Raw genomic sequence first — 72,089 nt, forward strand, 5'->3', positions numbered from 1 at the left:
CATCTCCAACACGATGTCTACAATTCAAGTTAAGTGTCTATCCGAAACCCGTTTATCATTCATTTATGGCCATTAATGTCAGGATATAGGGTGACCCGGTTAGATCGCGAAATCGCCTCAAACTAAAGGTAATTAAGCCAGGTCTCAATGTTCCATGTACTGTATAGTGTTTTCTCTGATATACTTGTCATATATAGGATTCTGGCTTCACAGCTAGCGCACTTTTGACAGGTCAAGACGAGGATGCAAGATTTGTGCACCAGTTACTGGGTGATATGGAAGCTACCTCAAAGAGGATAATTTGGTGTCTACACCCTAGTTATACCTGGTGGACTAACCTGCTGTACTATAAGATAAGGAACCTCTTTAATGTATGTAGTTATTTCTGTAGTTTGATTGGCTGCATATATATATTAATTTAATAACCCCCCCCCCTAATGTGTAGAGGATCGATTTGTGAGATTATGAGATTATTGCAGAAATACAGTCCACTTATCATTATACAAATTGCTATCGAAGTATATAAATTAACGTAAATATAAATCTCACAGGTCGGTTCCCACAGTCTTGTTTCACAGTTGTAATACATAATGTATTACAAGTGTATATGCTGTCAAGTGTATTATGCACTTGACAGCATATGCACTTAGTGGGAAGGTTATACCAAGACTGTATAATGAACCGTAACAAGAACAATGAAATCTCAAGAACGTGAAGTATCTATGAGAAATTAGCCCATACAATAGGATCGAAGCGACAGGGGTGAGGGGAAGGAGTTACCCTGAGTGACAGGGGTGAGGGGAAGGAGTTACCTTGAGTGACAGGGATGAGGGGAAGGGGTTACCCTGAGTGACAGGGATGAGGGGAAGGGGTTACCCTGAGTGACAAGGGCGAGATGATGGAGTTACCCTGAGTGACAAGGGTAAGATGATGGAGTTACCTTGTGTTGTTCCGTTGTGGTAGTTGAGTCAGACAACACACTCGAGGACCTACTCGTCTCACTGGGCTCCACTGCCACACGCTCCGACTCCCTCGCCTGCTCAAAAGCCCACTGATTAACATCAACACTCCTCATTTATCCTGTCATTTAAAATAAGCCACAGTTGTAACATATAACAATTAATGCCACATATAAACATGTGTGTAGGTGGGGGTACCTGTCGGAGGGCCCGCAGTCGGCGACGAGCGAGCCAGCCCCGGACCACACGCTGAATAGCCAGGATCTGAAACACGGAGACCCACACACTTACACTGTAATTCTCCATAACCTCAGCTTAAATAAGGTTTGTACCTATTGTTATAAGGGTAAGACGTAACGCTGAGCCACTTATACATGCTAAAGCTACGCGTGTTGTTGTGTATGTTATACTATACGAAGTATAGCTCACAATCAACCCGTATACCTTCCACCCACCTTAGCAAGATCATATCGGCGAGTGGGAGAGTATGGTCTGGGCGTGATGAGGACGAGCGTGGGGGCGTGGAGTAGTGGGTGGAAGTGGGTGGTTTGGGTGTGGGCGGCGCGACGAGTCTGACACCCACGCCCACACGCCCTCACTGTCTGGGTACTTCTGGTCACCTGACCTAGGTGTGAGGGGGGGTTATTAATACATCAATCAACAATCAATCATCTCTCGGTAAAAATATGGTATGAAAAGGTTAATTCTCTTACGGGATATTCATGCCCGTGCTACTCTTGGGGTGACTTAATCTTCATCAATCAATCAATCGTTAATGATCCATAAGAAGGTTATATTATGAGAGCAGCAAGAGTTGGCAACACTGACGTCTTCTACAGTACCACGAACGTATTCCACCGGGTCTTGATCCTCATTACTGTTGTGGTATGGTGACGTACCTGGAGTAGCCCTGGCTGGCGGTATGGTCTGGGTAGCGGCATCATGGTACTGTAGTCCTGAGAGCTTGTGCCTGTAGCCCCCTAGCCAGGGCTTGTAGCCTGCCGCCCACTCCACCTCCACCACCACCTCCCGCTCCACCCCTCCACCTGCAAACAAACAAACACACACACACGCTACATTAACAAGCCTTGTTTGATTATTTCACTAATATCAATATATTTATTACAATTTTAATGTCATTGTTATTGTTTCCATTACATATTTTAATAATAATTGTTTTTTATGGTTATAGCTGCCACCATTAATGTTTTCTTATACACGTATTAAAAACAATAAAGATAATTATAACAATAATAAATAATAATCTGCAGGCAACATTTGTGTTAGCAACATTGGTAATTGCAAGGCATAACTACCCTTAACGAGAGCACCATATTTACCAATAGTGGTCTTTCTTTCACTTGTAATTCGAGCTACATATAGTGTGTGTTTATGAACACAGAAGTACAGCACTCAGCCAGAGGCACTACGATTGCTACTCAATTGATATAAAGAAGTGTCTTGGAATTATAGAACAAGAACAGTGGTCACAACTACTTATGGAAAAGCGCTAAGCCAATATGATGAATATAATACTTAAAAGGGGGATATGAGGACAGGATAAGAGCTGGGATAGAACAGGATAGGAGCTGGGATAGGAGGACGGAGTTTAAGAACGAGGCCCATCTACTTGAACCATCTGGGATTGAACGCCGACCTGCAAGAAGCGAGGCCGTATAGCTGTACCAGCGTGTCCAAGTTAACGGACGACAGAGGTAAACACGTGATACATCTAATTTGTGAGTTGTAGCATGTTATACTACTTATAACCTTAATTGATGATCGGCTTTCAGCAAACAAGCAAATTGTTGGCGCATTTTGCGGCAACATCTATCGCATGTAAAACCAAACAAATCAAACAGTAAAACAAAATCAAACAACAATTAGTTCAAACAAAACAACACTTTTACAAATAAAGAAGAAAAAAAAGTCGAGAGCCTAGTATCTCCAAGTATTTCTTAGTATCTTCAAGCCTAAACTAATAGGCTTGAAGATACTAAGATGAGCAGGATAGGCTTGAAGATACTAAAATGAGCAGGATAGGCTTGAAGATACTTAGACGAGCAGGATAGGTTTGAAGATACTAAGATGAGCAGGATAGGCTTGAAGATACTAAGATGAGCAGGATAGACAGAGATAGACACGATAGACAGAGGAGACACTGCACCTTCCGCTACGATGACGGTGATGACGTCAGGAGTGGGCAGCGAAGGGGTGGTGGGCGCCAGGAGCGTCAGCGGGTGGGTGTGAGGCCGCTTGGACGACACGCCCACCTGAACCGTCTCGTTGGCCTCGACGCCCACACTGCGTAGCGTCGAGTTATCGTGAAGTACACTCCCGCGAACCACCAGCTGCACGCCCACACATGGTACTGGTTACTGTCCACGCTTATAACACACTCCCACAGTCCTAGTTACTACCACTGTAACACTCCCACAGTCCTAGTTACTACCACTGTAACACACTCCCACAGTCCTAGATACTACCACTGTAACACACTCCCACAGTCCTAGTTATTACCACTGTAACACACTCCCACAGTCCTAGTTACTACCACTGTAACACACTCCCACAGTCCTAGTTACTACCACTGTAACACTCCCACAGTCCTAGTTACTACCAATGTAACACACTCCCACAGTCCTAGTTACTACCACTGTAACACACTCCCACAGTCCTAGTTACTACCAATGTAACACACTCCCACAGTCCTAGTTACTACCACTGTAACACACTCCCACAGTCCTAATTACTACCAATGTAACATACTCCCACAGTCCTAGTTACTACCACTGTAACACACTCCCACAGTCCTAGTTACTACCAATGTAACACACTCCCACAGTCCTAGTTACTACCAATGTAACACACTCCCACAGTCCTAGTTACTACCACTGTAACACACTCCCACAGTCCTAGTTACTACCAATGTAACATACTCCCACAGTCCTAGTTACTACCAATGTAACACACTCCCACAGTCCTAGTTACTACCAGTGTAACACTCCCACAGTCCTAGTTACTACCAATGTAACACACTCCCACACAGTCCTAGTTATTTTTTAATATTTTGAAAACGTTACCATATACATGTAACACCGTCTACCGCTATTCAACAGAAGCCTTGTCCCCTACACCTGTCACACGGTAGAATGGTAGAGCTTACCTGGAGGAACTGTGCTGGGACTTGAGTGATGTTGCTGAGCTGGTCCTTGAGCGTGTGGACTGGCTGCTGGAGCGGCCACGCTCTGGTAATGACCCCAACTCCTGTCTCCAGCACCAACTTGACGGTGGCCACGGGACCGCTCTCTGTCCACCAGTTCTGTTGGGGAAGACGGGAAGAGTGTGCAGGTGGTGATGGTGGTCGTGAGCCTAATTGTGGTAGCTGAATAATGGTTATAATTGTGATGGTAGTGGAGATTATGGTTGAGAGGCTTGAGGCCTGGGAGTGGATGAAGTACACAAACACCTGGCAGTTAATACTCCACCTGCCCCTCCACCAGGTGTAGAGTCTTCCGGCTCCGCCACAAAACTGGTCTTGCCGTCTTGGCCTTTACGAAATTTGTAACAATAAATTGCATATCATGTGGCTAAATTGCTTCCGTGCCTACCAAGTACGTTCCAGTGCGCATCATGATGCTCAGAGTGTGACCTGTACCTACCTGAGTACTGTTTTCGTGACGACACCCGATCAACTCTCCATTAATTATTACCCCACTAAGTAACCCCACCCCATCCACAAGCTACCATAATTGTCTTTGGGGTGAGGGACGGTGCTGGACTGACGAAGGATATGATATGTCAGAGTGAAACAGAGTGGACAACAACATATAAATTCATTCTCTCTCTCTCTCTCTCTTTTGAGAGAGAGAGAGCGGGTGTCGTCAAAACTTGCTGGAAGATTCGGGCACTAGAACACTTAACAAATGAAGTAGATAAGAGAGAAGAGATCATGGGTTGTGATGATTTATTTAGTTTATATTAGTTCCTCAAGTTTCTTTCACATCATCCCAATTTTATGATACATGTTTTAAGACTATATGTCTTGATGCTATAATGATATACAGTACTACATTTTGTTTTACACTGCTATTTAAATGTTCAGTCTAGGACATTACTGTAACGATTAGTATCTATAACGAATTAAGTTTCTATTTATTGTAAGTTTCTATTTACAGTAAAATAATTTGAAAGACTGAAGGAAGGAAATTATCAGGAGAAAGAGCCAAGCCAGTATGATTATACCACTTGGATAGGCTATGAAGACAGGGGGGGGGGAAGGACCGGTGCTCAACCTCTTTGACCTTAGGGGATCGAACATCGACCCAACAAGAAGCGAGGCCACAGCTCTACCGATCAGCTCTACCGATATGAAAGACCGACGGATTAATAGGGTGGCCACGTCTGTGGTAGAAAATAATAAAAAACTAATTGGGTGTGGACAAAGAATCGAATCAGGTAAAAAATAAATATGACTGGCTTTCTGAAGGGCTTTGCAGTTTGCATATATATATATGTGTGTAATGATATTTCGATAAAATTATTTTTTGTTTTACAAATAAGAAAAGGATACGAACTTACCGAATGCCTACCACCTCTTTCGTTTGCCCGAGGCAAATGGCATGTATCCGAGAAGGTTCGGTAATGGCCAGTAATAACGATACCGATAAATATGGTTTGAAATGCTAATTCATAACTAATACATGCAAGACCACATATGGCCATTGTCAGCCCTTGGTGCTGGGGGTAGCCTGTTGCACCCTCCCTGGAGCCTACTCTACGCAACACCACACTAGAGCGGCGTACTGGAAGCAGCCTCAGACATGGACGAACACAAGCCTCCTCTGTCTATAACTTCCTGACCAGACACAACACAGAACTTTGAAACACAAAACTTATAAAATGCAGTCAGGTAAGAAACAAATCGCAGAACAATTTGATCGCCCCACCTTATCCTATGAACAAGGAAGGTTATGTAGAGAATTATATGAAATCCATCAAAGGCAAAGAGAAAAAGGCCATCCGTGAAAGAGAGGAAACGAAAATACTTTTTCGCCTATTTAAAATCTATAACAAAAGCTACATCTAGCACTGAGCCCCTGCGCAAGGGAAATGGAACTTTCACAGATGACAACTAAGAAATGGATGAAATAGGATACAGTACGATTCTGCTTTCAGTGAAACCTGAACAAACTGAAGATCATAACCCAAACAAATTCTTCATGAATGTGGTATCAACATCAAATTATTTATTAGACGTCACCCCAACTCCACATGATTATGAAGTAGCCACAAAGCATGGCCAGGCACTCGGCACCAGGCCCTGATTCCTGGAATTACATATTTGCCAAGAATTGCAAAAAAACACTATCGCAGGCCTTTAACATTATTTGAAGACAGCCTTGATACTTGTGTTATCCCCGACATACTTAAAACAGCGGAAATAGCACCACTCCATTTAGGAGGAAATAAAGCAGAGGCAAAACTTATAGATCGATAGTACTAACATCACAGAAAAACCTTTTGGAAGTGTTAAGAAGTCAGATCACAAAACACATGGAATCACAGCGTCTACTTAACCCAAGGAGTCCTGGTCTGAGACCGGGCCGCGGGGACCTTGATCCCCGAGACCAATGCAAGGAAACCGTGGCAGGCACAAAAGGATAGTTGGCGGTGCAAATGGATAGGTGACGGGTGCAAAAAGACTCCTCACTCCCTTGTCGTCAATGCTAGATAAGCACAGGTGTATGCCGACATGGCTAACAGCCGAGGGGGTTGACGTACCTCGGGATCCTCGTCGTCAACATTGCTGTATGTGGCCACAACCTCCTGTTGCCACTGGTACCCGTCGTGGCGGCCACCCTCAACTTCGCCATGAGTATGCAAAGTGTGGTTCTTTCCTGCCGGAGGGCTCGTCGCTCCGTCCACATGTTCCAAGTCCGTCACCACTACACTGTCGTCTGGGGTCCTCGCTGGGGGTCCCTGAGCCACGTTCCTGGGCCCTGGGGAGGACCTGGGCCTGTGGGGGTCAGTGTTGGGGGCCACTACTGCCTCTCCAGAGCTGGTGGCGTCGCTCGAGTGTGTGGTATCCTCCAGGTAAGGTGACATCACTGGCGTCCACAACCCGCCCACACTCCTCATCCATCACCTCACTGTCATCGGATAAACTATTGAAATCACTTCTCCACATGTCAGTCTTTCAAGGTACCAGAGTGTATGAGGGGTGAGAGGCAGAGCATGGTGTATGATGATGTATACCCCTCGCCTCCTGGTTTCACACTAGCCCACACCAGCCACGCTAACTAGGCTCCTCCTCCCACTAACTTTACATGCTCTGATTTACCAGCATTCACAGATCCGCCACTTTTAATATTCCCCTTTGTTGCATTTGTATAAACAGATCATCATCATTGCAGTAGAACACAGTGAATTAATATAATGCAACAAATACAATACGGGAGTATTAATACAGCTGGCGAGGTTGCTTGGCAACACCCACTTGCGTGCTAAAACCTTGATGGTCGATTATACCAATACAGTTGTACCACTACGCCACCCAAGGCTGCCATTGGTCCAGAATTATGCTCTCTCTCTTGTCCCGAGTGACCATAAATAAGATACTGACTGCTGTTATGTCATATATAGTATATCTATGTTATCACACAATGTTTTCTCTAATTTGCGCTAGTCACGCGAGTTAAAATAGTTTATGCTGCAGAAAATGCGTAAAGGCAAAGCTGAAATAAAGTTCTTCCTTTAGCCTTACAGATAAATTATTAATACGGTGTGATTATATTTGTTTTGCTTAAATTACAGTATAACATCTAATATTTTTTGTAAATATATGTATATACACTCCATAGTTCTTACAATGTAAATTCTCTACTAAGATTAATGGTTAACGTTGATACTTGAGGCGTCTGGCATGACGTGATGTTTGCCCTTGTCACCATAGAAACCACGAGTGCCTCAATTACCAAACCTCCAGTTTAAACCTGTAAACAACTTAGCCTAATTAAACAAAATGTAAGTAGATATACTTTTTAAGACAGATCTGATTCATTGATTTTTCCATTTATATTTACTGTTCGCAAGGTTTACCTGATGCAGTTTGACCGCTTTAAACAAATCTGCTGCCGGTCTCCTGTGCTCAGAGGGAATGGAGCGGAACTTACTCATTGACCTGCAGCAACCTTGACATATATTTTCAATAATTTATTAAATCGTCGACTTGCATAGCTACAATAAATCCCACACATTAAGTGAACTTTGGTATACAATTCTTCAACCCATTGTGTGACACCACATAGACACGAGATTGTGTATGTGGTGCATAATAAACTATATACTAAACTGAGTGTATTGACCTGAGAAAGGCCTTTGATACTGTAAACCATAACTACCTCTTACTTAAACTTCACCATTATGGAATCCGAGGCCTTGCCCTGAACTATATTCGAGCCTATCTTAGTGACAGGCACCAATATGTAGCCATCATTGATATAACCTCCCCCACTCTACCATTAACCGTAGTAGATCCACACATCCTATTTCTTATCTACATCTGCCTAATGTCTTTAACATTCTTAAACCTATACTATTTACTGACGATGTGCACTGAATTTTGTAACTAGCTCATCAAGATTGTATCTTGCTTAGCTAAATGAATTGTGGGGTTCAGTCGCTGAGCCCATTATGTGTCTCTGTAACCATTTCCACTACCACCCACAGGATGAGTATGGGGTGCATAATAAATAAACTAAACTAAACTATCAATCAACTAATGTTCCTGTTCACTTAGCAGTAAATATGTGCCCAGGAGTTAGCTTGATGTGGGGTTGCATCCTGGGGAGGGTCAGAAGTTTGACCTGGGGGGGAGGAAGAGAAAACCTCGATAAAAGCCTAACATGTATATATTATACTATATTTAAGGATAACATGTATATAGGAATTATATACTCTGGCTGCCTGTCCCCCTGACACATTGAATTATTATTATTATTTATTTGTCTCATATTTGTGATCATGTTACTAAGTATAGCAATCTAATTACAGAAATTATTTACCACTGATTTACCTGAGGGCCACTACACTCACTCACACTGAGGTTAACTGCAGTTAACGTTATGATCCATGGACAATGTCATGAGATAAACATGTATAAAAGACTTGCAGGATGGGCAAGTGTAATATATCTTCTTTAGGCTTATATCGAGTTCCCCCCCCCAGGTCAAACTACAGACCCTATCCAAAATGCAAACCCATAACAGTTGGCTAACTTCTGGATACTTAGATACTGCTAGATGAAGGCATTAGGTGAAAAAAAACGTATCCAACCGTTTCTGTCCCGCCTGGGAATCGAATCCCCGATTGCGAGTTGAGAACGAACCCAACTGTACTGCAATACATAATATTCAATAGGCAAACTTGGAATACTTGGCTTGAATTTTGGATAATATGTCATACCGGATTAAATGCTTGGACATTTCTTGAACGGGATGACTATAAGTTACGTCCTTACCTCACCTTCACGGTGTGAACCGATTTTAGTTCTTGTGGAACCTCCCCATACGGCAGAAAATAAACAGCAATGCTACGTGTGCATAGGCAAAGTGCATGATGGGATATATATAGTTGCATACAACATTCTGTATCGTAGAGTGCCATACAGGTGCTTTTCCCTTGGCCCAGCCACAAAACTTGTTGTTCCAGCCTTAACAGAGGATGCATAAGGTTTATTTCCACATATATTATGCAGTCTGAGTGGTGGATTAGTGTTGTGTAACTCGCAATGTAATGAGTCTTTTGAAATGTGTACAATTAACCAAAATACTCTAGACATACTGCAACAAGGAGTATGACTATTGTGTGCACAATTATTAACACCACGCACTGGATTTGTTTGATGCGGATGGAGTCAAGTGGGACTCTTGGGGCTGATGGCGCTGCAGGACGACAGTTCAATCCCGAAGAACGCCACTAATGAATACAGGAATGTCGGAAACTTCAATGAAACCAGTGATGTAAAACTGACAATTGTCAGCTTGTCGTGAACCATCGTCGTGATAACAGACTCGCCTCCGGCCAGTTATTGAAGCTTGAAGAAACAAAACTTAACAAAAAAGCCTCATCTCAGCTAGCTCCGCGTCCCAATAGGTATATTCTACCTTAAAGTGAAGACTTATTTCCCACCACACGCAGATGCAACACGGTGCAAGAAATTATCGATTTGATCCGCACTGTGGCTTCAGCGTTGAAAGGTTTTTATTAGCGGAATGGAATGAGTGGAAAATAATAACCAATAATGAAGCAATGTATCAACTATCAGGTAGACGGAGTCTCTGCAAAACATTACAATTACATGCTCCGCCCCAGCTCCATCTACCAGGGTAGATTACCCTCAACTGGTCTACCGTCTAACGCCGCCAAAGGACACAGTAGCAGCCGCCAGCAACATGTGGAAAGGTGAGAACTCTTCGCAAAAACAAATTCCTTTTTTTCCCGTAGCCAAGCCATTTTAAGTAGAAAGAGACTAAAGCTACAATAAAGCTTATAGTGACATGAAAATAGAGTAAAGAACCTTTAGAAAATAATAGAAAACTATAACCAAACCTCAAACAAATTCATTTTCCAAATAATGGAATAAACCAAGCCATACATGCTGCAAAATAAGTTAATAATAAAGTCTTCAATCTGAATCCTGTTGATTAACAAAATGTATGCACATGACTCCTCGCACCCGAGGTGGAGCCTACACCACTTCCTACAACCCCAGCTGGAGCCTACACCACTCCCTACAACCCCAGCCTGGAGCCTATACCACTCCCTACAACCCCAGCCTGGAGCCTACACCACTCCTTACAACCCCAGCCTGGAGCCTATACCACTCCCTACAACCCCAGCCTGGAGCCTATACCACTCCCTACAACCCCAGCCTGGAGCCTATACCACTCCCTACAACCCCAGCCTGGAGCCTACACCACTCCCTATAACCCCAGCCTGGAGCCTACACCACTCCCTAGAACCCCAGCCTGGAGCCTATATCACTCCTTACATCCCAGCCTGGAGCCTATACCACTCCCTAAACCCCAGCCTGGAGCCTTCACCACTCCTTACACCCCAGCCTGTAGCCTACACCACTCCCTAAACCACAGCCTGGAGCCTACACCACTCGCAACACCCCAGCCTGGAGCCTACACTACTCTCAACACCCCAGCCTGGAGCCTATACCACTCGCAACACCCCAGCCTGGAGCCTACACTACTCTCAACACCCCAGCCTGGAGCCTTCACCACTACCATGAGCTGGTGTAGGATAACGGTGTCAGTTTGCAGCTTTGTTAGACATCATCCCCATTCCTAATACCGAACCCAAAGTCTTAATTAAAAAAAAAATAGACAGCGTATTTTATTATCAACGTTTCGATAAATAAATCCTAGTGTCCTATTTGCTTTATTTCGAACATTTATGCATTGATTTTTTGGTTTAAATTGCCATTGATTTTTTATTTAAATTCTAATCATAATCCCTTACGCAATAATCCGACTTTGCAATCTCAACACCATCTAGCTCGTATCTTGTAACTATCATCTTTACCTAGCCTCAAATATACTTTTGTCTTAAATATCCTCAAGAGATACAAAAAAGGTAATTGCAGAACTCCAGTTACCTAATACCTGCATGGTGTAAAACATTATCATAAGCTACCGGACGTATAGATCAGTGTTTAAAGGTAATTCGGAAGTAACAATAATACAGCTGATGCCATCTGTCGGCAAAAAAAAACTATCAATTCTGGTCAACAGTAGCCATAAGATACAACTGATGCCATCTGTTGACATCAAATTACACTATAACAAATTACCCTACAAAATACACCTGGCGCCATCTGTTGCGTGAACATTGAACTATCAATAGCCGAACAGCAGCCCATAAGCCGGGTTGTTGTGCTGAAGTAAGAATTCCTGTGCTTGCATATCATTGGTAGAAACTCTTTGTTGACATTCACCATAACAGCCAATCACAGGAAGGGATCAGCTAAAGGTTCCATCCACTTAGTAAATCATCTTAGTTGGGCAGCCCTGCTTATGACATTCTGCTTTAACTTTAATCTACCCAAAAATTGAAGTGTTAATTATTTAAAAAGTGTTGATAATTTAATATTACAGGATATAACAGGTGTTATATAAAATGGTCTGAGGTTACCTAACTTATGACGTCATAATATGACATATATTTGTATCGAGGTTGCCTCGATACAAATAGCATTTATTATATGATACTTCGCCCTCTTATTGGATACTTCGCCCTCTTATTGGATACTTCGCCCTCTTATTGGATACTTCGCCCTCTTATTGGACTAAATTATTCAGTTAGATGGTCATTTCTGTCAGGTACAAAACAGAAATTGTTATTCTTTATTGTTATTGTAAAAAGACGTATTTCTTAGTTTACATTTTATTCATAAAAAGAGTGTTGGCATTCCCTGCAACAGCCAATCACAAGAAGGTATTTGCTTGAAGCTCCAACTCCTTATGGACGAACTTTCAGCACATCGATCTAGTTCATGGCTTTCTGTTTCATCTCTTGTATATCTAAACTATGATTTTTTTTCGATTACTATTATAATTAAAAATCTGAGACAGTTGTTACACAAAACAGCTTTTGTGTTTTTATTTAATCTTTTATTTAGATATCTTTTTTATTTAGATATTTTTCTTTATTTAGAATCTTTATATATATATATATATATATATATATATATATATATATATATATATATATATATATATATATATATATATATATATATATATATATATATATATATATATATAATATATATATATATATATATGTAGCAGTTTTTCTTGTAAACATAAGTTTTTGAATATGACCGAAAGGGTAAGATTAATGATTCTAACACGAATCTTCTCAATATTTCTTATGTTTTTCTTCACTGTCGGGGGTAGTTGAAAAATTAATTCTCCAAAGTTCATTTTCACATTTTATTTATTGTCTGATGTCTAGAAGAGTTTCGCAAGAACATTTTTTACATTTTCAAAGACAATATTTTTACATACAGTACTCAGATCGTGATTATATTCGATTTTGGGTGAGGTGATGAAATACAAATTTTTTGGGTGAGGTGGCAGAAAACAAATCAATGGGAAAAGACAGAACACGAAACAATGTATATATCATGGGTATACATTTATCTTCTTGCTTCTGTGCTGGTTCAGGGTCTTGAAGCGGGTAAGAATGTAATTATGTGTTACTTGACTGTTGATTGCTGGTTTTGACTTTTTGAAGTGTAGAGCCTCGCTGATGTCAAGTCTCCTGTTGTCGTTGTATCTGTCGATAATTTCTGTGTTGCTTGTTAAGATTTCTCTGGTGATGGTCTGGTTGTGTGAGCAGATTATATGCTCCTTGATTTAGCCCTGTTGTTTATCCATTGTTAATCACCTAGAAAGAGACGTTGTTGTCTTGCCTATATACTGAGATCTTTGGGGCTGACAGTCCCCTAGTGGGCATGAGAAGGCATAGACGACGTTGTTTTTTTCAAGGCATTCTGTTTGGTGTCTGGAGAGTTCTTCATGAGGCGCACTTCATGCTTCATGCTTCTAGGCGTCAGACCATAAATAAAGAGTGAAAATGAACTTTGGAAAGTTAATTTTTCAACTACCCCTGACAGTGAAGAAAAACATTAGAAATATTGAGAAAATTCGTGTTAGAATCAATAATCTTACCCTTTCGGTCATATTCAACAACAATTATATGTTGTACCTAGCAGCCAGCCAGATTCACGAAGCAGTTGCCCAAGCACTTACGAACCTGTACATCTTTTCTCAATTTTTGACGGCTTTGTTTACAATTATTAAACAGTTAATGAGCTCCGAAGCACCAGGAGGCTATTTATAACAATAACAACAGTTGACTGGGAAGTTTTCATGCTTGTAAACTGTTTAATAAATGTAACCAAAGCCGTCAAAGATTGACGAAAGATGTACACGTTCGTAAGTACTTGCGTAACTGCTTCGTGAATCTGGTCCCTGGCTACTAGGTACGACATATATATGCACGAAACGTACTAATTTTGTGTCGGAAATGGTATAATGTGTGGAGTTAGTTAGTTTAGTTCATTTATTATGCACCCCATACCCAACTTGTAGGGTGTAGTGGAAAGGGTTACAAAGGCACATAATGGACTCAGGGACTGAACCCCACAATTCATTTAGCTAAGCAAGTTACAATCTTGATGAGCTAGTTACAAAATTCAATATAAGTCGTCACATCAACAATGGTATAATGTGTGGAGGTGTACGAAGTGACCGCCAGTCTCAGAGGGAGTGTGAGGGACGGCGTCGCTCATCTCTCCAATACCACGGTATCCTTGGGGGATATGGCTGCACATTTTGTGGAGTAATTAATCATGTGAACACTGAACCACTAGCTAACTCAAAGTGTTCTAAATATGTTGGATTGGGTCCCCGGGCAAGAGAGAAATGGTTAGACACTTCAACCTAATGCCTCTGTTCGCCTAGTATTAAGTCCCCGTGGCGCAGTGGTAAGACACACTCGCCCAGCACTTTTGCCTGGGTTCGTATCCTGGCCGGGAAGGATTGACTGGGCGCCAATCCTTAATTGTAGCCTCTTGTTCCCCCTGCACTGAATAGGGACCTGGTTGTTAAACGATTTGGTGGGTGGTATTCCGGGGAAAATTAGAATTAAGGACTTGTCCGTACGCTATGCGTGCTGGTGGCTGTACAATAATATAAGAACTTGTATATATAAATAAAAAAGTAGGTACCCAGGGAACTCTGGGGCTGCATCCTCGGGACAGTTAGTATGTCAACCATTTGGGAACCATTTGGGGACCTGCAATACAAACTTTAGGTACACTCTATATACACAGACTTCCTGACCCCCAACAAAATTAATTATTTTATTACTTTATCCTGTATCAAGTTGTATAAGTATACTGTATATACATACAGTTGTGTAGCCACAGTCTAAAGGTTAGGTAAGGCTTCGTTGTTGCACGATTATTAAAATTAAATTCTATGGTTCATTTTAATTTTGAGATTTCCCAGTTTTCATTCAAAAATACGAGTCCATTTTCCTTTGAAAATGAGGTTTCAATGATAGGGTGTGATAAATATGCTACATGTACTTAAAGCTCCATTCTTGGTTTTTTATCATTTCAAATACAAATATTTATTCAGGTAAAGTACATACATACAAGGTGAGATACAAAAAGTTGATGGATATATAGAGAAAGCTAGTACATACAATGCCTAAAGCCACTATTACACAAAGCTTAATTCTATAGTTTATTTTCATGTTGAGTTGGCAAGGTTTTTGTTCACTCAGGTATGGCCCTGCTACTTTTTGAAAATAAGTTTTGAGGCTGGGGACGTGAAAAATGAGCTAGTTGTCGTTAAATGTTTTTTACAAACATGTTCATTTGGTAACCTTATCTTGTGAAGATTTCGGGGCCCAACATCCCTGCGGTCCGGTCCTCGACCAGGCCTCCTCCTGGTAGTTGTCTATTATATTATAGGTTAAAATTAATATTTTGTTATGTAAAATTAGCCCATAGGGCGTGGAGACATCAATCAACGCATCCTGGAGACATTTCTGGATGCAACGAATCCCTCACTGCAACAAGTTGGGTTTGATCCCATACAGTTCGTTGAATCAAGGTCGTACTGTATGGTATGTACAGTTTGCCTGTACTCAACATAAATTATTATAATGTTAACAATTTCTGCCTTATGAATAATCATTTTTCTTGAGTTTTGATGAGTGTGACTGAGAAAAGAGTTCCAATTCATTGTTTGAGATTCTTTTTTTCTTTTTAATATTAGTTAACATTACAAAACATTCCCATCATTATTATGCACCCGAATCTTATTCTATTAATTTTGTGTAGTTAGCCATTTGTTTTCACACATTTTGTAAGTTAACACACAAATAATGAAATGACAAAACATGTTTTACTAGAAATTTAACTTAAATACTGTATATTAGTATGTTACTGACGAGCGGCTAACAGAAGGGTAAGTAAATCCCACAATAAAATAAAAATTTATTTATTTATTTATATATACAAGAATAATAACATTCTTGTACTGACACTATTACGCATAGTGTTTTGGGCAAGTCCTTAATCCTAATGTTCCCCAGAATACGACCCTCCAAATCGTTTGACAACCAGGTACCCATAAGTTTAAGTTATACTGTATTATAATTGATGAGTAAGATATGAAAAGATATCACTTGTAAGTGAAGGTGAGATTTTAGCTTGTTATATAGTACAGTACAGCTGTACAGGTATTTTATATTTGAGATAGTAGTACTGGGGAAAATGTTAACATAGATAGACAGTACATTAATAAAACACTTTACGTATTTGTTAAATTTGTATCTACAGGTAAAACGTATTGAAGATCTGATTCCTTATATGGATAGTTTTGGTTTGTTTTGTGCTCAAAGAGAGAGAGAACTTGCAGCTTCCTAGTTCTTTCTTTTAACATCACTACAATAAAACAACAAATGATTTGTAAGGTATGTACTAAATTGTTGATGATCCCCTAAAAGTAAGGATTATGATTGTCAATGCTGGTTCCTTTACTAATAATTAAAATTTGCATTTGTCACAATTTAATTCTTTATGGTGTTTATTTCTGTGCTAAAGTAAAAATAAAAACAAGATTTCTCACATAGGTATTGTAGGTCACTTGAGTTAATTGTAGTACAATACAATACAGGTAATTTGGAATATGTATGTTGATACAGTTACTCTTAAAAAGTTTAAATATACAGTACATTAAATTCATTTGAGTATTTAGGCATTGTTATGTATGAAAGAAAATGTCCCCCTTTCCATAATTTTTGTAGTAATCTGTAAATTTCATGATGTAGGTTGATATATTTCATCACTGTCATATAGTGATGCAGATTGCTAATCCCAAAAATGAATTCATGTGGCACTCCACTCTAACATTATTCCAATGAAATTGTTTTGTAGATAAAGACTCTATTTATTTATTTATTTATTTATTTATTTATTTATTTATTTATTTATTTATTTATTTATGTATACACTGTATAGACTGTATATACAAGAAGGTATATTGGGTTTATGAGAGCACAAAGCATTGATGTTTTTACATCTTGTAAAGCCACTAACACACAGAGTTTTGGGCAGTAACTCTATAATTCAAGTCATTAAACCATTATTTTATTTGCATGCAAAATATAAGAAACTCAAAAAATAAAAGTATCTACATCTTTTCTGTTTGTTTGTTTTTTATCTGTAGAAGGAAGATGGATGGAGGAGTCAATACAATGTTTGCAGACACAGTTACATGAAAAAGAACTTATATGTTAATCTGTATTATTTTTCATCAATTATTAGTTTACATATTGCAATGTTTTTGTTACATAACTTTTTTATGTACACACAAAACAGTGATTGAGTACTGTATATAAACCTATAATTTAATATGTACACCTTTAATATGTGCTTACCTCTCAGTGACTACGGAGGAATGAGATTTACAGTTGCTCTTTATGCCTATCTCCTATCCTTTTATACCTGATGTGCTAACTGCCTCTCTAACGTTTACATCATAACTTTTCTTAAAGGTGTGGATGGCATTGGCTTAACACACCCTCTTCCAGCAATGCCATTCCACTTGCCAACCATCCATTCAGGAAACAAGAACTTCCTTACATCTCTTCGACTTAATTGCATGTCCAGCTTCTGCTGATGTCCCCTTGTCCTACCTCTTTTTATTTATATAAACCTGCTCCTGTCATGGCTCAAAAGTGTTTTGTAACCAATTACTTTGTTGTGATCTGTTTGGACATGTTATCCAGGCATGGCTCCAAATACTGGGAGTAAAGACCATATTGTCATTTAACTATAACTGCAGGCCCCTAATACATGACAACCTCAGTCACATACTTACCCATTACAAAACAATAGCAGAATTTTTACTAATGGAACTTGGTTAACTCCATTACATTCATAGAGAGCTGTAATAACCATTAACATCATTGGTATACAAAATAGTCAAAATAACAAAATCGTGATACTGAATATGATATTTGCATTGGCTCAGATCAGCAGATGATGGTCACTATACTAGGCATATTAAGCATTTAATAAACAGTATATATGTGTGTGTGTGTTCATCATACCTAAAATACCTTTTTCCTCCTTGGAACTTGTTATACAAAACAGTAATCTATTTCTTTAGAATTTATGACTAAAATTGTATCATCTTTTACCTTCATTATTAGCACGAGACATGATTTTTAAATGTTCCACAGTCCATATCACGTCGCCCAAGCACAGACATGCTGCGAAGGGAGATTCGCATGAGAAGATATCGGCAGTTTCTCCTCCTGAGTACAGAGCTACAAGACCCTGGGGATCCACTATCAAAATATACCCCACAGGAATTTCAAGATATATACAGGTTGCAATGCAGTTTGATCTGTAGTTTTCTTTGTTTAAATATCTAAAAATTAGTTGTGATATGGTCAGACATTGGCAACAATGGTTTTGGAGTGAAGTAGCCCCTGACTAATATCTTTTGAAACAGGTGGATAGTATATTTTGGTCCTCCAAAGTTTGTTATTGAATTTTGTGAATTCTTGCCATATTTAACTTTGTGTAAATTTTAAGTGTTGGGCAGAGGGGGGGGGGTCTGCGTGTCTTCAATGTTACTAATAACTTTATTGTTAACAATCTCTTTATGTGGTAAAGATGTCTCTGCTCTTAAACATGCATACTTGCTAAAGAACTTAGTTGTCATGTATTCTAAGCCCTGGATAAGTGCACAAAGCAGTTAGAGGTCATAAGTTTAAGAAAATTATATCTAAGTATATACTGTACACAGAAAGAAAATGGAAATAGAGAATTCAACAATTTAGAGAAATGGGAAGTAGGAAATAGCTGACAAAATAAGTAATATTCTTTGAAGAAATGTGAACTGAATGTTGTGTTAGTATAGCTAGTTTAAAAATTCAAGATGAATCTCTGGGAAAGAAGTAAAGAGTAATATTTCACCTTGAGTGCAACCTTGTATGATAACTCAACTGCTGGAAATAACTAAACAGTACACATGGAGGTCTTTAATTTTTAAGATGCAATTTGGTACCATCTCTACCTCTATTCAAACAGGGCTTCTACACATTGGAAAAGTGAAACTTATTACTTTACAGATGTTAAAAGGCACTTGCACTCTATGTTGTTCATACTGTAATCCATCTATTATATACTGAAGATGACTGCAGATATAAAGGTTGTGAATAATAGTGTGTAAGGATGGAGGAAACAGAAATACAATACAGTACAGGCATCTGCTTTTGGAAAATTAGTATCAAACATCTCACCCTGTCCAGGGATTGAACCTGGAATCTTTTGGTTGAGAGGTAATGGTAAAGTAAACATTTTAATCATAATATCTAAGATAAATTTTGTGTGTTTTTAATTTTATTTGATCTTGTGTAGGGATATTTATTTATCAGGCTGTCAAAGGAGTTGTTTTGTGAGCTGCTCAACATGATCCAGGGGGATCTGGAGCGCTCTGACAACCGTGGCCGGCCTCTTCCTGCCATCTATCAGCTCTTGATTGCCCTTCACTTTTATTGCAGTGGCTCTTACCAGGTGTGAAATGTTGATTTTTATGTTTGTAGAATTGAGTGTAATGTATAATATATGATTGTATGTTTTTTCTGGGAGGGGCCCCTTCAGTAGCTCCTTGGGCTAAGTGCTGGTCCAGCCATGCCTTAGGGAGATGTACCACGTTTCGAGACTCACGCGAGCCTACTAAGAGTCAGGACCAGCTGAGATCAACGGTCCATCTAATTGCCCAAAGCTACTCAATCATACCCCAAAACCTCCTTGCATTATATAAGTAATGAAGAAATACAACATATTTATCTACTACTGTATAATGATGGTATGTAATGTAGAATTTGGAAAAACATTTTACTCTGAACTAATTAATCTCTGGATACGTACACAAGTACTGTACATAGAAGTTTAAGTAGCGAACGCATGCCAGCGAATAACCATCAGCATCTATATAACAAAACTATTGTCCTATGGCAATAATTTCACTTCCAGACACTTATTTTTTAATAAAACTTAAATGTTTTCTGGCTATTTATGTTAATTACTATTGTAATTATGCATTCTTGTACAGTAGATGCTTCATTGGCATTTTCATTCATATTAAAGTTTACAGGTATTGATAGATATATGTTTTGCATCACCAGAAAGTTGTTGGGGATCAACATGGATTGCAAGTCAGTCAGCCAACAGTGTGTCGAACAATCCACCGGGTATCAGAAGCCCTAGCCAAGCGTTACAGTCAATTTGTAACTTTTCCCTCTGTTGCTGAAGCTGCCGATGTACATACCAAGTAGGTTTTTATTCTCTGCAGGGATACCAGCATGGGCCCTAAGCCTCTGACCGGCCCTCTGTTACTTATTTCTGTCTTACTTGGGGGAGGGGGGAGGATGAGCGTTTATGACTCTGGCCACATTCTTACTGAAGCTAGCATAAATGTGTATACAAACTTCAGTGCTGTTAAATCTCCATTGAAATCTTTTTTGGTTTGTATCTTCGGTTGATAAGACTTTATGTATGTATGTATGTATGTATGTATATATGTATAATATATATATATATATAAAGTGGAACCTCAATTAACGAATTTAATCCGTTCCTGGATCGAGCTCATCATGTGAAATGCTCATCTTTCAAAACGAATTTCCCCATTTAAAATAATGGAAATAAAATCAATTCATTCCACCACCGAAAGACATCAATATAATATTCGATTTTTTAAATAATGGAGCAGCCTACTTAGCATAAACTGAAAAAACCTTTTTGACATTTGTTCTCTTTTCAAATGTTTTCTATTTTTTTCTAGTTTTGTCTAAAAAACAAAAATCAATGCTTTGCAACATTACAGCAGTCACCCCTTTACATCCCAGCATGTAATATGTAATATATATATAATATAATATAATATAATATAGTGTGTGTGTTCATTCTGCAAGCTACTGCAGTGATTGCCACAGATACAATTTAGTATAATGTGATCTGCTTGCAGTTGTCAGAGCCAAAATTGTGAGTTTACTCTACACAACTCTTGCTCCAGTGTTCCCACTGTGGTGCCTACTTTTGATAATCACTTACTACACCAATCTTCCAAACAATAGCTGTGTCAAGTTCATGTACAAATTTTTGTTTTAAATCAAAGACTATATGTATCACAATGCTCATTATTTTCCATCTTGGAGCAAATAGTTCAGCGGAGCACCGACACCCTTTGAGCCAATGTTTACTAATCGCACACGAGGTTTCTTACAGTATTTAAATACATCTTCATAGTGTATGTAAACATTAATACTGTATACAGTACTAAAATCCAGCAAAATTTCCATTGTAATATTAATTTCCTCTTAAGAAATACCAGTTATTTTTAACTGCCCCAAAAATTATATAATGAATCAAAACTGTACAGTTCTCTGTAGTCATAAAGGCTTAGGGCTTTCTCCTAGTAATTACTTTACCTTGGGTCTGGGTATACTGTATCATGGAAGTCCACGGATGGTTTATTTAGGGCCTCCCAAGAGTGAAGCTTTACCCACATGGTCACTCCATTCAGTTGTCTAGACCAAGTCATGCTTAATAAGTGTACTTTATAATAAAATTTTGGGTCTGTAAGGCATGGATAATGTCAAGTTACATGTACTGTACTTGTTTTATAAGTACAGTATTGTGAAAAATATTTTCTTAGCTTTGGTTTTTATCCTCAAAGTTGATTGTCTTAATTTAGTTTTTGTATGATAATAGAATTTGAATTAGAAAAATTTAATCAATTATTATAACTTTCCATAACTGTTGGATTAATGTTCAGGCCCCAACTATATAAAATAATTTACACTACTTTTGTCTATTCAGCACCACAGATGGTGCTAAATAGTCTTCCAGGCTTGGTGCCTTCTTTTGAGAATTACAGTACTTACTGTACAGTACTATATTATAGACAAATTTGTATAGCACTTGCCATTTCCATTTAATTTTTATATTGCATTTTCATTAAAACTTTTTGCATTCAAATGATGCTTCAACACGTCATCCGATTGCTATTTACTGTATTAACATTCGTATTTTTCATTTCTGTCATGCATAATCTATTATAAATGCACTTGTTTTTGGCATCTGTTCTCTAGAGAATTTATTCGTAAATATTTTAACACCAAATTACCATAGTTATAACTTGCCAAATAACTTAAAATTCTTAGAAATATTTTTCACATCGCTGAGTGGCCCAGGGAGCCCAGGATGTTTAGTCGGGAATGCGCGGAGAGGTGGGATTGCCGAAGCATTACCTTATGTTTTTCTTTATAATAAAATAAGTTGATCGATAGTAGACATATTCATGAGAACAAAAAAAAATACATATTGACATGTACAGTATAGTTAAATATCTAGATAGAGCTGCTGTAAAGAAAATCACAAACTACAAAAACTGCATATACTTCGAAGTGTTACAAAGTCTTAATTATATACTGTACAGTACTGATCATACATATAAATGTACTCTAATTTATAAACATTCTAACCATAACGCTTCCCAATTTTACGTTGTTCCCCCCCTTTGAACTGACGATCAACAGAAATGTAATCATCCTTCTGCTTAAAACTATTTATTATTGCTAAATTAGCAAGTCATGTAATGTTTGGAAGAGTATGGCTTAAACATTATTGATGTAATTATTTTTTGTTTATGCAGATTTTATGATGTGGCTCAGTTTCCCAATGTTATTGGAGCCATCGACTGCATCCACATGCGGATATCTAATCCCGGAGGTGCAATGGCAGAACAATGTAAGAATAGTAAAAGCTGGTACTCTGTTAACTGTCAAGTAGTAGTTGGTCCCGATTTAAAAATATTAACAGCCATTGTCCGCTGGGGAGGGAGTGTACCCGATTGGCAGATATATGAAAATTCAAGATTAAAGCAAGTACTGGAACAAGGAGAGTATGGCCATCTTGTAGGGGATTCTGCATATCAGTGTCAGCGCTACTTGTTGACTCCAGTCGTCAACCCTGTGACGCCAGCAGAGAAATGCTACAATCGAGCTCACTCTTCAACTCGAAGAAAAGTAAAGCGAGTATTTGGAATGGTGAAAAGGCGCTTCCAGTGCACAAGTCAAGAACTTAGGTCAAATCCCAAAACTTCTTGTGCAATTATTTTAAGTTGTTTTGCGTTACATAATTTTGCACTTGAACGGCAAGGTCCACCCAATGACTCTGAAGCCCTTTATGCCCCTGATGAGTCTCCCCAAGACAGATTTGTTGGAGACGACGACCCTGAGGGGGAATCTTATCGTCAGCATATAATTTATGAATGGTTCAGTCATGATCCCTCAGGAATATCCTACCAACCTGATGATGGAATATGTGAAAATCAAGCATGGTGAAAAACAGGTATTACTTATGATCTTGGCCAAAGATAACTTGCATGAAATCCAATAGCTATAGTATGATGTATTGTTATAAATGAATTTTGCATGATCTTTGTGAATGTGTCTGTAATCTATGATAAATTATAGTGACATATAAAGCATTAATTTAATTTTCCTATAGCAGTATATCTTCTACTTTCTTTCTAAGCTGCTAGTGGAATGACTAGCAGTTTGGTCTTTTTTATACCAAGAGTTCATATTTTTAAGAACAGTTCACAACGCTGCTTTAGAATGAAGAGGTAAAAAGAAAGATGTAACTTGATATATTCTTATTAAACATGTTACAGATAACATTCTTGTGACGGGCTCATGTTGTGCTTGCAGTCCACATTTCCTGGACAGCAGCCAAGACAGGATAATCTCCTGTCTGCTGTTTGCACCTACATTAAGGTGATCCAGACCAGCCTACCGTTTACTGCAAAACAGATATAATACATGCTAGACTTCAACCTGACACCAGTGACCAAGTGCCATACAAACAATTTACAACCTCCAAACTGTACATCACTGACATTTATCACTACTTGTATAAAGTTAGTAAATCTGAACATAGATCCAGCAATTTAACTGCATGCAATTATATTTTATAAACATTTTACATACTTTAATAAACATTAGTTCTGAAAGTATAATAACAGAACACATAATGACTTCACAAACTTGTGCATATTCAGCATATAACTGCCACATTTAAAGTATTAACATAATTTAAATCACTGAGAACAACAGGCAGTGAATCCAGAAAAATAAAGAACCAACTAAAGTAGCTAAAGTTGGTCTCAGAATGTTTCACACTGATCAACTCAACTTTAACAACACCAATACAGTACATTAACTGCTGCACAAGAAGAATGCCTCCAACATTTCTATATACTAATTTTGCTACATAACAGTTATAAAACAATGCTCGGTAAAACCCTGGAATAACAAAATTCAAATCTCAACTATATTACAAATGTTTAACAAGTGCAGAAATTTACAATGCCTCGAGTTGGGAAAGCCTATTACATCTTTCAAGCCAGGGGGCCCCTTCATTTAAATGAGGGAACAAAATTATACTTTGATCCATTTAGGTTACTTCTCTTTCACCTAATTTGCTTCACTGACAAAAAGCAAGTTTTGCTTTCTACAAGTATAACCAACAAGACTGAATAAGTGTACTATTATGGGTTATTGTCTCTGGCATCAAGGAATGTTGTGCCTTGGTTTTCAAGCCTTGCAATGTAATCGGCTTTTCCAGACTTTTAAAGAGGATGGCAAGCTATGCAAGTGATAGACTTGCCATCACTTAGTTTTTAATATGTTTTTATAATCATAATGCCTTGCAATCATAGCCCTTATTCTTGGGTTTTACTGTATATAAAATCAGATAGAGCTCTTTAAATATACAGTATTCATGTTAATTTGCAAATGGCATCACTAAAAGGCATACTGGTTACTGTAGATCTATTCGTATACAGTATAACAAATATTACAAATTTTTAACTAGTAGTATATCATACTTGAAACTGGTATAATGGCAGCCTAATAAGATTGATTTGTAATTAAAATAAAGCTGTCATTTGTAAAATGTTCAAACTGGATAATGATCATTTATAACTTCATGTGCAACATAAAAGTATGTCAAATTCTATACTAATTAATGGTTGAAACTGAATCAAAACAATCGCATGCAGCTGCCCTCCCAGTCTTGCCAGTTATGACATGACCGGAAACTCCAGTTCACCGACATTGCTGATAAATGGTCTGTAAGGCATGCTCAGGTACACGGCATTTGTGAAACAATGTATCTCGCACTTTGAGCAGTGATATCCACAGTGCCTATAACAAGTGTTCATAACGTAATTTAGTGGCGAGATCTTCATTGTGCATTGTGCGGCAAGACCAGAGGAGTGAATAAGACCAGAGATGGTAATTGTGTACTATTTGTTGCTGAACTGCTGCACTTTGTTTACCCTGGTCAGATGAGCATCCAGGGTAGCATGGATAGTGGCTACAGCGGTGTCTTCATCATACACATTGAAGGTTCCCTGACGTACCAAGCTCTGAGAACGTTTATAACTCGCCTTTGCTGACTCTTCTCCGTCAGGTGCCTCTCGAGTGCTCCTTCCCCTCTGTCTGGCTCGCTCTTCGCACTCACCCAGTCTCTGAGATTAAGATTAAAACACTTGTCTGATAAATGTTAAATAAAGATGGAACATTAACAAAAATATGAGAGTAAAAGACGTAAAAGAATAAAGGGTATCGAGGATATTTAGAGAACATGATGTCAATTGCATTAAACCAAGATACTTATATGAAATTCTGATTGAGATTGGAAAATATGAATCTTTACATTAATTACTGATGAGATACTTATAGATCCAATGTAATAAAAAATTTAATTTGTTACAATGCATCGCAACTCTTTACAAAAATTTGCAGTAGTGATACAACTTAAAAAATTTTGTGATACAATATTCACACCAACTTCCAAGTTGAATTGATTTATCCCAAAAAGTAAGCATTGAGTGTGATGGCCGTATGGAGCACAGCAACCTTGTCATTAGTTCCCTTTTAAGTAAAGAAATATTGATCATTTACTCTCTACTTGCCTTGTAAATTACAAATATATTCACTTAAAACCCCTATTAAACTTTGTGTATTAAAATAAAATGCAAATTTTGCTTTTTCCTATAATACATGGTACTGTATAATATGATGAGTGACTTTACCAAGAGACTGGATATTTTGGGAAACAAAATTGGTAATTTGGAGTGTTGCAGAGTTCTCTGGTTTTTCCACAGACTTTTACAGTATTAGTATTGTGAAGAATACTTTTAAAGTTAAACAGAATTCTTCAAGGAGCATTTAACATAGAGTGTTGATCATGGTAGAAGTGCCATTGTGCAGGATCAGCAGGTTTTAGTGATCAAGTTTGGACTTTGGGTCACAGTTAGCAACCCTGCTGTTCACCAAATTACTGATGTAATTCGTGATACAGTTGTACTCAGGGGGGAAAAAAAAGCAGAGGGAAACAGAATTATGCTTCCCAACCTTAGTTTTCCCAACCTTGGAGGCAAAGCAGTGAGCTGGGCTTCTATGGCCTCTGTTTTGGTGCCATTTCTCAATATGAAATGTAAGACCCAAAGATGATGTTACCCAAAGCAACTGTTGCAGGGATTACAGCCTCTTGTTCCGAATGAAATTTTCTCCAGTATCCTTGCCGAGTACAAGAGGTAAGGGAGTTGTCAGAAAGAGGTCTCATCTTTCAGTTTTGTTTTGCAAGCTGTAAGAGCAATGTTATAATAGTAATACAGGGTACTAAAGCTTGACTCTGAAATTTCCAATGTTGTCAAGAACGGGTAGGAGTTACATGTACGTTTAAGCAACAAATGAAAAATAAACTACACACCAGAAGATTAGGAGACGACGACTTTTTGGTTCGTCCTGGAACATTATGAAGTCGATTGTCAACTTGATAATGGTCCAGGACGGATTGAAATGTCGTCGTCTCATCTGGTGTGTGGTATAGCTCTCATATCTACAGCCACGTTATTGTGATTCATCATCTGCTTAAGCAACAAAGTTACTGACTGCTATCATTACCAGGGATTCAGCCACCCAGGAAGATATCCTTCAAAGAACAGTCCTCCCTAATGTGCCTTTTGTGCCAGTAGTTATACGGGTCACTATGTCACTAGTCAGCTAATAGCTGTGTTAACTGTTCCTCAATGTGCACTCCCAAGGTCTGGTAGACCACTTTCCAGTTCTGACTGTCCAAATTTGTTACTGAATTGTCAAAGATTGACAATACAAACTTCACTGCTTCAAAAAACTTATAATGTCCTCTTATGTAAGCTTCAAGGATTGGGTTACTAAATCTTCACTCTTAAGAAATATGATGCAAGTTGTCGAAGTCCAAAACAAATTTTCTGACTTCTGACAGAAACATGGCTGTTAAGAGGTATATGGTGATGGTCGAGACTGCTCGTTTTAAATCTTTTTCTAATTTGACATTATGTCATGAGTGTGTATGCTGCCCGAGGGAGAGTTGCAGCCATTTATTCTTCCTCTTAAGTGGATGTAAGTTAAGTACCCTTCAGTCAGCCTATTGTCTCAATTGAAGCAACAAAGCCCAAAGCAAATTGCCATCAGCAGATTATAAATGCCCTGTACTGCCATGTACAGGAACCTCTGTTCCGCATACTAATTTCTCGACCCAGTGTGTCTTTCCTTTCATACAAGTTCCAGCTCTCCATGCGATGGCCATGAAAGTCATTTCTTAAAATCTACATATGGTGTGATATATTCTTTACAATAATTGTTAAAGCCAAGCGCTGCTTCAACAAAGTATTGGTCAGCAGCTTGACCACATCAATCTGCCATCATAAATATCATATAACCCAGTCATGCCTTCCATATTTCCCCACTCTGATGGGACAAAGAGGCACATGGCCTTCAGTAGGAAGACACAGATTTCTAGTCCATTCTCATCCCCTTTCAAGTAAACATCTGCACATTTACCTGTCCTTCACCAACTAACAGTGGTTCTCTATTCAGCAGTTCATTAACTTCCCGCTGACGGTTCACATGAGACGACAACAGTGCTCGTAACAACTCTAAGTTCTCTATGATCTGAAAGAAAAACCATAGCAACTGTTTTTTATCATTTCAATTTTAAAAAAATATACTGTATATAAAAAACGACAATACAAATTTATTATAGACACATTATGGCATTTTGTGTGTAATTTTTAATTGATGATATTTCAACATATTTCTTGTTACCTTGGGCTTGTTAACATTGGTAACACCAATATGAATGTTCCAGTATAAAGCTATACCTCAACAATATTATAAATATTTGAATGAACTTAAACTGCCATGAAATATTTACAAAACGTTATAATTTTTCTATCATAGATAGCTATGAATTTACACTTTCAAAATATCAAAAGTTTAGTCACTGAACTACAAAAACAAACATGCAGTTTTCAAAGCTGCAGGCGCATCTTACTAAAATACAATAGCTTTATTCCTTACTAAAAATAATAGTTTAATTAGTGACATATACTTGTACAGTATTTCAACTAGAAATAATGAATAAACTTCATGCTGCACAACTATCCATACAAATACAATCTGTAAAATAATCTGTTGCATATAGTATTAAAGAACAGTGAACATGCAGAAAATACCTTTCACTACAAGATAGCAGCAAAGTAATTAATAATTCCATCACATTTAATCTTCATGTACCAAGTGTAAGAAATGGTCTTTCATTACCACTCTTGTTTAAGAGAGAATCAATACAGTAGCATAAATTTATTTAATATATAATAACCTAAATATATTATAATTGTTAAGGTTGTTTTATAGCTATGACCTAACACAGTCCCAGGAACCTACAGTCTATTTAATTTTTGTCCTGATCAGAGACCAAGTCATATGGACATAGATCCTTTAAACCACCTCAAGATAAAATAGCAGTACAGTATAGAGAAGAATAAATGGAGCCCAGAAGTCACCTTTCTGACACTAATGCAAAGCAAAGCTCATCATAGAAGGCTGTTACAAGGTTCCTTTCAGTCCCATATGTGGAAGCCTTCAGGTTGTATATAGGACGGGAAGAGGCGTGGACAAAACATTGTGTAGATTGTCAATGAGACCTCCAGAGAATGAGACATGTTAAATGGGAAAATATTGAAGACTCAAAACATACAAGTATTGGTTACCTTTGGACAAATAATAAGTAACTATTACTTCTGTACAAACCATTCAGAATGCAGTTTGGGGAAAACTGCAAAATAAATATATGTAATTGCATTTAAATTAAATGCAAGTATCACTAAGATTTCAATGTTCATCACTAAATTAATTTCAAGTGTTGCCACAATTTTGCCACAAAAATATAAAACAAATTAAAATTTATGTTCACGTAAAATGAATAATTCATTTTGTCGAGGGAAAGGAAGCCTGAGTCTATGTATACTTTAGGCTGGTATCGAGGTCACCCAAGGTCAAACTATTGTGCACGAGATGCAACCCCACAACAGTTGTCTAACTCCCGGGTACCTATTTACTGCCAAGTGAACAGAAGCATTAGGTGAAAGGGCACTTGCCCAACTGTTTCTGTCCTACCCAGGAATCAATCTCGGGATCCCTCTAATTATTTGGTGAAATTTAGCAGTTATATTGATCTATTCGTCAATTTTGGGAAAAATTATATTATCTTAGTTATTTTTGGGGAAAAATCATCAAGTACTTTTGATGATTTTTGGGGAAATCATCATCAAGTATTGTTATTTATGCTGATAAACTTGTTTGAGTTTGCTCAACACCATTTAGATATCAGAGTTGCCAACCTCACAATTACAAATTAAAATAGTCGTGTGTGGAAATTCATGGAAATTCATCATAGAATTGCAAAGCCAAGGTTGCTTAAATGTCTAAATCACATTTTTTAAGAACAATCTTCAGTAAATAACTTGCAAGAACTTTACAAAATACTCTCTGAAGGATGACATTCAATAGGTACACAACTCTCTATAGTGAGTGCTTTAGAATCCAAATCCTTTGAAATGCTTATCCAAACAGTAAAAAAATTACAAATGATCATTTACTTAAATGCAGCTTTAGCCCATAATAAACAAGCAGTAGCCGAGGTGTCAAGGTAGTCGTAACACTTGAGAGACCTAAAGACGATGTCTATATAAAAGTTTGACAGAAACAAACAGCAACTATTGCTACTGTATTCTTCTGACATGTCATTCATGCAAAAGCTGAACTTCTACTTTTGTAGATTTAGAGCAAAAGAAATGGCCACTATTGTTTAAGCTAATTGGTGTAAAGATAATCCAGAAGGAAATTCAGGAGCTGATGAGAAAATATTTAAAGTTGCAACAATCTCTCATGATAACTTTTCCCGTCAACTCTTCCTGACATTTACTAACTTTTGTTTTGATGAATCAGGATCTTGCTTACCACTTAAGTTGTATAACCCTTCCCTTGTGACTTGGACCTCTCTTTAATGTACCAGTATACATCTTGTTCTTCCTTTCGGGCAAGTGAAGTAGTACATAGATAATGTAGCATGAATGTTGGTGGCATGAATACCAATTTATTTAGAATTCATTTAGATATGAATCTAAATATATTTAAATATTTATGAAGGAGGATTTAATTGTAAGGAAAGGAGTAGCAAGATTTTCTGATAAAAAAGGAAAAGAACTAAAATTAAAATATCTAGACCAAACCACCACACACTCATTAATCATAAAATTAACGAATGTTTGCATTACAAGCAGTTCTGAAAATCTTTATAATGCCACATAATATTCATTATGTACAGATAAAACAAAATTCGAAAGTGACCAAGATCCTGATTAACCATGCCTTTTAACTGCTTTAATATTAATCTTGCAAGTTATACTGTACCATGAAAGACTGTACATCAACCACACCTTCATGAGAATCACCAATGATTTTGTTTTAAGTTCTGAAATACAGTCTGCTTCATCTGTAGTACAGTGGTTTGCTAATAAATGCAACATTGAACTTGTCCAGAAAAAATATAAAAAATTCAATGAGATATTACACATTTAACTTCATTTCAGGTCAATGCAGCACGATTCTGAAATCCACGACAATAGCACAATATTGAACTGAATTACAAAATTCAGCTTTTCTATACAATAGAAACAATTAAGAAAATAACATGAGAATAAAGCAGAAGAAAGAGGTTGAGTGTGACTGTACCAGTACAGGTTCCCCAGCATGAATGGTGTAGACCTTAATACTGCGCCCTATGTGTGACTCAAGGAGAGAGCACACATTCTCCAGGTTATCTCTCTGCTGCAGAAAATAATATCAATGTGAAGATACGAATCTAAGCACAATGAAATCACAATAATGTGATATATCTCACAATATATATTGAGACAATGTAGTGGGATTGAACTTGCATCCCTGGAATTCGATCCAATCACTGCCTCAATATTTTTTCACATAAAACTAAACCGAGACTTGAATCTAAAATAATCTAAAATATTTGTCAAGAAACTAATTCATTGTTTATAAGCTTATAAGTATGATGCAACCCGGCTAAGCACCCAGCTTGTAAAATGTTCTAGGAAGCATGTCAGACCTTGCACTAAGAGACTAAAACGAAATTGTTGACATCAATCAACTACAAAACACTAGCTGAATTTACACATACTGTATTTCAATCAACCTGCATATTAATTCAATTTATCAGAGTTAGGGGGTTCCAAAAAACCTAACTTCAAAACTCCCAATGTAACACTAGTATTAAAGGTTTTTAAAACATAAAATTATATCAATATGACCCACAACAAAACTCTAAAGAAAGTATCATATATTGAACAAGTTTACTATAACTTGAGTCCTTTCCAGAATTGACAAAAGGGTGGACTTAAACCAAACATATTAGTAACCCTATACATGATTTTTTTTACATAGGCAAGACCCTTTTTAATGACTGACTTTTACATAGATAAGACCCTGACTTTGAGCCTAGTCCTATTACATCAGTGGGCTTTTTGGCCATTTTCCAGTTCAGCTTGTGTTAGGTAACTGAATATTTCCAACAAATCACCACTGGTCTCTTTTTTTGAGTAGTCAGAGACTCCCCTCTCGAAGGATGTGAATTCCGAGAGCCACGAGTCCATAGTTCAGTTATAAACAGAAATATATCAAATAAAATAAATCCAACCCAATGCTAATCATCATGATCTATAAAATATATTTCTCCCAAATATTTCAACTTAGCATTTCATTGTCATCTAAATGCTATAAGCAAAGCAAACAAGCTTGAGGGTACCCTATTCTCCTGGCGACTCTGCAACTTTAGTAATTCCCATGAACGATGTATGTGGGCTTTGAGAAGGCTCACAATTGCTTCACGAGTGTCACTCGGCTGCGTGTAAAGATTATTAGTTATAATATTAATTTTCCTGGAAGAAAGGAAGAAAACAGATGCATACAGAAGATAACAGGTTTCACTCTGGAACTAAGATACATCAATGCACAGTTCCACTCAAATAATAAGAATTACTTTTTTATATAACTCATTTTACTAACAAATGGTTGATATCAGTACCAAGTTCCAACTTCAGTAAAGATAGGAGATCGATAGAGGAAAAGAAGTTCAATGGTACATTATACAAAATAACCCACCAATCACCCTATCTTATACACTAAGTAGCATCACAATGAACCGGCATCATCACTGTCACAGCAAATTAACCACAACCAAACACTACCACATAAGACTGTGTAAAGTTCTCCTAATGAGTTGCCACATGAAAACATTTCACTTTTCATGCAACTGTTCTCCCTCAGCCCAACTTCCTCACATAGTCGTTCATTATTTTCTCCCAGCTTTTCAGCCTTTCTCCTGCTACCCTCAAATACACACCTATACGCTTTATTTTATTAACACTGCGGATGCCTATCATTACTATTCAGTCTGTCCATAATGAAATATATCCCTGGATATTATCCAGATAAAATAATCTTTTGAACTTCAAACTACTTTTTTTTTAATCCTGGTAAATACAACATTTTACACTTCAGACAAAATCAAGAACTATTAGACGTGCTGTTGCAAGTTCATTAGAAATATACAAATAGCAACACACGTTCTTCATGCCATGAAGCAACAACACTTTAAGAACTCGGGAACAAGTACTGTATTACATTAGGTTATAATTTAGTGAAGGGAGTTTTAGTTATCAGATAATACAACTGCACTACATTGCAACATCAATCTCTACTGTCTTAAGTTCACTACTACAGTACCACCTTCATAAAGTAATGTTTCTTTGGTACAAATAGTACAACACCCATTGTAAAATACTTTTCCCTTGTTGAAGTGTATACTGTATTGTTCTTTTGATATAACTAACCCTTTGGCAGTGTAAATTACTTGAAGCAAAAACTACTACCCTTTAGGGAATGAGCTAACTACTGTACTCTCCTACACTATAGAGAATTACTCCAAACACTGTTCAATATGCACAAATTAAATATGGGTTTGTAAATTGTGCAGTTCCATGTGTAAATTTGCATAACAGGATTTCAGGGTCTTGTAAGACAGTGAAGCATAAATTTTGAACAGCTATTACAACATCTGCTATAATCAACGAATCTGATACTTTGATGCACAACAACTACTGAATTTAAAATTCATGCTACTCATTTAGAGTATATTACCATTAACCAAGAGATAAAGTAATGACATCAACTACATCTGGTATGCTCTCACCTCCTTGAAAACAGCTTAAAGTACTCATTGCTCAGTACATGCCCAGTACTCATTATGAAAAATTATTCCTTTGACCTAAACCTGAAAATTAAGATAAATTACCATAAATGCAGTCCTTACCTCAATGTCTTGAGCAGATGCACCAGAGCTTGATAAATCTAATGACTTCTTAACAACATCACTACCATTCTTTTCTTGCCACAAACTTTCGTCCTCACCACTTGGAATGGTGTCTTGTCTGAGCTCCTGCCGACTGTTCTGTGCTGCCAGGCTCTCATCTTCAACATCCGTCTTGCTCAGAGTTACAGTATTTTGTCTGTTGAGTGAGTTGCTGCCACTTGCATACCCAACCTCTGTATTTTCTGCATCACTCTCAGCAGAGGGCACATCTTCACGCACACTTAATGTAATTGTTCTCTGTCGTGCAAATGGAGGAGCGTCGGATGCTTCACCACTGCTACCAGTTTCTCGGTGAAACAGGATCTCTGCCAGAACTCTCTCATCTTCATCCTAAGTAAAAATTCTTAATTTAATACATGATGACAGATCCAATCAATAAGTACTCTATTATGACCATCAATATTTATCTGCTATAATACTGAATTTCATGTTATATACTTATTGTAATAAAAATTTCCTTAACTGGCATTGCATTTTATAAATAAAAATAAGCAAATTTATTTGCATTAATATACTGTACAAACTTAACAAACAACTAAAAAATAAAAAAAAAAATCCTCATGGGCTTTTGACCATTTTGATTGATCCTTAATCACCAAGATTTCCTTGCCTCATAGCACCAGATTATGGTTCTGGCTCCCAGCAGGCAAGGGTGCTTCTCAAAGGCCTGGTGTATCATACGTTGATAACGCATGGCTGTACCCCTAACGAAAACCAGATATTTTCTGGTCCACCAGAAAATAGTGTCATTACATTCAACACAAGTCATATTTTGTTTGTGCATGTGCGTATTTACCCAAGGGTAGTTAAAGCTAAATTTGTGATGTCCCATCTTTCCTACATTTTTTGTCATACTGAGTTCTGAAGCTTCCAATGGTGTTGCCATACACTACCCTTCCATTTCATTTATTCACCTGTTAAAATGTGTGTAATTACAGAACTGTACTTATTTTTAAAGAATGAGAGCTATGCTTATTGTGTCTCATCTCTTATAATCTTATAATTATAATATAATTATAAGAAATCTTTGTCATATTAAGTTTTTAAATATTCAACAGTTTTGGCATACACTACACATTCATTTCCTTTATTCCATCCATCTACCTCCGCATGCAAGAGAGAATTTATGTATTTTTTCAGCAGCTTTGTGTCTATTGATGTTCTCAAGAGAGCCAGACCCTGCCTCAAGGGAGCAACCAGGTGGCTTAGCTTAGAAACAGTTACCATTGTGCTACATTGCTCAAATTCAATAGCAGCCAATTGGTTTCACTCCACTAAATAGTATATGTGTGAATGCGAGTGAGTGTGTGTGTGTGTGTATAATCATTAGGCATAATTAATAGTTATTTCTAATAGCAGTATCTAACACATTAAAGAAATGATCAACAGCTCTCCACATGTAGAAAACAGTAATCAGTATGGTAGATTAAGAGCATTTTACAGTACTGAAATACCTTTTTGGAACAAGCCTGGATGTTGCCATTCTGACAAAGGTGCAGTTGAGATGTAACATGCGAGTTAACATGATTTGTACTGTTCTCCATGTCAGGTTTAGCAGGAATCACCACTAGAGAAGTTACCGTTGCTTTACATGATGGACCAGCTTCAGTTTTACCAAGCTGTAGCAAACTTGTGTAAGTACAAAGTAAAATAGCACAGACGAACCTACATGCTGTGCATTGAGGCAAAATTTCATGATGCTTACAACAAGTTCAGGTATACTGTATCAAGGCAAACAGTTATAATATTCAAGAGCCTACATTTACATAAATTTCAGATTTAAAGTCAGGTTTTACAAGCTAAAATTTTATACTTAAATGTCACGGAAGCATCATTAAATTTTTATATAAAATAATTAACTTTCTATTGTTTTTCACAGCCATATAAAGAGGCAGAACAAAATTATGAAATCCACACGTTTGGTTAATCAAGCATGGCTACATGCAGAAAAAAGTCTAATTTTAGACAACATTCTAAGCAATAACCAAACTAATCAATTTAATAAAAAACTGGGAAAAATAAACTGACAGGCGATAATATGGCCAGTGAACAATGTCAAGTAGGTGCTGGAATTAACTTGCTTGTATATCATGGGCATGAGAGAAAGATACAGACTTGCACTGTTATTTAGAATTTCTATGTATACAAAATTATCAAATAGTAAAAACAAACAACTGCAAGGTCAAACTCATGTTCAAGATAAGAAATTATGAATGCAAGCAGGAAATAGGGATCAAGAAGTAAGATTTCATTGAACCACAGGAGATTGTAAGGAGCATAAATGCAATAGAGCTACCCACCACTTACCAGTCTTCTCTGTGCAACAGCGAGATAAGGACTTAGATTTACATGTTCGGCTAGATCTAGCTAGTGTAACTGTTGTAAAAATGGTGGATTATTCTGCGAGATAACACACACAAGCTGGTTTACTACCAAAAGGTTCAAGGTTTGATTTTGGCTACAGGTTAAACATTTGAGCAAGCTTCCTTTCACTTTATGCCTCTGTAGGTACTTGGAGAAGTAAGCCACTGTTTTGGCTTGTATCGTGGGAAAGGGCAGTAGTTAGCCTAGGAGAACAGTGATAATCCTAACAGGATTAATCATCCTAACAGGATTAATCCTAACAGGATTACCATCCCTGACTATGGAAAATCATAATTGATTAAAAAGCTTATTTGATTAAGCCATATAATATACATACACCAGATGCCCTAGATAGTTCTGCCCATATATACATTCTATGCATCCATATATGCATTTTGTTGAAGTTTAGTGGCCAGTTGATAACTTTCATTGCTACTTAATTTAGCTTCACTCGTGTCGATTCAAACTGGATGAGCATCCAAGTTTTAATATCCTGCTTAATGCTACAGATAAAATTTATCTACCAAAGATGCATTTGATAAAACTATCCCAGTGAACTTTTTTTCCCTCACACAAGGTTTCCGCCTTTTTTTTTTTTTTTTGTAGAGAAAAGGTTAAATAGGGCGGGAGACATCAGACAGGAAGAAATGAGAGGAATATGGGAAAATAATAAAAATACCCAATTCACTAGCATACAGAATCTTCTCTCCAAGCATTAATGCAGCTATGAACACGTGTGTGCAAATACACATGTAAAGAAATGCTTTTGGTGGGACTGATGAGTTCTTGCCTAACAAGCCATATAAAGTAAATCAATAAAACGGTAGAAGTATGTCCATCTAATTTTACTTAAAACAACTGGTATATTCTAAATCTTAGCATATCCAAATAATGTTAATAATACCATTTTCCAAGTGTACTCACAAACGAAGACTCTTGAATGGCATCCTGTTTGCGAGGGGACCTGGGTGTCCTAGCAGGACTGCCACCTTCCTCTTGTCCCTTCCCACTCTTGCTGGGACTGGTACCAACTCTTAGTTGAGAAATTTTAGGCGAAGATTTGCTGAGGTTGTTTACTTTATATGGGGAAGACTTTGCTGATGATGATGGAGTGGAGGTTTTAGAGGAAGACCGAGATGTGGGTATTTTGGCAGGTGACTTTAGACCAGTAGGTCTTGGTTGAGGAGATGCTGATCCAGTTACCCTGTGCTGAGGTGATGTTAAAACAGATTTATGATGAGGTGACACTGAATTTGAATTCTTGCGCGGGGAGGTCGTTGGAGTTGGAGTTTTTGATGAAGCTGAAGATGTTACTCGACCCATGGAGCTATGTCTTGGGGATCCATATGGGCTAGCCTTTGGAGTGGAAGCAGTTGATGAAGAAGTTGCTGGTTTCCTATTGCTAATACCTGGTCTAGTAGGGTTCACTGAACTTGGTAGGTTGGTAACTGAACTTTTAGATGGTGAAGAGGTAGAAGAGGAAACTTTAGATGGCAATTTATGTTGTGGAAGCTTTTTGGGACTCTGCTGCGCAGGAGTTCTTCTCATTTTACTAGGTGGGGGAATCTCACGTGGCTCACTGGACGACTTTGATGAACGTTGAGGGCGAGTGCCAGGAGGTGGGGGGCGAGCACTGGATGGACGATTACGTCGGGTGGGCGTGTTGGCATCACTGCTTGACCCCGAACGGGAACCTGAAATAAATTTTACATATTAGCCAAACATTATCAATCCATGTTCCTCCCTCAGCCAACTGCCCCTCCCCAATGCTCATTCCTCGGTCAACTCCGTAGATACAAAAGTACACAATGTACTTATATCATACATACTCAATGCACACTAAGTACTACATATGGCAGGACTGACATTTCTTGATGCACATCAATGCACATCAGGTACTGCCTTAATCCAGTGGAGACTAACAGTTTTTTCTGACTTAATATTCAAATGTGTTAAACATATCTATGCTTTAACCACTGCACTGTGCAGCTTTAAAGACCTTTCATATTTACACATGTACAACTAATATATATGTAAATAGGTTCTAATTTGTTTTTCTTTAATTTCATACCCCACTTTAGGCAAGAGTTTGGTTTTGCCAAACTTTCATACCCCACTTTAGGTAAGAGTTTCATTTTGCCAAACTTTCATACCACACTTTAGGCAAGAGTTTGGTTTTGCCAAAGTGTGCCAATGACCAGTGCTAGTCGATCACTGGCCTCTTTAACCTATATTTTTTAATACAAGTTCAATCTAGCTTTAATACGCAAACAATGTAGCATAATGTAGTATGTATAAACATGATTTACCACTACATGTGTTACCTACTTAAAAGTGCACTAGAATATGAAAATAATAATAAACTATTACTAACCACTTGACAACACTTGTTTAAGAGTGCCTCGAGCCGCTCGCTGTGACAGAGTGCCAGGCAACCGTTCATTACGCTTCCGCTGTGTGTCGTGCAGCACCATAACCTCTTGTTGCAGTGTCTGAATTTCTGTCCGTAGATTGTCCAACTCTGAGCTGTGTTAAGAATAATTTAGTTTTATACATTATGGTCATTCTTCCACTAACAATTCAAAACACAGAATGCATAATCATTCACAAGCCATCATAATCAATTCTTGATATGTAAAAAAAATCTTGGCAATTCACTTCGGCAATTTAAATTTCATATTCTACCCGATTCATGTGTAGTCAAGTTTAAATAAATCCTTAAAAAATTATACCTTTTAATTATGAGTATGTCTCTCTAATGAAAGGACAATTCTGAAATTAAGAAAGCCAGCCTTGATGGAAATAGTTATTTATTGACTGAATCAGTAGCTCAGTAATGGCTAATTTCCGAGCAAGATTCTGCGACACTTCCTCTTCAGTTTAATACTAGTACTGCAAGTATTCTAGCCATGTATTGGGTACACAGTATTATAAACATACAAGTCACAAACATCATCCAAATGGAATTCCTCTACAATTACACTTGTATTCTTCCTCTAGATTTATACAGTACTGTATTGTATAAATAGTGGTACCTCGATTTGGCAAATCTCTATTTGCAATGCACACTTTCCACTCTGGATTTAATCATCCCCTTTGTGGATGAAGTATATGTAGATTTGGAGAGGCAGAAGTTGTGGACTTGTTTAGAAGCATGGCCATAAGTTCAGACTGGTATTAAATATGCCCATCATACTATTGATTGGAACAAAAATATCAGCCACACCCATAAAGCATGGGAAACATTAGGGTTATGAATGGTGACTCTTAATATGACCCCAATCATGTTTATAGATGTTCATCCATTAGAATAAAAAAAAAAAAGAGCTGAAGCCCTGAGAAACCCAATGGAGAAAAACCCTGGGAAAATTTTACAGGTACTGTACTGGTATTGTTAATTTTAATTTTGAATTGCCTCTTCCATTCACTTAAAATATGGGCCCTTATTTTGAAAATGAAGTTTCATGGTCGGAGTGTGGAATATATGCAAGATGTGGTGAAATCTCTTTACAGGCAGGTTCTCCTGGTACAGTAGCTGTCCATTGTATGACAGGTTGAAATTAAAATGTCACTCAATTAAATTAGCCCATATAGCATTGGATGACTGAAACATTAAGAGAAATCAACAGGCATGTATTTTTGTTTAAATAAATAATTCAATAAAAAAAAAATCACACAAATGCCTCCTGAAGGCATCTTCAGTTGCAACAAATCCCTCACTCCAAAGAATCGGGGATTGTCCTATACCGTTCACCAAATCGAGGTCTCACTCTAGATTCACTCAAACACTACATCACCTTAGACAAAGAAATGTTAAAAGTTTAATTAATTGGGTAATTATATTTAGCAAGGATGGTGGAATTGAAGCTAATATATTCTTGTTGGAAAGCAGGCACATTACAAAAGCAATAGCAAGAGGAATAAAAATATATAAGCCAACACAAAATGAGTAAATTTAAAAATAAAAGTTCCTAATGATAGAAAGGCTCCTAGAATGCCAGCAATCAACAATATTCCATCAAGGTGGATAAGAGCACAATCTGAATCAGTGATTTGGCAGTAAAGTTCCACATAGGACTTTTCGGCACTTTTTCCTTAATTCAATTGTGTGCTATCTTTTCATTACAAAGATCATTACTCAGATGCTATGTCCCAAAGAAACACAGCATCTGTAGTTCCCCCTTATACTTTACTATATACAAGAATCCACACGGGATTCCACTAAGAAAAGGCATGATTTTTTCATGCTTTTTATACACTTGTTAAAAATATTAAACTTTTATCATTGATTCTGAAATTTTGATTCTGCTAAAATTCTTCAAGTACTTTTGCATGCTATAAATTTTGGGGGAATTTTCCTAAATACAACAGTAATCTTCTGAAAATGCAAAAATTATTTCCTATTCATTAGGATTTTATCAGCTTTCTTAGAGAAATAAATGCATACAATGTACTGTACAGTCTTGTGGTACGATTAAAACAATATTTTGCATACAAGTACTGTACGCATATACAACACATGTACAGTCTCTCACACAGTACATTGTGTGTGACAGTGAACCTCGGACAATGATGGCACAGTGATTACAATACGATAGCCAGCCATATGCCACAAACTTTATAACAAAACATATAAAACTTTCCTATGATGCACATTACATCAACAGTACAACAAAAACATTGCAGACATGCTCGAGTCAACACTTCTTTCATCCAGTTTCCACTTTGCTAAACTTCCTCCATTAAGCCCAAGCCCATTATGGCCCCCTGTAACAGATCCTGCACTTTTAATAGAAATCTAAAGAGATTTATTATTTATTTAAATGCTAGGGGGAGAAACTGCAGACAACCCAGCAACAAATACCAAGTAAACCCAAATTTTGACAAATGTTTCCAAGACCTGTAAAACTTCATGCTGCAGAAAATTGTATTTTCTTGCATCATTTAACATTTGTAGAAAATTTATAGAACTGTGCAGGGATTTACTAGTGGCACTATGCAGAATTGCAGAATGCTAGGAATGGATTAATTTATATTACATTTTAAAATTGATTTGAAGAGTAAAACTTTAAATTTGAATGCTCTTTCCAACAGTATTTGTGAAGCAGCTCTCACCATTTTTTTTTTTTGGGGGGGGGGAAGAGTGACTTGTTCAGTGCCAGGGCAGGCAGTCATTCAGCATAGATAAGAATTTGAATTGTAATACAGTATAAATCAAAACAAACGACTTCCATAATAACAATCTGGATGACCGAGTCATTGGAGTGCATAAAAGCTAAAGCGGGATAAATCAATATTATAGAGGTAATAATGTGCACGACCTCACAAGACTCAGATGGTGTCGGTGGAGGGACGATGCATATGAAGTCTCCTGTGCTGTGGCTTCCCTACAATTACAATACCAACCCACAATAACAACAGTAATGTAATGCCCTTCAAGACCTTGCATTACACTAAACTTTAGTACGAAAAACTACAGGCATTTCAGTGGTGACTGCATTTATAAAATGGTAGTTCCACAAATTACTGTATTTTAACATTTCTCTCAGCTCAAAATTATGTTGCACTGTAATCACCATTGCAAAGATATATTACGAGGTTATTAATGCACGTTACAGGTATGACATAAGCAGTGTAGCAACACAGTTGAAATAAATGTGGAACCAGCATTAAAATAACATTTCATGACTATTGGGGGGTACCCAGACCGTCTTCAGTGGATATACTGGATGGAGAGCATACCAAAACACAGTTCTCATTTATTTAGATTTCTGAAATTTGTATTAGAGCACATCTAATAGAAATGTTGTGGTGTTATAAAATATAAACTTCTGTTTTCTAACTAATTTTCATCCACTTAAACAAAAATGCTCCAAACATATACAAATACAAACAAAAATGCTCCAAACTATTCACTTGTAATCAAGAATTACAAGTGAAAAATATCGAAATTGTAAAATTGGATCAATTTAGCATCCCGAAACTCCTCGAGCACACACAGCTTCAATTCCATCATGCATTGTTAATATTTTCTCAGATATATCTTGTTCTAACGTAAAATCACAACATTTACCTAACAGTTTCGCCAATGAAATGTTTTCTGTAAATCCATACATTTTTAATGGATTTTTTATCATACCTTTTAAATAACTTCTCCACCCAGCCTTGTCTCCTCTTTATCCTATACTTGGAGTATTATTTTGATCCCAACTAAAATTCCTAGTTTATTAGGAATTTTCAGCATTAGTGTTCTTCAATAATTATACTTTACAAATCATCTGCATAATACTTCCATCATTTATTCCCTTTTAATGAACTACTCCAAGCTTGTCTTCTTCCCCATCACTCTTTGTGAGCTGTTGACTTCATTCTCCAAATCCTAACGTGCTCAATCACCTTGTCTGCCAGTCGTCGTTTTGCCCTTCCTTTTCCTACCCTCAAATTTTCTCAAATATACTCTTCGCCATTGTATTGTTCTCCCTTCATTTATCTTGGCAGAACAGTCTGGGCACACTTTCTCCAATCTTAAAAGTTACATACATTTGCATTTCACATCCTTCCATCATACTGTATTTTCATTTCTAATTCTATCCTCCTTATGCTAATCATGCTCTTACAGTTGTCTAATTCTACTCCTATAACTCTAAACTTTTTAAACTCGTGCCACACCGGTGTAATTACATGGCAAGTACATGGCAAGTGCTATGCTTGTTATGTACCATTTTTCCTAGAATTTTTGGTTTAAAGCTATCCATGGTTTTGGCACACACTACACTAATATCATCCATCTATCACTCACTTGCAAATAAAAGTAGCATACATTTTTTTTTAGAGCCTTTTTTGTTTTTTTAATGATCTCTTTCTCGAGGATTTAAAAATAGTAATAATGTACCTAATAAAAGCTGTTGATTCCTGTCTCCATTTGTACATATCTGTAGGTTTGACTGAACTGCCTCTCATAGATCAGGTCTCAAATTTCTGGTATCAGCCTTATGGCAAATAATATATTTAAAGACAAGTGGATTCCATTTTAGTGCCATATACTTCAATATTAGCCTAACATTGGATGTGAATAGTTTTCTTAAAGCTCATTGTATAGGTTACAAAAAGCAGTATTTAAATCTGCTAACTCTGCATACTCTGCCAATGTTATTCCGTTTGTCTATTTGTAGCACGAGACTATGTGCATTGATATTTACTAGTTAAGCAATTTTTGATGAACTACATTTAACACTGTTTCCTTCTCTCCTCACACTGTCAATGACACGAACTGTCCTATTTAATTAGTTCTTAACCTCCTGCTCATTTCACTTTATTTCCAGCAACTTGGACTAATACAATTTGAAATATTAGGCTAGAAAAACTCTGATCAAGTGATCTTAAGCCAATCTCAAAAGGAGTAATATGATAATTTACATAAATCAATCTAAACTTACTCTTTTTTCTGAGCTGTTTCCATGTAGAACATGCGGTCATCCTTGAGCGTGTTGATCAGCTCCCGCAAACTGGAACGTTCCCTCTCCCACTCCATTTCTCGCCCTTGCATCTCTGCCAAATGAGCCTGATAACATGAAAGATTTTAGTTTTTTATTGTAAGAAATTCTTGAAATATTTAAAATATGAATTTAATTTCTAGACAAGAAATAGATAAATATAAAATAATAAAGAAAATACCTATCTATTACTTGTACGTATTGAAAGTGATGATGTGAATGGAGCAGACAGCAGGCTCCCATCTCACATTGTCTCTCTCTCAGCTTAGATACAGCAAGACTAAACAGCAATTTCCCTACTCCAAGAGCCTTTCTTCACTATTTGGTTAACTCGCTGGTATATACCGAATGCTCCAAAGCCACAAGATCTACAGTATTCTCCAGGCAATATCTTCTGCAGCACAGTTCATTTTTCTCACTGTTTTATCATCCATTTTGTTCCCTCTAATGCAAGTATGTATCTTCCTTCACACCTCAAGCACTTATTTTAAATAGCCATGTCATTATCTCATCAAAAATTCCTCCACTTATGTTCCAATGCAGAAATTGAGAAGGCCATGATTTTATAGCTTCTATTGTATCCACTTTCCTATTTTTTTAATGGGATGGAGTAAAGATGGAGAGGTACAGGAGGAAACACTGTAGAAGTGTGGAATAGCGAGTTATGATAGCAGGTGAGCTGTTTGCCTTACTAACTGTCTGGTAGCTTAGCAGAGATTGCTTTATTGTCAGGGAGCTGGTAAGTTTGTAAGGTTCTCCACTTTTCCTCATGAAGATGTTGACTAGCTACCCTCCAATCTAATCATTTGTATGCAACTCTACCCTTCTCTCTTCATATGCAAAAACTATCCTAAGGACATTTCTTTTAACATCACCATCACATATCTTACCATCACCTCATGATCTCATTTATGAGGTGATGGTAAGCAAATTACCATCACCTCATAAAAATCATCACCTCATCACATCAAATCATCACCTCATATCTTACCTCTATAGAAACTTGCATCCTTCATACATGTCCTATCTAAACTTCTATTATCTCCTAATATAGAATGCAATTCTTAAATAAATTTCAACATCAATTTTTTATTGGTGTCTTAGTCCATGTTTCACATACTGGTCCAAGTTTGAAGAAATGCACATTTCCACAACCCTTTCAATTTCTACATAAATTATTTGCCAGACCATTTCATTGTAGGTATTCACGCAACTGACAGATTTTTGTGACCACAACACACCTGGAAAAGTGCAGTGCTGTCTCCTGCGTTGTCATTCCTTCTTGCCAGAGCTTCAGTCAGTTGTGTATGTTGAGTCTCCCAGCGGCTCACTTCTTCATGACCTCGTTCAACCTCTCTGATCAATTCTGCTCGACTCAAACCCTCATAGTTATCTACTCACATAAAAAGAAGTCATTATTAGTTTTAAATTGATCTTTCAGACAACAATCTTGAAATCAATTTGACACTAGATAAATTATACCTGCTAAATGAACGTAGTTTGATCTTCTAAGAGTAATGGGGTACTGAACTGTATTTAAAAGATGTACTACTCCTCTAAACAGTTGACTAAGCAAGTCACCTTCAATTATTTAAATTTAATGAATATACTATATACATACAGTACTGTATATGCAAAAAACATTTAAAGCCGATATGACCTGAATAACTGACTAATAAGTGTTAATTCCTAATTCAGCAGACTACTATAGAAACCTAGTTACCCTTCTAGAACAGAATGTGTCAATTGTATTAAATGTGTGATAACTTGCAAATGACAATGTACAAATATGCAAAAATGCTTTTTAGAGCTTAAATATTTACTCAAGTTTGCAACAGTGTGGCCATCTAACTCCTTCAAGCTGAATGACAATTTGCAAGAATTACATCTAATTACTAGTCATATATACTTTTTAATACTAATCAAATAAATAACTATCAACACTTAAATGTTAATCATGAAGTTTATGCACAACAATGTGATTGTTGCAACCAATTGTTGCCCAATTGAAATTGCTTTTTAAACAGGTGAAATGATTGTGAAGATTATCATTATGATATGACAGAGCCCTCGACATCAAGGATCAAGTCCTCATAAATAATAAAATAGGGAAACCCATACTCGTTAGCTACACAAGCGGGGAATTCTGTAGCCTCAACAGTGGATTTTATGCATTTCATTATACAGAATTATATACTGTATTATATATTCATTTATTGGAGAGGGATAATGTTATTTCTTACTGGTTAAGTTATGAAAGTTCATCATCTCACCTTCCAGGGTAAGGTCATTACCTTACCATCCAAGTGCACCGTAAAATAATTATAGGTTGTCCGTCCAAATGGTTGGGCACCATTCCTCCCCCCCCCCCCATCCCATCCCAAATCCTTATCCTGATCCATTCCCAGTGCTATATAATTGTAATGCTTTGGTGCTTTCCCCTGATAATTTCCTCCCCTCACCTTCCAAAGTGTTACAATGCTTGCAACACTGACTACCAAAGGACTACATGGTCCAATTAAAAAGCTATTCTAACATAACACAAGTTAAGAGATTCAAACATATATCACAAATAACTATACATGTAAAAACCATTTTGTACAATATCCCTATTGGTGGTGATGTACTACTGTATTCTGTACTGTAAATGCACGAATAATTTTAATTTAACTAACTTTTAGTTTCTTCAGAGACACCGAGAACTCTCTCCAAATCTGCCTCAAGTTTGTCTTTTTCAACAGCGAGTGATGATACTTGGTTACCCAGTCGAGCATTTTCCTCCTCGAGCTGTGAGAGTGCAAGTCGTAGATTGGTGGTTGGGGACTCCTGCCCATCACCACCATCTCTTCGACATCGCATTCCTTCCCTACTGTTCTGCCCACCTCTCATGTTGGACCAGTGGGTGGTGCTCACTGCTTGGGGTTCTTCCTGAGGAGGAAGCTGCAAATGCTGCTGAGAGTTCTGGTGTTGTGGAGATGACTGCTGTGAAGGTTTCTGATACTGCTGGAACTGTTGATGCTGCTGTTGCTGCTGCTGTACTATATTTAACTGATTTCTTAATCTCACAACCTATAATTAAAGCAACAATTCGCTACAGAGAACAATGCATCTAGTAACAAAAAAATCAGTAAATAATTCTGGCCAAAATCCTGCCAATACCAACATATCCATTCTGATACATTGTAAGAAGAATATGAACATACCCAAAAGCATCATATCTCAACAAATTTCCATGACAACTGTATAATTTGTTATATAATGTTTTCAATAATTTTAGAGTAAAACAATATGCAGTATATACTGGTCACAAAATACCTTTAATCATACCTTTTTAAATAATAAAAAATCCAATGTGGATATCGATACTGTACATTTGTAATGAGAAAGTGGGCCAATAAAGTCACGATAATACTGACTTTTCTTGTGCTAAAGGATTAATAAGTTTATTCTCAGCACACCACACAGCAGTACTAAATAAATAAGAATCTCTTACCGATTCACAATGGGTGGGATGACACCAGCTTTCTGTATAATGATATAAGTAACAAAATGTGTACATTACTCTCACCTCTTGGTAATAAGTTTCTGCCTCAATCTTCATTTCATTTAGAGCTGTAGCCTTGGTCGAGGCTTGAAGCTTTGCTAGCTCGGCCTCCTTTTCCTTCAGTGTAGCCTCAAGGCGTGACACTCTTAGCTTCAGGCTCGACACCAGAGAAGCTCCCTTGTCGGTTAGCTTTCTCCGAGCCTCATCATTCTGCAGGGTTAGTAAAGGCTCAATCACACGCCAAACCATAAGGTAATATTATTTTCTCCTTTATGGGTAAGAGTTGCAATAAATGTGACCTATATCCACAAAATATATCATAGTGACACTACATGAAATACTATTTGCTTTACAAGACAGCTGGTATAAATTTATTGCAATCTCTCTTCCACTGAACAAACCACGTAAAAATCATGCACACTTGTTAAAAATTCCAATATCAAAACTCATTTTATTAAAACAGGTCTAAGAAAGTAAAGTGATAACTCACCATGAATTAGGTAGATATGCCATATCAAATACAGTAAAATGCTTGCTTACATAAAAAAAAATCAAGATGTAATGAAACTTTTTTTTGTTGGGTTCTCTCGGTGGCACCCCATTCACTCGGAGCCACTGCGGGAAGCCACCAAGGGGAGCCCCTCCCACAAATTCTGAGTTCCTATACCAGTACTGTATATTAAAGTATTTTATATAAAATTGTTTGGTATATATGTACAAGGGATTTGTTCTAGTCCTTACATTTGAATTTAACTATCTTTCCCAGCCCAGTTGGATACCGTGTAATTATATTGTACATACCTTTAATAATGACACCACCTTACTTTTCTATCTGGTCTCCACTTCAAGTAACCAACTGTACCTAAACTACAATATAATTACACATCATAATATGAAAGCTCGAAAATCAACAAAATAATACAGCATGATGCACACAGCTTAAAACTGGCAAGTCTCCTCTAACCTTGGCTGGATCCATTAGCTGTTCTATCTGGCGGTCACGGCGTATCAAGTCTTCCTCAAGGCGTCTGCTGCGTGTTTTCAAATTAGAATTCTCCTCGCGCAGCTCACCCAAACTCCGGCGCAGTTCCTGAATCTCTTGATACTGTTCTTCCTGAGAAAAAAAAAGTCAGTACCCCAGGTTTAGTTTTATAAATATCACTTCTACACTTTGAACAAAGTTACAAAATCATTAAAATCTATATTGCATTTTTTAATAAACTTATAAATATTTTTAGTACTGTATTACTGACTATGATGAAGTATTTTGCGCCTCCATGACCGTATCAAACAACTGTTTATTATACTTAGTTTCGTTTAAATAACCAGACCTGTGATTTGTATGTGGGTTTCCCGGCATTTGTTCGCAGGTTGCCTGGTCGTCCACAGTGTATCTCTGTTTTAGTGACAAGGGGCTTAACGCCACCAACGTCAATATCTGTACAATTAAAACACAGGTTAGGAAAATCTGTAATTTTCAAGTTTAAGCTAAACTTGTATTAAATGTACAATTATTTAATGACCCTAGTTGAATTAACTTTGACAGAAATTCAAATACTGTACAGAATTTATTTTTTTATATACAGTACTGTACTGTCTAAAGCCATTAAATGCAAGTAAAACACTAGCGAGTGTAGAATATCCTGGGATATAACAGTATCTTGTTAAAGCAGAATTTCAACTATCCTGTCAACACACATTAAACAGAAAACATATACTTCTATGATATAACTTTAACAATGTAAAAAAGTTAACTTTGATTAAACAGATTCATCAAGACAATATCAAGCATTTAATGTAATGAAATGCCCTTTTTTAGGGGAAGAGCACTTCAGAAGCTTCCCAAGCTAAATGCTGATCCAGCCATCTCTTATGAGGGTGCAACAGGCTTCAGAGTCCCAACCTTGCCTACAAGGACCAGAATCTGGCTTTATGAGGCAAGGGAAGCTTGGGAACCCGAGATCAAACCAAAACAAAAGATACCAGAATGCAGATGCACAACAAAGTAAGCAAATATACATTTCACCTTGGGCTTCAGCGTGAATTTGTGACCAAGTAATTACCTACATGTAATTACCTAAATATAGTTACAGGATGAGAGCTATGCTTGTGGTGTCCCGTCTTCCCAGCACTCTTTGTCATAAAACAAAGTGAATGTGAAGAAGTATGCTGGCAGGGACTATGGGTGAAATAGGTCGCCACCAGTTTTCTACATTGCAATAAACTATAATTTGCCACATTACTTTCAGGTACCTAATGCTTATGTTTTGCTTTTCTAGATTTTCTAGGATTCATCTTTGATCCCCAAGTCTCACACACACAGCCAGATTCTCACCTTGGCTTCAAGCAGACAAGAGAGGGTATCAAGAAACCTGGTTAATCTCCCTAAGGCTTGGTTAAACCAGCACTCAACTCCAGCAGACACTCCCACAAAACATTAAAATATATCCAATACCATTTCATATTTTAGCCATCATTCTAATATATTAGTCATGCAACTCTTCAATCATATGTGACACCCAACAGCAAAACTGGGTACTGTAGTTGTAAAACTAATTTAGTTACTCATGTAAGTCATTCTTACCAATTAATTTAAAACTCTGCTAATTTATACTATTTGGTAGATCAAAATGTACATATACTGAATTTCAAACTGTATTAATTACTTTTATACTAACAACTGTGAGCAACCTTAAAGGTTCATCAAAGTTTGTCAGTCTCTCATGCACTGCACAATTATGAATTGCACAATATACTTATTTATTTATTTATTTATTTACAAGAAGGTACATTGGGGGTTAACAGAGAACACAGAAATTAAGTTAAATTTACATTCTTGTAAAGCCAGTAGCACGCATAGCGTTTCAGACAAGTCCTTAAGCTAACAGATAATTTTTAGATAATTAACAGTAATATTGACAAAAGATGTTTACAGGTACTTTACAGCTTTACTTTACAGGGACAGATAATTTTAAGTAGAATAATTACAGTAAAATTTACAAAAAATGCTTACAGGTATATTGCAAGAAATTTTGACACAAAAGCAGATAAGAATAATACACAATAACAACACTATACAATAATGAACAAGGATTACTAGGTACATTAGGATAACATTTCAAGGAATAATGCAGTAGAATATGCACTCAGTACAACAACTATGATATCAGATGATATCTAAGATTACAATGGTAAAGTAATATGGCTTAAGTACAAATATTGGGGGCCTGGGTAGCACTAGATACAGTGCGAGGATAAAGCAATAGGTAGAAAACTTAGGATGAAATTAGGTACTTTTTGGTTTTATTTTTGAATAAGGCAAAAGTTGGACAGCTTTTCAATTCATTAGGGAGTGAGTTCCATAGACTAGGTCCTTTTATTTGCATAGTGTTTACACAGATTAAGTTTGACTCTGGGGATATCAAAGATATTTCTGTCTGGTGAGGTGGCGATACTTTAGTTACCAGCATGATAATGTTTGCACAACTATTCCTTTTGCAGGTAAATTTTACATTAAATTCTCTTTTCAGTGCTACAAAAAAAATGAGTAAACAAAGAGTTTAAATGGAATAAACACAAAAAAATAATGCCCACGGTGGTGGTGACAGAAAATGTCACGGCACGTAATGATCTGGAATTTAATAAGGGTGAGGAGGTACATGACAGACAAGAATCACATACTACAGACAAACGCATTTTAGAAGAGAGGTAGAGTAAGTGCCAAAGCTCAACCCATGTGCAGGTTGTATTTGCAATAGCAAAATTACAAGACACCCAGGAAAGTGTTTTTGTTGGTCTGCCATATGAATTTTGTTAAAACAGTTCTATCTAGGCTCTTTCAAAATGCAAAAAATGTGATCATCTGTACTGTACAGTACACACTGTAGATATTTATTACTGTACATAAATGATAGAAAATTCATCAGGTATAGGTTACCTTAGAGCATTTACCTTAAAGCATGTACTGTACAATAAAATCCTACTAATCCTGATCTTGGTGGACCGACTTTCGAAATACAGTACTATACAATGAACAAATCCAACTCGGTTATGGTTGCTCATCACTTATTTCTAGATTTGGCATTTGTGGCAATGAGCAACTCCCACTAATCTAGATTTAATCTGGAGAAAAACAATTCTTATATTAAAAATGTACCTTTTTCTGTGATTTTATCACCAAAATATAAAGAAATAGATTGGCTATCATTTATGCAAAAACAGTGTCCATAATTACAAAATTATTGGGATAAAAAAATTATGTAATGGGTGACACCTAATCTCAATCCAGACTAGTGGGAATCTAGGGAATCTACTGTACAATAAATACTGAAAGTTACATTTCACAAGTTCTAAATTATTAATGCTTTCATTAGACTATGTGATTAAGTATGCCAATGAAATATCCAAGATTAATTTTTCTGGTTTAAACACATAGCCATAAGCAGCTGTTCCAAGGTACTGTATTCACTAGTGACTCGTGCAAGCATGCACGAGTTCACCACAGGTACAAACACGAGAAATCATAATTTATATATATACCGTATACAGTATAAGACTGTTGGAAGAACAGCACATGGAAGCGACTGCCATTTACAAATGAGGTCATTCCTAAGAGTAACTAATGGACTTCAGAGAAGACCTGCTAATAAAACACTAGGGGTAATTTTCTGTATATCACATACAGCTGCAGTGCAATCCCGCCAAACACACACCGAAACTACGACGTTGGAACAACGTTCGAACAAGTTTTAACCCCTCCTAACCAGTTATAACAACCAATATAGCAAGTTGTAACAACGTTCTAATACGTCATAAACACGTTAAGCCAAGATGTAACAACTTTATTACAAGTTGTAACAAGCGGAAAATAGAAGCAGTTACGGTTTGTGTTTCCAGGGAATAACAATGATATCTAGCTGTGCCATTCATGCAGGCAAAGGTGAGAAGTGCTCGGTGCTATCAAGGAGTAATCAGATAAACTGAACACTTGACTATTCTGGTGAGCTGCTTACTCTTTCCATTGCGCATTGTCCTACCACTCAGACTGTCTCGCCTAGCAAGGAGTGGAGCTCGGATCTCAGGGGTCATCGTAGCGGATTTTTTACCATGGATGATGTTAGCTGGCAGGGACATTGCCACTTTAAATGGAGAGTTAGTAAAGAGAAGATACCTTATAATGAAAATACATAAGTAACACATTCAAGAGACAATGTTACATTTTAAAGCTATAAATATACTGTAGAGTAATACCAATTTTGTCTTACTAAATACAATGCCGTGCTTCACTTGAAAACATTAATCTACAAGAAAAACATTCTACTAACAGCAAGATCTACTTGCAAAAAAGTTTGCAGGTGCAAGTTGTACAATTAATACTATTGTAAAGTATACTTCTAAAACACTTGTGTATGCAAATTTCAAGTCTTAAAACCTAGTTTGTTAAAAAATACAACTTCAAAATCAGGTTCATTATGTAGATTTAATTATTTACACACATTTGAAAACTAGCATTCAAAAGTCAATCTATACACAAAACAATAATACTTGCAATACTGATCAGAAAATAATGTAAGCAATCACTTTCAAACGAGTGAACCGTGCAGAATTCAATGTTGTTGCTGAGAATACAAACATGCTGTCTCTTCCTCAAGCTATCAGAACTACTGTGCAGCTCTTTAAACTTTAGAAATTAGAAATTTCATAAATTTTTAATAATTTTGTTTATTTTATACTGCTGCTATTATATTTGAGTCACATTTGCTCACACTCCATTAAAATAAAAGTACAAAAGTGTTCTGTATAAATTTGTCAATCACAGTTTATGGTCACAAAAGAAACTAAAGCAGACGAGTATATTGGATTATTAACTGCTTGTTGTTGTTATTGTTGTTGTTTTAGATTTAGCTACTCAGATAGAAATGTCCATGTAGCACGGGCTATGGTGAGCCCGTAAATTATTAACTATAGTATGAGAAGATTAATTGACTTAAGGTTCTTTGACTCATCAGCAGCAAAGTATTAGAACATATTAATTAACCTTCAAAAAGCGGCCATCATCAAAATTGCCACCCGCCTGAAAAAAAAATTACTGTATACAGTATCTTTTTTATGAGATGGTAAATCTTTATTAAAAAATGTTGGAAAATATACAAAATCATATTTTTATGTTGCCTTTCAGCCTTTATAAAGTAAATGTTGCGATTTATTCACCCTCAATTCTGCTCTTAAGTGACTACAGATGAAAATCACCACTAGTTGCAAAGCAAAAAATTGAAATGTAGTCCTTAAATAACGTTTCATTTAGGGCCGACTTTTTGGGGAAACTTATACAGTATTGTTAGTCTTGTCAATTGAAATATAAAAAAATGTAGGTAGTAGTACATAAACACAAATACAGTATTGTACTGTATATCATAATGGCACCATGCAATGCAATCGGTCTTAGTAGATTTTGACTTGCATAGCCACTAGCATTTTGATTACCCAGAATAAATGACGTTAAAAATATGCAAATTTAAACATCAAATTCTTTACACTTTAGAAACATGTACTACCATAAAATTAATTAACCAAGACCGAAATAAAAAGAAATAATACTCTAGTCAAAATATCCTGGATATTCAAAAAACAGCCGAGCCGAGTTATTCTAATAATCTGACCCACTTCACTGAAAATTACGGAGGAGGAGAAGCAGCCACAGCAGCAATGGTAGCCTTGGAGAGCTAATGTGACATCTTGATACCTGTGTTTGATACAACAATTCCTGTCAACAACTCTTAACATATACCTACATATAACCCCAGAACTACTGTACATATCTGTTGAAAATACTCAAGATGAAACTATTTAAATACTGTATAATGAATTACCAAAATAACAAGAAATACTTATTACTGTGCCTAGATATAGTAAACCAAGAATAAAAATCCCTTAAACATGGTAAGAAGAAAACATAAAACAGCCTATACAGACAATTTTAATGACTTGTGGTCATGTAACTTTATTATCACTAACCAAGTACAGTATATTAATCAATCCAAACTGAGGAAAGTGCAAAAATGTGCATACAATGTCTTAATTTCTCTGAACAACTTAACACCCCCTGCTGCAACTTCTACTAGATTCAATCTACAGTACCCTGTTCTCATAAGTGCTACAGGTAAAGTTTGGAATATAAAAAGTGATAAAAAATAAATAAATAAATAAATACTGTATTCAGTAAATAATTTGCTTTATCAGGGACAAGAAGCCTGCGTGTGTATATGTTTTAGGCTTATATCAAGGTCCTCCCCAAAGGTCAAACTACTGACCCTGCCAAATGAATATTTTCCAATTTGTTTAGCACTTTTATTTTAAAGATCTCTAAGAGGTCAGCCTTTTCACGTCTGGTTTGTTGATCGTTAGTTCCGAGGGCATTAGCAAATTAGCTGGTCGTGGTTAACCAAACATCTCGGTACCCATATACAGTACACCAATAATATACATTTACTAAAAAAAAAAAAAAATTAAAATCATTTATTTAAATATTGTAGTTGGTGGAAGAAAACATACGGCTTAAATGTTTTATGAATGGTTTCCAAACATCACAAGACTCTATTGGCCTGCATCTAATACCCACAATCCTTAGGGTAGGTAAATATTATCTAGGCTCTTATTTTAGTCTATATTACTGCTGCTTTTGACACTTTCTGTTGATGCATAATAGAAAATTAATGCATCACAAATGCCATAATAATAATAAGTTGATGAATGTGTAGTATGAAGTTGTGAGCAGGGCGAGACATTTAGCCATGTTTCCTTACACTTCTTGCCTCAGTTCACTGGTTAATAGGTAACCCAGGAGTTATGAGACTGTTGTGGATTGCATCCTGAGGGAAGGTCATTTGGTGGCCTTGTAGGATACCATTAAACCCAACAGGCTTCCTGTCCCAACACTGAGAAAATATAAATTACCCAAAAAACAAATTCCTGTGTAAATGAATCACTTTTCCACCATGACAACAAATACACTTGGTCAAGTGTTAAATACCAGTGCTACTGGAGGAGAGGAACACGGAGTGTGAGGAGGTGTTGAGTGCAGGTGAGTGAGTCACAGACTGGTGTTGAGTGCAGGTGAGTGGATCACAGACTGGTGTTGAGTGCAGGTGAGTGGGTCACAGACTACTGCTGGGGTGCTCCACTTCCCCTGGCTGTGGCTCCCCCCTCATCACTCCTCAACCACAACTTTCCTCACACACCGGAACACTCACTCCCAACCGTTCCAGCCGTCACTAGAGTCTCCCCTAGCCTCACCACCCCCTCCACCACGGACGCCTCAACCTACCTGACATCATCTTAGGGGATAAGACTCATCAGAGGCGGCCACGGTGCCCTTCAGGAGGGGTAGGAAGGCTGATGGGTGGTGCTCCTCACTTGTCTCCAGCAGTGTTTACTTGTGGCACTCCGGGGAGGCCTGGGGGGGCCCACGACCCCTTGTTCCTCTCTCAAAGAGACGATTCAATAACTACTAATTATTCATACCTTTTTATTTATTTATTTATTTATAAGAAGGTACATTGGGGGTTAAGAGAGTACATAGTAATGACGAAATTGAAATTGAAATAAGTTTATTGAGGTAAAATACACACAAAGGGGTGAGGTAGCTCAAGCTATTCTCACCCCATTCAGTACATCGTGTTAATACATACCTATACACACATCACAAACAATAAACATATTACCAAACATTCTGAGAGATAAACATATACATTTCCTCCTTTACACAAGTAGTATGGTATGGTAATGATGATGATTTTACATTCTTGTAAAGCCATTAGCACGCATAGTGTTTCGGGCAACCAATACATTTATAATCGACTAGATCATAAAGGTTCATGTACTTTATCCAACGATTTATACAATTAAAAAGAGCAATAATAAAGAGCCGTGCCTATATAAGTACAAAAGCACATTGTTCTATTGTGACTAAATAGCCGTAATATGATACTCTGTATCTATAGCTATAAAAGAGAATGTTTGTGTCTATCTTTTTTCTGTCCAAGGTTGGAGGCCAGACGTTATGGGATAGCCTCACTCAACCTTTAAACATGTGTGGTATGGGAGTGTCATACGTCAGTCAGGGTAGGCTCCAGTGCTACACTTTCGAAAATATCGGCATCCTGTCTACCACGCCTTACGATTTTCTTGAATTCGTGTCTAAAATATTGATCGTGTTGTAAGTAGAGTTATTTGGTGATTTAGTTCTTCATTATATAATTTGTCTGAGAAAGAAAGGGGAAGGGATAGAGGGGGAAGGAGAAGGGTTGTGAGAGGATATGTTTGAAGAGAGGGGATGCTGGGGAAGAAAAGGGGAAAGGGGAGACAAGGAAAGAGATATGAGAGAGGGTGAGAGGGGAAGGAGGGACAAGGACCCGGACACAGCTGGGTAACCCTCTATAGCTTTTTAAAAAATAAAATAATGTAATTTTTATTTTATACTTAATCTTGTTTTCCAAATTTTAAGTAGCTCTACATTAGATTCATTTAAACAATAATAATAATAATAATAATAATAATAATAATAATAATGATAATAATAATAATAATAAGAGAGTATGATGATTTTACACACACACACACAATATATATATATATATATATATATATATATATATATATATATATATATATATATATATATATATATATATATATATATATATATATGCTAAGATTAATAATTCTAACACGAATCTTCTCAATATTCCTTATGTTTTTCTTCACTGTCGGGGGGAAGTCGAAAAATTATCTCTCCAAAGTTCATTTTAACTTTTATTTTTGGTCTGATGCCTAGGAATGCGTTTCACAGGGTCACTCCTTACTTTCTCAAAGACTAATTACCATGCTGTTGTTGTTGTATTATATTTAGCTACGTAGAACGAAATGTCCATGTAGCACGGGCTATAGTGAGCCCGTACTTATTTTTTATAGTGAGCTCGTACTGTGCAAAAGCATTTACCATTGTTGTTGTTGTTTTAGATTCAGCTACTCAGAACAAAAAGTTCCAAGTAGCACGGGGTATGATGAGCCCGTAGTGGACTTACCTGGCACAAGGGCAGCCTTACTTTGAGGTTACCTTGAGGTGCTTCCGGGGCTTAGCGTCCCCGCGGCCCGGTCGTCGACCAGGCCTCCTGGTTGCTGGACTGATCAACCAGGCTGTTGGACGCGGCTGCTCGCAGCCTGACGTATGAGTCACAGAATGAGTATGAGTTAAAATTTACCATGCTTTTGCACAGGCTTGTATTCTCTTTGGGTGAGGTAGTACAGAACAAGTGGCTGAATGACATAACATAGGGGATATAGATAGGGTATTACATGCATCAACATAATTTAAAAAGCTTATGTTCTTATGGCTGCTTGTGTTTCTATAGCAGGATCATTGGATCCTGTCCCTGCGTTGGCTCGGGGTCTTGGAATGGGTAGAATGTAGTAGTAGGCAACCATCAGTCTCAGGAGACTATGGAGTTGCGCTCTGGTTGTCGGTCTGGAGTGGCCTCTCCAGGGCGCAAAGCCAGGGTAGGTTGATACGGAGAAGCTGTTACCCATGCAGCAGGTTCCCTTCCCCCCCTCCTCTCCATGGCGCCAAAAGTCTCCAATGGAAAGGCAAACACCAGTACGATTGGTTCCAGCGCCGTCGCAGGAACTGTGAGTACCGGGGTTGACCTCGAAGTTGGTGAAAAAAGGCCGTCCTCTTTCACCCGAGGACGGCTTCCTTCATGACCCAGCAGAAGGAAAAGTGATAATTATGTGTTAACTGATTGTTGATTGCTGGCCTTGAATTTTTGATGTGTAGAGCCTCGCTGATGTCCAGTCTTCTGTTGTTATAATTGTCGATTATTTCAGTGTTGCTTGTAAAGGTGTCTCTGGTGATGGTCTGGTTGTCAGAATTCGGCTCAAAAATCACGCTCAGGAGTCAAATTTCCGACATTTCAGATATTTTGAAAACCGCAGGGGAGTTTGGGCAAAATATGACCCATCGCCGTTTTCAGTAATTGGCATATTTTCGGTGTTAAAAGTAGTAATTTGAAAATGAAAATAGGTGCAGAGAGTCAGAATTCAGCTCAAAAATCACGCTCAGGAGTCAAATTTCCGACATTCCAGATATTTTGAAAACTGCAGGGGGGTTTGGGCAAAATATAACCCATCGCCGTTTTCAGTAATTGGCATATTTTCGGTATAAAAAGTCGTAAATTGAAAATGAAAATAGGTGCAGAGAGTCAGAATTCGGCTCAAAAATCACACTCAGGAGTCAAATTTCCGACATTTCAGATATTTTGAAAACTGCAGGGGGGTTTGGGCAAAATATGACCCATCGCCGTTTTCAGTAATTGGCATATTTTCGGTGTAAAAAGTCGTAATTTGAAAATGAAAATAGGTGCAGAGTCAGATTCTGGTCATGTGAGGGGATTATGTGCTCCTTGATGGAGCCTCTGTTGCTTGTGCATTGTTAATCGCATAGACGTTGTGGTCTTGCCTATATACTGAGATCTTTAAGGCTGATAGTCCCGTGGGCATGTGAAGGCATAGACGACGTTGGTCTCTCTTAAGACGTTCTGTTTGGTGTCTGGTTAGTTCTTTATAAGGAGGTTGGCGGTCTTCCTGTTTTTATAATATATTGATATATATTCCCCTCAAGATCTATGTATTCCCGTCAACAATGATGAGGTGCGCAGCAGAATGGTGACTATGATGAGTTGCGCTACTAAATGGTGATTGTATGGTGAAGTACGCAGAAGAATGATGACTATGGTGAGGCGTTGAAGAATTATGACTATGGTGAAGTGCGCACAATGATGATGACTACGGTGAAGTGCGCAACAGAATGGTGACGTGCGCAGCAGAAAGTTGTGTCTATGATGAAAAGTACAGCAGAATGGTGACTGTATAGTGAGGTGCTTATCTATATTTGATACTAATACAAATAATTTCCAGATATTTTAAATAATAATTACGTATAAATGTTGTGAATTACTTGTACACATAATTTTACATTATTAGGCTTGTAATTATACACATAACATTTTGCAGGTGTAAAACATGCTGTCTTATATGTGTTAATTACTAGTATATGATAAGGAATTAAATATTTATTATTTAAGAGAAATTGAGGTAAATTATTTTGTATTATATAACATTAATGATGATAAAATTAATAGCTGTGATAATATTTATTTACATAAAATAATATACTTATTCAAATAATTGGAATTATTTGAATTCAAATATAGAACATTACTAAGCAATAGTCGAGAAATAAGGTACGTATTAGGTACAATACTTACCAGGAACCGGGCCGCGGGGACGTTGAGCCCCGAAATCAACGCAAGGTAGGTAAGGAAGTTGATATCAAAGGTCCAGAATATATCGTCCTGTATATTTAGATTTATGAGTGAAATATATCACTTAAATATATCAGTTGCATTAAAGTATATTAATGAATAAATAATAGGTTAAGTTTTTCAAGTTATACAATATTGTATCTCAAATTATTTATAAGGTATCATGATCAGTGAGGTGCAGATGGTAAAGTTAATTAACTATTATTATTATTTTTTTTGAGATATATACAAGAGTTGTTACATTCTTGTACAATTTATTAAACCCTAAATAGGATCATATAAGTGAATGATTTCACCGAGGGTTAAGTTTGTGTTTAACGCGCGCAAAACCACTCTTCAATGGTTGTGTAAGCAAGTGGTCAAACAAGTCAGACTGTACTACTGTTTATGAATTAAGTATCCAAGTCTTGGGTCTCAGACTGAATATACTACTACAGCTAATAGTTTCCAGTTAGTGGGTAACTCATATTTATCCTTCCTTCTGGGATTTATTTTTGTATTAATAAATCAGTATAGTCCTTGTATATGCAGATTTAGTTTTTATCTGTATTCTATTTAAATATTTTACTTAAATACTTTAATGCAATCGTAACGTTTAGTGTAATACTGGATAAACACTAGCTAGCAACTCATGGGGATCTCGGTGACAGATGGGCCTAAGTGAAATGATGCTGAATGACGTCAGATGCGCGTCCACTCGGAGCAGACCTTTGGTGAAACGTCACCAGTAGTCTAGCCAATCATAGGCGCTAGCAGGCGCCTTCGTGACGTCATAAGCCAGCGGACCAATCGAAGGTCGGCAAGGCTTGCGCTTGAACCAAGGCGAACGAACACACGCGCGTACAGCCTCAGCACCACCACCACCACACGCACCTCAGTTGAAGTTGAACTGTTGTAGTGGGTGTTGTTGTGGCGCATTCCCCCCCCTCCCCCCCTGGCACCTGGGACCAGGATATTTATCTTTGCTTGCTCTGACATATTCAAAGATTTCTAACCTCTCTACCACCACTAGATCTTGATTAGGTGAGTACACGACATAGAAGATAGACTTAAGTTTTATCTTAGTTCATCAAAAATTCGTATGCCCGTATCTCTTGAGTAACCTGTCAGTGATATTATCACGTCAATTATGTCTCCACAAACATCAAATCACATCATATATTCAAATATGTTTGCGTTCAGTCCAACTTATATAGTCTGAACGGGAATTGAAAGCATTTCATGTATTATAATCGGAACATTTTTAATATATTTAGTGATACTGAGGTTATTTGAGGTTAGTGCTTAGATGATGAAGCTATAGGTGGTGGTGAGGGTGGTCCAGGGTGGTGAGGGTGGTCCAGGGTGGTCCAGGGTGGCCCAGGGTGGTCCAGGGTGGTGAGGGTGGTCCAGGCTGGTGAGGGTGGTCCAGGGTGGTGAGGGTGGTCCAGAGAGGTGAGGGTGGTCCAGGGTGGTGAGGGTGGTCCAGGGTTGTGAGGGTGGTCCAGGGTGGTGAGGGTGGTCCAGAGAGGTGAGGGTGGTCCAGAGTGGTGAGGGTGGTCCAGGGTGGTGAGGGTGGTCCAGGGTGGTGAGGGTGGTCCAGAGTGGTGAGGGTGGTCCAGGGTGGTGAGGGTGGTCCAGAGTGGTGAGGGTGGTCCAGGGTGGTGAGGGTGGTCCAGGGTGGTGAGGGTGGTCCAGGGTGGTGAGGGTGGTCCAGAGTGGTGAGGGTGGTTCAGGGTGGTGAGGGTAGTCCAGGGTGGTGAGGGTGGTCCAGTGTGGTGAGGATGGTCCAGAGTGGTGAGGGTGGTCCAGAGTGGTGAGGGTGGTCCAGGGTGGTCCAGAGTGGTGAGGGTGGTCCAGAGTGGAGAGGGTGGTCCAGAGTGGTGAGGGTAGTCCAGGGTGGTGAGGGTGGTCCAGTGTGGTGAGGATGGTCCAGAGTGGTGAGGGTAGTCCAGGGTGGTGAGGGTGGTCCAGAGTGGTGAGGGTGGTCCAGAGTGGTGAGGGCAGTCCAGGGTGGTGAGGGTGGTCCAGTGTGGTGAGGATGGTCCAGAGTGGTGAGGGTGGTCCAGGGTAGTGAGGGTGGTCCAGTGTGGTGAGGATGGTCCAGAGTGGTGAGGGTGGTCCAGTGTGGTGAGGATGGTCCAGAGTGGTGAGGGTAGTCCAGGGTGGTGAGGGTGGTCCAGTGTGGTGAGGATGGTCCAGAGTGGTGAGGGTAGTCCAGGGTGGTGAGGGTGGTCCAGAGTGGTGAGGGTGGTCCAGGGTGGTGAGGGTGGTCCAGAGTGGAGAGGGTGGTCCATGGTGGTGAGGGTGGTCCAGAGTGGTGAGGGTGGTCCAGAGTGGTGAGTGTGGTCCAGGGTGGTGAGGGTGGTCCCGAGTGGTGAGGGTGGTCCAGGGTGGTCCAGGGTTCTGAGGGTGGTGAGGGTGGTCCAGGGTGGTTCAGGGTGGTGAGTGTGGTCCAGGGTGGTGAGGGTGGTCCAGAGTGGTGAGGGTGGTCCAGGGTGGTGAGGGTGGTCCAGGGTGGTGAGGGTATGCCAGAGTGGTGAGGGTGATCCAGGGTGGTGAGGGTGGTCCAGGGTGGTGAGGGTATGCCAGAGTGGTGAGGGTGGTCCAGGGTGGTGAGGGTGGTCCAGGGTGGTCCAGGGTGGTGAGGGTATGCCAGAGTGGTGAGGGTGGTCCAGGGTGGTCCAGGGTGGTGAGGGTATGCCAGAGTGGTGAGGGTGGTCCAGGATGGTGAGGGTGGTCCAGAGTGGTGAGGGCGGTAAGGGTGGTCCAGGATGGTGAGGGTGGTCCATGGTGGTGATGGTGGTCCAGGGTGGTGAGGGTGGGCCAGGGTGATGAGGGTGGTCCAGAATGGTGAGTGTGGTCCAGAATGGTGAGTGTGGTCCAGGGTGGTGTTGCTGCTGCCAACGTTTCAAGGGACCAGTAATCAAACGTTCCCCACCTTGACCTAATTACGTGGCGCTGTGGTCATTGGCCCAACCACCCTCATTCCACCACCCCATTCCCCTCTATTCCACCACCACCCTCATTCCACCGCCCCATTTCACCAACCTTACCCCTCCTCCACCCGCGCCCTTCCACCGGGCTGGGGGTGGATGTGGGAATTGTTTTGTTGGGTTTGAGTGGCTTTGTTGGAGAGAGGTTCAAATTAAAAAATCAATGGATTTATGGGGCAAGGTTGAAAGCACTTATTTAGTGCGAGTGTTAGGAATAGGCCTAAGCGAAATGAGTTACACGAGGTGTTTCAAACAATAATTAGTACAGTCATAAACTCAGGTTTAACAATAAAACACCTCAAGACACACACACACACACACACACACACACACACACACACACACACACACACACACACACACACACACACACACACACACACACACCCATACACACCCATAAAAGGTTCAGAGATATGTCACTAGGCTAGTCCCAGAACTAAGAGGCATGAGTTACGAGGAAAGGCTGCGTGAAATGCACTTCAAGACACTGGAAGACAGAAGAGTAAGGGCAATAATAAAGGAATAATAAATAAAGTCAAATAATAAAGAAATTGAGAGAGAGTGTCTGAAGCTCAACCCCTTCATGTTCAATTAGGGAAGTACACTCATACTGTATCTCTTTCATTGGCTCTAGTCCCACTATGTAAGTACGAAGGTTTCACCCACAAAACCTTGGCTGCCCAACGAACGCTGCCTTAAATTAGTTACCTAGTCTGGGAAATATGAACTAAAGTCTACATGAACAAATACTCTGTTGGTTTATATTCAAATGAGATTATACAGATTAGGGTCTAACCACTTGGACTGGACGGTACTACGACGCCTCGCTTCCCGTAGGTCTGCGTTCGATCCCCAACGGTTCAAGTGGTTAGGTACCTTTCCTTCTCTCCCAGCTCCTATCCTCCCCTCATACCTCCTGATAATTATTATTAAAAAGATAAGGATCTCCGGTGAGCACTAACAAAAATAATATCTTGTGCTGACGTCACACACATTCAGACGATCTTATCGACTAAGATGCCTATTCCCCCAAGTTATGACGTCAGAGTTAAATATCTCATTAGCTCTTGCGATCATGTTGCCCAGAATAGATGAAATACAACAATACAGTGACACCGCATGATAAAACAAAGTGATGGTTTTGTCCGATAATACAATGGTGTTGTTCAATAATACAGCAATATATTGGTGTTGCTCCACAATACACTGATACAGTAATACAGCAGTACAACGGTATTGAATACTAATACAGTAACATTTTGTTGCCAAGAAATAGTGATGTTACACAGAAATGCAATGGTGTTGCATAGGTATAATAGCCTACAAGTAGCCTGAAGGTCGGCTCAGGTGCGGGATCTCTATATATATTGACTAGATTGTTTTATTGTGTACTAGGGGACGGTACCCGGCTACACCCGGGTCTCTCTCCTTCCCCCCATCTCATCTGTTTCCCTATCTTCCCACTTCAACCTTCCCCAACATTTTCCCCAAGATCTCCCCTCTCCTCCCTCTCTCCACCTTTCTTCCCCACTCCACCAACACTTCCGCCACCAAGAAAGGGAACATCGCAACAAAAACCTCACCAGCACCAGCAAGCATGACACCTACCCTCGGCAACAGAGCGCTCAAAAACCGTCCCCAAACAAAGCCACCCAACCGAGCAGACCGCGTGCATTTAAGCACCGTATTCCCAGGTTTTAGGAGTGGTGTTTACTGGGATATGGGGGAGGCTCTGGGTGCTGGGTTGTAAACAAAGCCAACTGTCGGTGGCAGGTTGCTGTTGCTCCGCCTCACAGGAAACCCGTGGCTGCTAGAGAAAATCCGGTGCGTAAAACGCGATATCGAGCTAGGCTTGTGTGTTGTAGCGAGGCCTAGCCCGAGACCACGTGACGCGCTCGCATGCTGGCCGCACTACCTCGGGGATTTGTCCTCTTTTTAAAGTGTTTTTCAAGGTTTGTGTAGTTTTTGCGGATTTGAGATAGTGCAGAGGGCACAGGCAGAGAAGGCAAGGGGGGGGGGGGGGTAAAGGAAAGAGAAGAGAGAGGAATAGAAGATATAGAAGGAGGACATTACAGCCTTGTGCAATAATATCGACATGGTTATGGTCGTGGAGTATATTCAGTTGTTTGTTTCAGTAAAGTATATTCAGTTGTTTTATTGAAGTATATTCAGTTGTTTTATTGAAGTATATTCAGTTGTTTTGAAGTATATTCAGTTGTTTTATTGAAGTATATTCAGTTGTTTTGAAGTATATTCAGTTGTTTTATTGAAGTATATTCAGTTGTTTGTTTTAGTGAAGTATATTCAGTTGTTTGTTTCAGTGAAGTATAATGAGTTTGTTTGTTTCAGTGAAGTATATTCAGTTGTTTGTTTTAGTGAAGTATATTCAGTTGTTTGCTTTCGTGGCATATTCATTCAGATGACACCAAAGAAGAATTCCTATTTTGTTGTGCACTTGAAACAACTACAAAGGCTGAAGATACTGTGGAGAAGATTTGCACTCTTTTAGGACTGAGGGACTATAGTGATAAAAACTTCCACGAGGTTTGTACAGATGGAGCAGCAGCTCAAAGGTCAAAGTCGAGTTACCGGACGAAAGTGAAAGAACTTGCTCCTCAAGCAAGGGCACTTAGTGCATGATCGACCGATATGCTCTTCCAGCCCCCTCTGCAGGAGGTGCCAGATTCTCTGATCAAAATCGTGAATTACATCAAAGTTGGTGCCCGTCTGTTTAAGTAACTCTGCAAAGATATGAACTCTGATCACAAGGTTCTTTTCTTTCTTCTACACTGCTGATAGGTGCTTGTCAAAAGGAAATAATATCATTCGTGTCTTGGAGCTGCAAAATGAAATCATGTTGTTTCTGGAAGTGAAAAGGCACATTCCCTCCTGGCTCACCTTGATGATGAAGTTTGGAAGAAACGCGTTACTTACTCAGCAGATTATTTTGATCAGGCGAATAAACTGAACCAGAAAGCTTCAGTGAAAGGAAACACACACAAAGTCTTCAGGCTTATGTACCAAACAGAAAAAATGGGGTCGGCAAGTCAATCTTGGAAATACTGCCATGTTTGAAAAACTGTACAGTGTGGTAGGGAAATCTGAAGATGAACTAGCTGAGATCCTGAAGGAGGAGATTACTGGACACCTTGAATCCCTAGACAGGAATATTAACGGTACTTTCCAGAGCTTGCAGGAGAGGAGGCAATTCTGGTACGAAACCAGTTCTCTGTTTCCCTAGATCTATTCAGCACTTCCAATATAAGTCTTCCCGGCTTGGCGCCTTCTTTTGATGATTACTTTGAGAACTTCTTGGATCTGCAGAACGACTCCCGAGCACGTGATCTGTTGATACAAAAATTGCTGACTCAATTCTGATCTGAATTGCATCAGTCGTATCAATTGTGCTTCTATTTGCTTCCACCAGTCACAATGGGACTGGATTTTCAACTCATTAAAATAAGAGCAAAGAACGGGCTAAATGTTGAGGATGACATGAGAGTGGCTTTGATAAATGCACAGAGACGACTGTCCAAGCTGCTGTACAGATGCAACCACAAGCCTCACATTAAGTCACTAAATTTGAGAAAGAAAGATGTGATGAAGGACGAGTTAAAAAAAATCCTGGTAAATTTCTCCCAAAATTATCAGTATTTCCATGATCAAAGAATATTCAATATAAACGCTTAATGGTGTGATTGTTGTAACCCATTTTATTATTAGTTTAGTTCATTTATTATGCAACCCCCATAATCATTCTGTGAGAGATAGTGAAATGGGTTACAGAGGTACATAATGGGCTCAGGGACTGAGCTCCAAAATTCATTTAGCTAAGCAAGTTACATTCTTGATGAGCTAGTTACAAAATTTTATGTATAGTGTTACATCAGCAATAGGTTCGAGACCAACCACAAGTACAGTCTCCAAGCTAAGTTACATATGTGGAGAGCTAGTGAGATCTAATTGATATTTATCCTGCATACCGCCCCCCAACCAGGGGGCTGCAGTGAAAAGGTTAGTCACCCACATTAACTACCTACAGTTAGCAAACTGGGGATATTTGGCTAAAATGCCTCGTAGTAGTTAATTTTGAATGAAATATCTACACATTTCTTGAACATTTGTTATACAGTTGTCTTTGAACTCAAGTATCTTTTCACACTCCATCACATAGTGACGGAGGGCGTGTGAATGATTTTGTTGACACAGTTTACATTAAGTCAGGTACATCACCAGGTAATGAAATTATTTATATGCAAATTGTGTGGGAGTTTACGAATGTGCGAGGGAGAGAGAAGAATGAGGCTGGGAGGGAGGAAGGGAAGGGTGGCTAGTGGTTAACTCTGTGCTCAACAGTCGTCTTCTTGACCAGTGTTTGACCACTCCAGGGGGGAAAGGTAACCTGGAGGTCAAGTTTACACGATGTGTGTGTGTGTGTGTGTGTGTGTGTAATCACCTAAGTTAGTTACAGGATGAGAGCTACGGTCATTGTGTCCCGTCTTCCCGGTACGCTTTATCATAAGACATTTTGAAACCACTGACAGTTTTGGCATCCACCGCCTTCTCACTTGTTCCAACCATCTACCACTGCTCGCGGAAGAGAACGTGTGTGTATATTCACCTAGTTGTTCTTGCGGGGGTTGAGCTTTGGCTCTTTGGTCCCGCCTCTCATCTGTCAATCTACTGGTGTACAGATTCCTGAGCTCGAGTTCCTTCATATCTACATTTAAAACTGTGTATGAAGTCAGCTTCCAAAAACATCACTTCCTAGTGCATTCCATTTACTAACTTCTCTGACACTGAAAAAGTTCTTTCTAATGTCTCTGTGGCTCATTTGGGTGGTACTCAACTTCCACCTGTGTCCCCTTGTGCGTGTACCACCCGTGTTAAATAATCCATCCTTGTCTACCCTGTCAATTCCCTTGTGTGTGTGTGTGTGTGTGTGTGTGTGTGTGTGTGTGTGTGTGTGTGTGTGTGTGTGTGTGTGTGTGTGTGTGTGTGTGTGTGTGTGTGTGTGTGTGTGCCCACTTTCCAGAACCCAAGCAAACACTCACTAGGTAAGGAGTGAAGGAAGGGATAGTGATGCTTTTATGGAGAGTAGTATCTTCAGATTCTTTCCCCGAAGGCTGCCGTGGGGATTAATTAAGACAATCTCAGCCCTGATTAATTAGACTGGCTAGCAATTTAACATTTTCCCTAAGGGCTCATCCTGGTCTAGTCCACTTGTCGGGAAATTTCAAGAACCAAAGTGACATTGACATTATCATACATACACTTAGACAACATACACATTCACGCATATATTAGATTTGTACCGTATGTAGATTCATGCGAATGCTACACGCCAGCCAAAACCGAGGATATCCCATCAGTTCATAGCCTCTACTGGACTTGCCCTGCATGGATGAGATATCAGCCCGTCCTCCCAAGATTTCCCAAACGTCAAGAAACTTTCGTACTAAAGTGCCGTTATTTTAACCTGCCAGAGGACCCAAAATAGAAAACGGAACATTATGTAAATGTCGTGAGCCGCTACCATTTTCTAGTACGAAATTATTTGGCCTTAGGTAGAGTATACGTCAAAATGCAATGTTCTATTAAGAGTTGTCTCGATTGTCTCCAACTGTCGGTAGCCTCATTGCTATATTTTTACTCTGATTTTGCAGTAAGATGTTTTCCTCAGCCCTAACAAGAATTGTTGTTGTAGGCTTGCTAGGACATTACCTCTCAATGTCTCAGTATGCTGTCTTGTCTATATTGCAGTTACTGGATCATGGACATGTCAATACACTCACCCTTTTACCCAGTCTCCTTCTTTGGACCATCTCTAGCCTACTGGACCTTCATTTTCGGTTTTCTAAAATGCATTTGAGATGCTAGAACAGAAGTTCTCTCCAGTTCATCAATATATTATAAAAGTGGTGATCATGTGAGTGATAAACTCGCATATCTTCAAGCGTTTTAGTTTCAACCATGATGTCTGTATCTTAATTTAACTGTCTGACGACTCGAGTAGGTAATGCGTTCATATCTCTGGTCGTGTTGTCGTGGCTGCGTTCAAACAGTGGTGCGTATTCAAGTATCCACTTACCGTCGGCTTTATAAATTGCATTGGCAAGTCCTTATTTAGATTCTTATCTTTGCCAGCCTTCCATATACAATCAAGTTATCCTGTTAATGTGCATGCACCTCCTGTATTAGTGATAGGAACGACTATAATTCTTTCTCTAAACGATGTATTTGCTTTCACCTATGGTGCAAATCCCTTCAGGTCTTCTATCACTTTTCCTTACTTCATTACCTTACACGTGTTTGGATTGAATTTTAAGTTATTTGTCTGCCATCTCCTGTAATTCGTCAATATCTTTCTGCAGCATGCATCAGCTCTCTTGTATTTTTACTTCATTAGTTTTGCTTCGTCTGAAAATATGGACTTTTTTCTGATCTGTGACCATATGTTTCCTGTGAGCAACTCCATTATCCTGTTTTATATCATACAAGTTATCCCAGTTTGATTCTTCATCTTTAAGACTAGCTTTTTATGATGAATAGTATCAAATGCTTTCTGCTAGACTTGGAAAATGCAGTTTTACCCAGCCTGCTTCTCTTGCTGTATCTTGGTGAGCCTAGTTTAGAACCAGGTTTGTCACAAATGATTTCTCTCTTCTAAACCCATGTTGTTCCATCATTACAAAGTTTTCCTTGGCTTCTATCGTTCTCTTCTTGATAACCTTTTTCAGTATTTTGCAAACTACAAATGTTAGTGACACTTGTCTATCGTTCAGAACAGTGTCACAGTAAAAAAAAAAAAAAGTCCATATTTGCAGACGAAGCGAAATTAAATGTTTAGTGCTTTATGTCGCCGACTTTTCATGAATATTGAAACAACATACGTATTTTCCAAGATTTACATAGTTCTTCAGTCTAGAAAATGTTATTGAAAATAATTATCAGCGGATAACAGAGTATCTTTGTGGCCTCCTTCAGCAGCCTTAATGATACCTGATCTGACCCAACTGTCTCTGTTTACATGCTTGTTATTTTATCCTTGTACATGTGTGTGAATGTGTGTGTGTGTGTGTGTGTGTGTGTGTGTGTGTGTGTGTGTGTGTGTGTGTGTGTGTGTGTGTGTGTGTGTGTGTGTGTGTGTGTGTGTGTATCTGTCTGTATTGCCAATGTGTCTTCTACAGGCGTTTGTATCCTTAGTCAATGTAATATTATTAGTAAACAGTCGAAACCATTGACAACGTTACCTTCATTCATTAGCATTGTCATAATGATTGCTGATCGTCATCATCATAATCATTGTCATCATTATTATCATCGCCATCATTATTATCATCGTCATCATTATTATCATCGTCATCATCACTACCATCATCATTTACATTTACATCCAGTCATTTAATCTTACTTTTTCGATCGTATTTAACAACATATGTTTACAAGAAAGGCTGCTACCAATATATATATATATATATATATACTCAAAATTTGTCTCTACATTCCCCTTGGACATTGTTGGCTAGTTCAACAACGCCTCGTCTGGACAATAGTGTTTACTGGAGTGAATATAATTTCGATATTGCTTTTAATAAACTAATAATATTTTAGAAATATTTGTATTAATAAATAATATTCTATTTTTTATATTTTGGGTACCAGAGCAAAGTAATTTTTTTTTTAGATTATTTGTTATTGGATTGGGTTTTATAGTTTCGCAATTGAATTAATTAATATTTTATACGATTATTTTGTCACAATAAAAATATTATATTTAACATTATTGATGATGTCTTAGTAATATTGCTTATCTTTTAGCATAGAGTTGCAGTGTATTTCTTATGAATGATGTGAAAGATTTTGCCGGAAAGATTTTGCAAGACTAAGTCTTAGAGTGATACAAACGTTTTGTGAAGAGTGGTAGTGTGTGGCAACTGTGCCTGCTGGATCGATGGGGTCTGTCTACCCACATCTCACCCCTCCCTCACCCCACCCTCACCCCACCCTCACACCCACATCCCACCCTCACAGTGTCATCCTCACACCTACACCCACGCAAATACCCCGCCCTCCCTCATCTCCCCGCCAACACAAGCCTCCTCATATCAGGGAGGAATTTGTCCAATGAACTGGTATCCTATATTGGAGGTAAAACCTCATAAAACTCCTCATCTCACACACCTACAACCCTCTTCCCTTAAATGCATCTTTCCCCTTACACGCACCCCTCAAACCTACAGCAGCACACACCCATTTCCCCTCGGGTGTCATAGCAACACCCAGCCCGTTTCAATTAATGCTGCTCCACACCCACGCTGTGTCCAGTATTACAAGTAATGTATATAACAAGGTTTTCCAGTTAATTATATGAGCTTCATCGTATAATTGCATCATGTAATGTAATATTTATGCTGTACTTTTTATTTTCTTTATTTTTTGGCTGTGTTAGTGGTGCCGGGGGATCAACGTCCCCGCGGCCCGGTCTCTGACCAGGCCTCCTGGTTTGTGGTTTGGATAACCAGGGTGTTATAAGCAGCTACTCGATGTCTGAGGTGTGAATCATAGCCCGGTTGATCAAGTATCCTAGGGGGGGCGGGGGTGTTTATCAAGTTCTCCCCTGAACACCGTTAGAGGTCCATTATTTATGCCCTTTATCTTTAGAGAGCAGCCTGTTCTCGCTAGCCTTCCCGACGTCAAGAAACTGTCGGACTAAAGTGCCTTATCCTAACCTGCCAGAGGACCCAGGAACAGAAAATGGGACATTGTCAATTTCGCGAGCTGCTGCCATTTTATAGTACGACGGTTTTTGGCCTTAGGTGAAGTATACGTCAAAATGCGACGTGCTATTAGGAGTACGGTTTGTTTCAGTTCCTGCTATGCCTCCTAGTCCGACGATAAATTTATTTACACACATTTTCTTTCCTCATTCTCTTTCCTCTCTTTTTATATTTATCTATATTGCATCGTGAATTTGTCTTTAAATTTTGTTTATTGTGTGGGTATGAAAATCAGTCAACCACTGTTATATCAAATCGTCGGCAGATATAAAAGTAGAGGTAAGCCCGGCTCCGTCAACATGCGCGGCTCCTGGCGCCTCTAGTCGCAGCACGCCTGCCAACCCCACGCCGTTGAAAAAGTTGATTTATGTGCCCATGACTCTTAGGGACACGTGTCAGACGCGATGATCTCGCATGTGACTTTTCAATTACTTGGCTTGGTCGGTAGAAGGATGAGCTCGCTTCATGCAGGTCGGCGTTCGATCCCATGACGGTCCAAGTGGCGAAGTTTGGAGTTTTTTTTATTGTTAATTAGTTAATAAATACTTATTAACATCTATATACCATTCACTGTTTAT

General features: G+C 38.3%; 4 protein-coding genes across 23 annotated transcripts in view; 2 read left to right on the top strand and 2 right to left on the bottom strand.

Moving 5' to 3' along the window:
- The window catches only part of LOC123762074 (IQ motif and ubiquitin-like domain-containing protein), a 14,757-nt gene extending 7,355 nt beyond the window's left edge, over positions 1-7,402 (bottom strand). Inside the window, exons 1-7 of the mRNA XM_045748342.2 lie at positions 6,744-7,402; positions 4,126-4,281; positions 3,127-3,310; positions 1,859-2,005; positions 1,415-1,584; positions 1,158-1,223; positions 941-1,036 (exon numbers count right to left, since the gene is read on the bottom strand). Coding sequence (XP_045604298.2) covers positions 941-1,036; positions 1,158-1,223; positions 1,415-1,584; positions 1,859-2,005; positions 3,127-3,310; positions 4,126-4,281; positions 6,744-7,100 — 1,176 coding nt within the window. The 5' untranslated portion in view covers positions 7,101-7,402. The remainder of the gene's footprint in view (positions 1-940; positions 1,037-1,157; positions 1,224-1,414; positions 1,585-1,858; positions 2,006-3,126; positions 3,311-4,125; positions 4,282-6,743) is intronic.
- A 6,595-nt stretch (positions 7,403-13,997) lies between these two features.
- LOC123762077 (putative nuclease HARBI1) lies at positions 13,998-23,623 on the top strand. Of its 7 annotated transcripts, none has more exons than XM_069335882.1 (6): positions 13,998-14,022; positions 16,396-16,529; positions 18,303-18,451; positions 19,506-19,644; positions 20,259-20,404; positions 22,790-23,623. In XM_069335882.1, exons 2-6 carry the CDS (start codon positions 16,518-16,520, stop codon positions 23,478-23,480), a joined length of 1,137 nt encoding a protein of 378 aa, XP_069191983.1. In that variant the 5' UTR covers positions 13,998-14,022; positions 16,396-16,517; the 3' UTR covers positions 23,481-23,623. The 7 variants fall into 7 exon arrangements, with proteins under 7 accessions (XP_069191983.1, XP_045604309.1, XP_045604308.1 ...); XM_045748353.2 differs by lacking the exon at positions 13,998-14,022 and adding an exon at positions 14,156-14,467; XM_045748352.2 differs by lacking the exon at positions 13,998-14,022 and adding an exon at positions 14,156-14,346.
- Positions 23,624-23,783: 160 nt separating this feature from the next.
- LOC123762075 (IQ domain-containing protein E) lies at positions 23,784-55,853 on the bottom strand. 13 transcript variants are annotated; one of them, XM_069335873.1, is made up of 15 exons: positions 55,406-55,631; positions 52,389-52,514; positions 48,708-48,814; positions 48,341-48,490; positions 47,401-47,586; positions 46,508-46,901; positions 45,074-45,225; positions 43,776-43,900; positions 38,714-38,865; positions 37,264-38,033; positions 35,430-35,594; positions 33,916-34,305; positions 28,032-28,142; positions 25,481-25,672; positions 23,784-23,940 (listed from the first exon to the last, which is right to left on the bottom strand). In XM_069335873.1, the coding sequence occupies exons 2-15, from the start codon at positions 52,507-52,509 to the stop codon at positions 23,938-23,940; spliced, it is 3,018 nt and encodes a 1,005-aa protein (XP_069191974.1). In that variant the 5' UTR covers positions 52,510-52,514; positions 55,406-55,631; the 3' UTR covers positions 23,784-23,937. The 13 variants fall into 13 exon arrangements, with proteins under 13 accessions (XP_069191974.1, XP_069191976.1, XP_045604304.2 ...); XM_069335875.1 differs by lacking the exons at positions 52,389-52,514; positions 55,406-55,631 and adding an exon at positions 55,700-55,853; XM_045748348.2 differs by lacking the exons at positions 52,389-52,514; positions 55,406-55,631 and adding exons at positions 54,040-54,118; positions 55,700-55,825 and having other exon boundaries at positions 23,784-25,672.
- Positions 55,854-60,627: 4,774 nt separating this feature from the next.
- The window catches only part of LOC123762078 (CYFIP-related Rac1 interactor B), a 47,199-nt gene continuing 35,737 nt past the window's right edge, over positions 60,628-72,089 (top strand). The window contains exon 1 of one of the 2 annotated variants that reach the window (XM_045748358.2): positions 60,628-60,776. The gene's annotated coding sequence lies outside the window, so the exon portion shown is untranslated. Of the gene's footprint in view, positions 60,777-64,592; positions 64,684-72,089 lie in introns of those variants that run through there. The other variant, XM_069335884.1, reaches the window with a different exon arrangement.

The sequence above is a fragment of the Procambarus clarkii genome, chromosome 34 (genome assembly GCF_040958095.1).
Source record: "Procambarus clarkii isolate CNS0578487 chromosome 34, FALCON_Pclarkii_2.0, whole genome shotgun sequence".
Classification (NCBI taxonomy): Eukaryota; Metazoa; Arthropoda; class Malacostraca; order Decapoda; family Cambaridae; genus Procambarus; species Procambarus clarkii.

Excerpts from the sequence above, each read along its gene's own strand:
- LOC123762077 (XM_069335882.1), top strand. Across the intron at positions 18,452-19,505 it reads GAATTTCAAGATATATACAG|GCTGTCAAAGGAGTTGTTTT; the intron begins GTTGCAATGCAG and ends TTTATTTATCAG. Across the intron at positions 19,645-20,258 it reads ATTGCAGTGGCTCTTACCAG|AAAGTTGTTGGGGATCAACA; the intron begins GTGTGAAATGTT and ends TTGCATCACCAG.
- LOC123762075 (XM_045748351.2), bottom strand. The coding sequence starts at position 52,509 with ATGTCCCTGCCAGCTAACATCATCCATGGTAAAAAATCCGCTACGATG. Across the intron at positions 45,226-46,507 it reads TGTCTCTGAAGAAACTAAAA|ATAACTATGAGGGTTTGAGT; the intron begins GTTAGTTAAATT and ends TTATGTGAGTAG. Across the intron at positions 25,673-28,031 it reads TGTTAGTTGGTGAAGGACAG|AGACTGGGTGAGTGCGAAGA; the intron begins GTAAATGTGCAG and ends TCTTAATCTCAG.